The sequence below is a fragment of the Seriola lalandi genome, unplaced genomic scaffold (assembly GCF_002814215.2).
Source record: "Seriola lalandi dorsalis isolate HSWRI2012SDOR001 ecotype SW California unplaced genomic scaffold, Sedor1 jcf7180002054371, whole genome shotgun sequence".
Classification (NCBI taxonomy): domain Eukaryota; kingdom Metazoa; phylum Chordata; class Actinopteri; order Carangiformes; family Carangidae; genus Seriola; species Seriola lalandi.
In genome coordinates, this window is record NW_019524924.1 from 871,405 (window position 1) to 942,519 (window position 71,115).

Consider the following 71,115-nt stretch of genomic DNA (forward strand, 5'->3'; position numbering starts at 1 on the left):
GTCATCTTCCACCCCCTTCTCCATAACAGTTGATCAGGTGAAGTGTCAACTTAAGAAGATCAAGACAAGGAAGGCCCCAGGCCCGGATGTCATCAGCCTCAGATTACTGAAGGACTGTGCAGATCAGCTCTGTGGTGTGCTCATGCACTTGTTTAATCTGAGCCTGAGCCTGGAGAAAGTACCGGCCCTGTGGAAGACCTCCTGTGTGGTCCCGGTACCTAAAACCCGGATCATCCTGAGTCACGTGAGACCACTGGTGAGCACACAGCTGGACCCCCTGCAGTTAGCTTACCGGCCTAGTGTTGGGGTGGACGATGCAGTGATCTACCTACTGCATAGATCACCGCTACACCTGGAGGACAGTGGGAGCACTGTGAGGGTCATGTTTTTTGACTTTTCGAGTGCTTTCAACACGATCCTGCCGCCACTGCTCAGAGTGAAGTTGGAAAGTGTGGGAGTGGACCATTACCTGGCTGCATGGATGATAGACTACCTCACCAACAGACCACAGTACGTGAGGCTTCGTCACAGTGTGTCTGGTGTGGTGTTCTGCAGTACAGGTGCCCCCCAGGGTACGGTGCTCTCCCCCCCCTTCACCCTGTACACCTCGGACTTCACATACAACACCACACACTGCCACGTCCAGAAGTTCTCTGACGACACGGCCATTGTTGGGTGTGTTTCGGAGGGAAATGAACTGGAATACAGGACAGTCATCAGGGACTTTGTCAGCTGGAGCAAGATCAACCAGCTTCAGCTTAACGCCAGCAAAACAAAGGAGATGATTGTGAACCCCAGGCGGAAGACATCCCACTTCACACCAGTGAACATCCAGGGACTGGACATCGAGGTGGTGGAGAACTACAAGTTCCTGGGGGTTCACCTGAACAACAAACTGGACTGGTCCACCAACACCCACGCTCTCTATAAGAAGGGTCAGAGTCGCCTTCACCTGCTGAGGAGACTGAGGTCCTCCTGTGTGGGGCTCTCCTCAGGACCTTCTACGACTCTGTGGTGGCCTCAGCCATCTACTTGGCTGTGGTCTGCTGGAGAGGGGGCAGCACTGACAGGGATAGGCAGAGGCTCAACAAACTGATCCGGAAAGCGAGCTCTGTCCTGGGCTGCCCCCTGGACTCCATTGAGGAAGTAGGTGACAGGAGGATGTTAGCTAAGCTGACATCCATCATGAACAATACCTCTCACTCTCTGCATGACACTGTAGGGTCTCTGAGTAGCTTCTTCAGCAGCAGACTTTTACATCCTCGCTGTAAGAAGGACAGGTTCCACAGGTCCTTCATTCCAGCAGCTGTCAGACTCCACAACTTCTGCTCTTCCTGACCATTTGCAAACTTGCACTTTTTCATTTACATATCGTGTGTATTGTGTATATTGTATTTATTAGTGTATATTTGGTGTATTTTTGATGTATATTTCCATAGATGTTTATTCTATAGATGTTTATTTTTCTGCTGTGGTAAATTAATTTCCCAGTTGTGGGATAAATAAAGTTAATCTAATCTAAATCTAATCTAATCTAAATTTGACTCTTAAAATGGTGCAAGAACCCTGGTTTATGTATTTGTGTGTGTGTGTGGGTGTATGTATGGATTTATTATATATTATTATGTAGATAGATATACAGTATATATTATATAGATAGATATGATGTATGTGTTTGTGTGTATACGCAAACGCATGTTACGCCCATGAAGTTGCTTACTCCAATTTTTGAAAAAATGAGACAAATAACAAAGGCACTGTGGGTGAGCTTCAGTTGCTTTACTTAAAACATGAACTGCCAACTAAATCAATACAATCATCACAATAATCACAATATCAAATATTTCAAAAATGCAATAAAACTATTCACCACATATTTACAATGTTAATTCTATATAATTTCACTATTTATAATTATAATCTTTCCCTATATAAACAATTATCTTATTCCTCTTTATATATTAAATCACAAAACAATGATATTTACAATGCATCTATGAGAAAATCTCCCTCTTCCTATTTTTGCAGCACCGCAGCCGGAGCGCTATCTGGTTGCATAGCAACGGTAAAGTGCGCCGTGCTGTTAATCAGCTGCGGCTCGAGCTGTAGCTGTTATATAACATTATATACCGTTTACTAACTGCCCAGTCAGAAAATAACAAATTAACAAAACTATTGGGACCTAATTACAAAATATACAAAATATAAACCACAAAACACTGTAACATTAACTTTAACACACACACATCTACCAGCGGAGGAGGGCAAACTTCACCTCTCACTTGCTTCCGTTAGCTTAACACTAAGCTAACACCCACAGTTACACATTTATCATATAAGCAAAATTATCAAAAGCACATAACAATACACAAAACAGAAAGCACACAATATTTACAACATGTACGACCCTTTTTCACCTAATTTACCCACCTGTGAGGACAAACAAAGGCACTGTGGGTGAGCTGGTCTTCAGTTGCTTTACTTAACAACATTAACTGCCAACTGAAGATTGCAGCTCGCCCACAGCTTACATAGCCTCACGGGAGGGGGGGGGGTCCTGTAAAAATATAAAACATATACATATAAACAACACACATTAATGAATGGGCAGTTAAATTAATAAATAATATTAAATAAGTATCCAGGAGGTTATCTATGCTCACACGTTGTTTGTTCTCGTCATTGGCTTGATTTTCATCGGCTCTAACTTCCTTGTTTCGGATTTTGTGGTTGAGTTTCCTAATTGTTCTTCTCAGGGCAGACCTTTCTTCACAGGCCACGTCTTTCTCTGTTTTGATGGCTCTGTGTCTGCCCTCCACACCTTCCAAATTCTTCAGCTCTTTCCGGAGCTGCAGAATTTGGTTGCGGAGAACAGAGATCTCATGGCTAACGGTGTCTTTAGCTAATTTAATTTCATCATATTGACTTCTTATATCCTTTTGTCGTCTAAGCTTATTCTGAAGCTGCTGGATTTCCTGCGTGAGGGTGGCCTTCTCGTAGTTATTGGCCTCCATCTGAGCTCTCATGTCATAGTATTTGTTGAGCCAAGGTTTCACGTTTTCATATTTTTCCTTTAGTTCTCAGACTTCACACTGCAGATTGTAATTTAATTCCATCTTTGCCCTTTTCTCAGCCTTCAGTGTTTTATATTGGGCCCTCATCCTGTCTTCCTCTTTTACTTTTTGGGTCAGTTCCTGAACCTGCCGTTGGAGACTAACGGTGCTCCTAGCTAAGGCGTGGTTCTGCTCCTGCTTTGTTCTCATTTTCTCTTCCAGGTGATCTTGCCTGGAGATTTTCTGCAGGAGGTCCTGAACCTTCTGTTGCAGCACATTATTTTGCTGGCTCAGGGTTTTGTTATCAGCTTTCACTGTGTTATATTCATCCTCCAGTGTCTTCTGATCCTTAATTTTCTTATTTATCTCCACAATTTCCTGTTGGAGAATCCAATTGTTTTTGATTAGGTTTTCTTGCTCTTCTTGTGCAGCCCTCCACTTTTCCTCCAAAGCTATTTGAATCTGGAGTTGATTACGATACTTGCTCACTTCCTTTTGGAGGTATTTGTTAAACTCACTGGCTGCTTTTCTTTCAGCTTTTAGCTCTTTGTATTGAACTTGCAAGTCTTGGCTATTTGCAAGTTTATTTTTGAGCTCATCTATCTGGACATTTAAGATGCCATGTTGTTGTTTAATGGCTTCTGTTTCTCCACTCACCTCGCAAAACTTGTACAGAAGACCTGTGTGTCCTTCCTCCCTCTTCTGGAGGAGGGCGTCGTCTCCCTCAAACTCCTGCGGAATCGCATGTTTACGCCGAAACATTTTGTGTTTGGTTTTTGTTTACGTCTGTAAAGTGTGTAACGAGATAATACACTGTTCAGTGAATCGTGCTCTCAAACTAAAACGAGTGTAGAACAGAAATGAACTGTATATTTATATAAACTGAAATGTGTCACCTGCGACATCGTGTTCTGTTCTTGGAAGGACGGGAGGTGAGATCAAACATTTTAGCCCCGTCCATATATTGAAGCTCAGTACGTGATGTCATACTGACATCACACACCTGCCACTATCGACTCCAACAGTCTTTTTTAAAGGACGATTCCACTTATTTTACTCGAGGTAACAATTATATGTTTTCTGTTTGGTAAAATAACCGTGATGATGTTGTCATAGTTACTAACTTGGGGCATAGAAAACAGGCAATTTTATTATTTTTTTTTTCCTGTCTTTGTTATGAACATCATACCACAGCGTGAACACAGTTTTATTCCCCTCTATACTGTGCACTGTACATGGAGAAAATGATGATTAAAAAGTTGACAAACACACAAAATAAAGTTTTCATCTGTAGCTCCTTGAAAATAAATGTGAATATTCCTCTAGTGTATACCGTTCATCAGTTATGCTGGGAATCAGAATAACTTGAATTGACTCGGCTCTCCTGTGTGTCCACAGAGCAATCAGCATAGTTCTGCTAACATGAGGAACCCAGTGACATTTCAATAATTTCCCTCTCACAGTGAAGGCCTACAACTGTCATTAAATTACAACATATTCATTCAGGCACATGCATAACATATTAGTGTGATCCTGCGGTGACAATACAACATGAAGCACAGTGTGGTCAGAGGTTCTGCTGTGGCAGGCGACTGAATGAGTGAAAGAAGTGAGAGACACTGATATGTTGCTGAGACTGAATGTGTTACATCGTGTTTGAGTGTTTACCTGTAAACGATGTGCTGTGCTTCACGGATAACATTTTTCAGATGGCATGCAGTGGCATTCAACTCACTCTTTGTGAAGTCTTTGCTCTCATGGGGCTTCTTGAGATTCGCTGGAAACAGTGATGGACCTCAGAATTAGATTTTTAGGTTTTTCCTCTAAACTTCCTCATTTTAAAAGCAGAGAAAAATAAACAGAGCTGTTAAAAGATGAAACTCTCATACGTACTCCTGCCTTTGTTCGTTCTTTAAGTCACCAGGACTGCTGGACTTTTAATGTACCAGAGGTGAGAAACAACATCGGCTGTGTGGCATTTAACATTTTATATGTTTTAAAATACAGTTTATTTGTGTCTGGTGATAATAAAAGTTGTGGGCATCGTTTATCTTTTATTACACTTAATAAGACGCTTAAAGCAGTCTTTGTATCTGCACATGCTTCCATGTTTTTACGGGGCATTTACCCCAAACGTGTCTCTTAAACTATATATTTTCATAATCTTAGCCTAAGGTAAATGTAAACATATTAAAAAGCAGTCAATGACTTATTCATTTTATCCTTTCTCCACTTTGATTTGATCCAAAGAGGAGACTTGAATCTGAGCGATAAGCCTGGTTGGTCTGTTATTGCTCATGTTTTTCATTGTATGCTAAATTATTTAAAGCAGGATACATTTTAAAGGCATTTTGGCTAAATGTTTTCCATCTAGAATAAATAAGATAATATATTGAGCCTTGCACACTGTAATGCAATATACAATAATAACAGGATTATTTCAGTTAACACCACAACAGTGTAGGTTTAATTCCTGCTGTTTTATTTATGCTGAAAACACTATCAGCTGGTTTATGCTGAAAAATGCACCTGTAGGCATCGGACGTACACAGAAAAGGCCGAGGTAGGAGATAATAATATTAAAGCTGAATGAGAGAGAGAGCCTGTTGTGTTAGAGTTTAAGCCTGTGGCCCCTGGACCTCTTGAGTCTGATGACTGATCAGCCACATTAACGGACAGGAAGCATCACAGTGACATGCAGCGTGCAGTGTTACAAAGAGTCATAGACGTGTCATCCGGTGACCGTCAGCCAGTCGATCACAGATACACAGAAGGTAAAGGAAGAAAATAAATTCACACGCCAAGCTATAAATCATGAAGATTGAATGACGTGTGAATCGTCAGCGGACGTCAGTGAATGTGCCAACATGTCAGCGGCCGTTGTCGTCAGCGTGACGTGGACAGAGGCCTCCTGACGGGATGCAGCCTCGCTGTCAGTGACAGGAGCAGAGGACAGGAGGCTCCAACCGCACTCACCTGCATATAACCAGGAGCTCACCTGTTCATAGCAGAGCGCCACCGACAAACGGTTCAGTGCTCAGGGATTCAAGTAGAATTCAAACAGGTCCAGTGAGAGAAAAGGTCTATGACATCATCATAACGCCTAACTTGTGTTATGATTCAGGGCCATATGTATACTACAAGTATGTATGTAGTCAACAACTGACTTCAATAATGTTGACAAACAATATCATTTTTTCAGTTTTCAACATTGAACTGGAGGGATTATAAATAATTAGTACTTTAAAAAGAAATAAAGGTTCTTTTCTCATTTAAAGTAATGAGGGCTGCATTTAAAAAATAATCATAAAAACATCTTAAAATAAGTGTAGCTTCAGTTTACCCATATCAATGACATCATATCCTCTATGTGTGCGTCAGTGTTGTTTGTCTGACTGAAGCGTCAAAATCGACTTTCATCCAGTTTTAAGTCACATTTTTAAGATACACTTTTTACACTTTGGTCTTTTTCAACGATATATTTGAACCATATGAAGGATCGTGGTCATCGGACGTCTGGATCTGAAGTTATCAGAGATAAGAGTTGAGAAAATGTGAGACAGCTCAGCTCCCAGCTGCTCTGAGACATCCTGTGTCCACCGAACTGTGTCGGTGAATCACTGAGTTTTAAAGTGGAACTGCTTTATTCTGTGTTTTTACTGGTTATAATCACCTGGCCTTTTTTTTTTTTTTGGATAGGAGGAGATCTCTGGATAATTCAGCTCCTGGTAAAAACCTCCTGAACAACTATCGCCTGCAGAAGTTGCAGCAATTGTCATGATCCCCCTCCCTTGGGTTAGCTAGCACCCAGACTCCTCCAGCCTCCCTTTCTTTTTCAGGAGGGCCTGACACAGGGCCGACACAGGGCCGACACAGGGCCAACCAGGACCAGTTCCATCTGCACCTGACTCCAGCCTCTAGTTCAGCCACAGTAAGGACATCCTCCTCCTCAAATTCCCTCATGCTCTCATTCTGAAAACAAATAGAAGCAGGTGAGTGGTAAAGTTACCTGGATTCGGTCAAATGCTAACGTATCTAAAGGTGAAGCAAGATTAAACGAGCACATTTCATACACAATTTACTGTAATATTAAGCCTATAAAGCTTTAAGGGTATTAAAAGGCATTCAAAGAGAAATGATTTCTCTACTTGTTGCCGTACTGGTGTTTCAGATTACTCTGAAACACCAGTTAACATTAGACCTACACTTTGCTACGATTTACCGCCATCTCCACTCGAGCTGAGTCTTCATTATATACTGCGCAGTAAACGGCCTGCTTTACTGGTCGGACAGTTCTCAAATCGACAGAGTAAGTAATGTTATGTGAGAAGCAATACCAAGAGCATTTAACACGGACGCAGTTAACTTATCTACAATCTTCATCGCCAACAGCAGCCTCACACACGGCAGTAATGTTAGGCCATCACCAGTAAAACCAACACCTGTTAAGCTTTTTTTGGCTGAATTTCGCCAAAAGGTTACAAGTGTGCACCTATTGCATTTAACAATCTCAACACATTTTAACGATTGAACATCAGCACCTCCCTCTTATATCCCGCTCCCACACTTTCTCTCGTTCAGTGAGAGACGAGCTCTGACTCGTCCTGTCAGGATTTTAAGTTTTGGGGCTGCAGTGGTGTCAGAATGAATGAACATGGCGAGCCGCTGTCGAAGGCCGAGGCTGTCGACACGTTTGCTTAAGTTTATAATCAGCTTGTCGACAAGAAGGCACACATCTCTCTCACCCTGTACCTGCTGCCGCTCTGTTGGGAAATGTGCACAGTCTTTCTGCAGCTCCTGCTCGAGCACCTCAGGTTTCCTCTGGAGGGAGCGGACATCTGTCATCAGGTCAAGAACTCAATTGTCTTTGCCTGTAGCTTTAAATTCAGTTCATTCAGGTGTGAACTGGTATCAACCATATAAACCCACAAATATCCATCTTCTTCTCATTTTCTAAAAAGAGTGAGTGTCAGCACAGGAGAAAAGGTCTCTTGCTGTGCTTTTTGGTCTGGGCTGGATCTCCTGCTGCTCTTTCCTGAACATTAGACAGAGACAGACAGTGGAGGAGGAGGGAGGTCAGACTGGTTCAGCTACAGCCTTCAGACTGACGCAGCAGAGACCGAAGGTTCTGACCAATAGCAAAAACAGGAGGAAGGTGAAAACCAGCAGCTGTAGTACTCACCTGCAGGTCTGGCCTGTGGGGTTGAGGTGGAGGGCTGAGGCTCCGGGGTGACGGGTCAGCAGCCTGAGGGAGAGGGAGTCTTCTCTCTGGAGGCTCCTCCAGGGCTCTGGAGCTGCTCTCCTGCTCCCTCTTCCTCTTCCTGCTCTCTGCAGCCTGTTAGAGAGATGGACAGAGGGAGGAGGTGAAGGACCAGGTCAGAACAGACCTCTACTCCTGCTGCTGTAACATCAGTCCATTTCCTGTCCTTCCTGTCTATTTCATCCAAAATGGCTTTTGTTGCTTCTTTAACAGAGCCATCGAAGTGTGAACACCGGTTACAGTAGTTACTCAGTGTTTACTATACACAACATTATTACAGGAACACTATAACTCTATAATATATATTACATTTAGTATAGAAGGAATAAACTTTTAATGAGTTGTAGTTAGCAAAAGTAGGAGCCACTGCAGTACATCCCATAATAACCTAATAAATGACTTGGTGCCACCTGGTGGACGTTCAAGAGCTGCAGGGTTTCCCACAGTGTTTCATAGAAGTGGTGGTCCACATTATCGAGACTGTCTCTGTTACAACATAAAAATTACAACATTAACTTATAAAATATGAAGCTTTGAGGGAAAAAAAAAAGCAGAGACGCCACATACAGTGTTTAATGATTGGATACAGTTCAGGATGTCAGATACTGACTCTAACCTACTAACAATGACCTGCTACAGCCCACTCCACAGAGCCCCCACAGCAATAAATGAAATCATACATGTAACACTCCAGCACACACCTCCACTCCTCACTTTAACCACACCCACCAGTTTCTGAACGGCAGGTTCACGTCAAATGCGAGAAGACAAACAGTCAGTGGGTCAGCACATGGAAACCAGAGAGACGGAAGACAGATGTTACAGCTGCTTCCAACAGGATGTGAGGGGGGGGGGGGCTGGATCCCCTTTGGGCAGATGTTGTCTTGTCTCGTGTAATGCTTGGACTGCGGGACGACATACAGGATGATCCTTTATCTTGGTCTGCTGGTCACTGATAATGAAACTCTTACCTTATATCATCTCTCTGCTAGGATACACTTACACAGAGACTTCAGTCTTCAGGGGTGTAGACTTCCTGGGAGGAGCTGTGGGATTGGACAGAGACGATCTGCCTCCCACCATGTCTCCAGCAAAGGGCGCTTCATCTAATCCTCACATGATGAAGCGTGACAGACCAGCGGAGCCTCCTCCAGTGGGATGGAGGTCGGAGGCTTTGCCAGATATCTAATATCTCCGCTGCCCTTCACAGTAAAACTACTGCTCATGCCCTTCAGGCTAAATGTACATAAACTGTTGTTTTGTGTAACAAAGTAAAGAGTTCACAGTTCCACCTCTGTAGTGACCATTTGTTCATGATTAAAATCAAACTTGCAACAAACTTGAAATCAAAAGGCCACTGATGCACCATAGTTAAACAAATCCACTGTCCAAACATTGTCTTGATCTGTTCTTGAGGGTTATTTAGTAGAAAGAAGTCATGGCTCCAGCTGCTGGTAAAACACCTCTGTAATAGATCCTCCCAGGTGCATGCTGGTCCTACATCTGCCCATCTATGTTATTTCAGTTTATTACTTTTTATAATTATTTACATTACACTCTGTGATTCAAGGAATTCAGACTTAAGATCTCTTTTTCCCTGCGTCACAAACATGACACCACAGTTTTCTACCACATGTGGTTATGAGTTGTAAGTTATGTATGTTGATTTTCTTTCAATTCTACGTGAACATTTTATAATATGCAGCTGCTGTATAAATAAAACTGAAGATAATGTTTCAAATAATATTTCAGATCACTGCAAAATCATTATAAATGTACGAGGACACAAACTTTTTACTGTCTGCACCCCAGGCCAGCAAAGTAAAGGTGTTTTACCCTGTTGGTGTGGGTGCTGCTCTGGCTCCTGCTGGGCTCTCTCCAGTAGTTGTGGTCGTGGAGGCGAAGTAGCACAACACACATCTGTAACACCTGTAACCATTAACACATAGTTTAGGGTGAGACTCTGCTATATTTCTGCTATTAACCCTAACCCAAGTCTGTATCTACTCTGTATGTAAACTCATTAAGATAGTTATTTATGTATTCATTGCTGTAATTTCACATTAAACTCGACAGTAGAAGCAACAATAACAAAAAAAGGGACCAGTGGAAAATAAAATAATGAATGTATCTTTAAAAAGAGCAAATAAACACATAATCACTGGTTAGAAAATTGTTACTTCTGTTGTCACATTTCAGTTGCTTAAACCAAAGACTTTAATATTTCATATTTCATATTTTTACATCATGTTACTCAACAAACATGGAGCTGCATGAAAGTCAGTCTCGCGATATCTTGATTATTCGAAACCTCATAACCGTCGAGGCGTCGGATAAAAGAGGTTGAAAAAGGTTTTCCAGAAATCGTCGAGTGAAAGAGTCTCAGAGTGAAATGGTGACTTTGGACGGATTTTCTTGAATATAACTCTCCATAGCAACCAGCTGCTAATCCTAATGGCACTGCCAATTTGAGTATTTAAGTGTTTGATTAATGTTTACTTCCTAAAAGAATTTATTTAAGGACGTATTATTTCATTTGAACATATGGTACAATCGAAAATAAAGTATTCAGCAATTATTCCCTCCAACATTCCTTCAGTAATACTAATTACTATTGTAAAAAAGAAAAAAAGACAAAATGCAGAATTCAATTTGATCTATTAGTGACCTCTGGTTTCTTCTTTTTGATAAATTGTAACTGTAACATGCAATAATCACAGCAAATTAATAAATAAAAAAAATAATAATAACGAATACAATAACAATAATAATAATAATAATAATAATACTTTTTCTTACTCACACACACCACAAATTCCTCGCTGAATATCGGCGCTGAATCCTAGTTTTTAATGGCTTTCAAGTCTTTTCAATTGATCTACAAATCCGTTTCAAATCGGCATTACTTGAACTTGCTGGGCTTGATTCCGGCCCCTGATTCCGGATTCAGTTCAGTTCACCCAGGTGAGTGACGGCATCGCACACCTGTCACTTATTAGGAGTGTCACTTCCAGCCAAGCCTTGACTGTAGTAAACACAGCATGCTTTCCTTTGCTGGGAGGAAGAAGAAAATGTAAGAAAAGAAATATTCACTTCCAACCTTTTTAAAAAAAAAAATCATTTATCTCAGTGAAATTCAGCGGATTAATCAGTTTCTAATATTTTCAGGAACTCTTTACAGTTTTCGTTCATCTTTTTCATCCTGGTGCCTCACACCATATCATTTGGTGAGTAGCACATTGTATCTGGCATGTTACTGAGGAAAGATAAACCAACATGTTTTATATTTGGAGAGATTCCCATTGATTTTTCTTCCAGGACGCTGCGACGATATTTCCTTCTCTATATGTTGGATGAGCAAGGACAAAGCTCTGGAAAGGTAAACACACGAGAAACACGTTTGATCGTGTAACTTTTAAGTGTTTTAGTTAATACTGAAGTAATGCCTGACAAAGTGAGTTTTGTGCTTTATGAAGAGAAATTCATGCCAAACTTAATTTACAAAAACACAGTTTAATGTTTCTCTGCTAATTGGCAAAGCTGTACCAACGATTAAACATTACTGTTTAATCATTATATTGTCCTCTTATATTCGGCATATATAATTTCAATTTCATGTCATGTTTTCTATCTCTTCTTAACTCTAAAAATTGAGTAATTCAAATGTAGGACCAGACCAAAGCTGACTCCCTGACCTTCTATGAAATGAAATATTTTCATTTGTTTAGAGTTCCCCTGTGGCCTAAAGTAAACGGATATTAACATAAAACCTGTGTGTGATTGTTGAACATCTCTCTGTAAAACCATGGGCATTAATCCTCCACTCTTCTGGGAAGGCTTTCCACCAAATGTAGTTACCTGGCTGCAGGGATTTGCTCCCATTCAGGAGCACAGGAATATTAGCGAAGTCCAGCACTGATATTGGATGATGAGGCCTGGCTCTCACTCAGCGTTTCAGCTCATCCCAAGCGTGTTTGATGGGGTTGAGATCAGGGCTGTGTGCAGCACAGTCAGCATCTGCCGCACCAAACTGTTGAACTGTGAAAAATCAAAAGTACTTAATAGTATGTGTCCCTACTTTTGTGCATATACTGCACCTTGTACTGGCTGACTTAATGTATCAGATGGTTACTGAATAGAAGTGTAGTTTTGCTGCGTGTGTTCATGTCCAGGTTCACAGACAAGATTCTTAGACATGATTTTACTTTCACTATTACTTTCCATTCTTTCAGGAAAAATGGAAACATATGGCTCAATGACACGGCACTAAAATCCATCAGGAAGGTGGGTAAAGTGACCTCGCTGACTGTGTACCCAGTTGTAGAAAACAAGCTAACACTTCAGTATGGGGGCTCCGTTCAGGCGTGGACTTTAACAATCACTCCACGTAAGCATGCTAGCTTTATCCTTTTTTCATCTTTCACTTGATAGTCATAAAATATTTAATGAACCGTGTTCATCTCACTCTAAGGTACAAAGTTCACTAAAATCCGAGGCCAGAAGAAACCTCTGGGGCATCCGACAAATGCCACTAAGGTACGTCTGACATAACATGCATCAAACTGCAGTTTTATACAGATGGATGGTGATGCTACACATTTGTATTCATCCATGTTGCTGTGTGTTTTGACTGCTGTCCCTCGTCCTCTCTTCAGGGCCTCCTGGACTCCCTGAGTAACACTGAGGTGTTTGCATGTGAAAACGGCACGTTATTCTTCCACCAGGATCAGAACTTCTTTCTTGCTTTTGGTGAGATCATTTAGTTGTGTGTATTTAGTGTACACACTAAAAACTAAAAACCTTTGTGCTTGCCTGCCAGCAGTTTTTTTTTTTTTTTTTTAAAGGCATAATTTGGTTTGGGTTTTAGTTAGAGGTTAACGCTGCCTGCTTTCACTGTAGACGTGGATCTGAGATAAGGTTAGGGGTGATGTTTGAATCACTTCTTAAGCTTAATATGTTGAACATCTTAACTGTGGAATGCCATTCAGTCCCATTAAAATTCAGACTAAAGTAATTCTGAGATGATTTGTTAATGAAACCTGAACTTAGTGAAGTCAGCAGCCAAACTGGTCCAGATTCATCCAGTGATGGTGAAAAGATGTTAAACGCAGACAGAGATAACTCTGTTAGTTCACACAACTTATCCCTAAGATATTTCCCCAGCTGTTGAGCAGACTGATATTAAATTGCAGTGGATATTCATGGTTCCCAAAGGGTGAATCCTGATGTGTCTGGTGACCTTTGACCTTATGTCTTAGCACCATCATCAGCCCTAAATGCCAAGAAATCTCAATCTTAACGCACATTAGGTTTATTTACTCGTGTCATTATCCTTGTCATAAGCACAGCCACCCCACTAAATGTGTTAATTGTTGTTTTAATTAATGTCCCTGACTCAGCGCAGCTCTGCCCTGAACACTCTATAAGACTGAAACGCCGTTTTCTCTCATCCTAGGCCACACCATGCGTCCCCGTATCAAGCTCGAGTCCAGGAGTCCCTCTATGCTGCTGGTCTCCTGGGTGGAGAAGAGTCCAGCTATCAGCGACAGCCACACAGTCACCCTGTACCACACTGAACTGCACTCCTATAACACACTCAGCATGGACTCCACCGTCCTTAACCACTACCGCTTCACAGCTCTGGACTCCTGCAGCCCCTATGTCGCCTGTGTGGAGATTGCAGGCACTCACTCCTTCACCTGCCTCTCTGCTCTCACTGGTATGGACTGATGGGTGGATGAATTAGACATGCTTAAAGGGCCAGTTCACACAGATGACAACGAATGTATTTCTCACATATGTACTGTGTGGTAAACCTCATCACAAAAACAAGACAAACAGAACTGAATAGGATTTAGTGAAATACCATTTATGTATATAGTATTTTGTTGTGATGATGATATTGATAACTATAAATTCAACATGCGTGTTCAGGATGACTCTGATTTTACAGAGAAGGGAATCTGTATTTATGGATTTGAGCTTCAGTTGATCAGAGGAGGATTTCCAAGGATTTGTTTTTGATTGCGTCTCAAACATAAAAACATCTGTTCTGTTGTATCCGCATTTACGTGGGTCTGCTGTGGCAAAACTACAATGTTGCATCGTTTTAAATGCTGTTGCAGCAAGGAATTGTGGGACGGCATTAACTCCTCCTTTCATTTAGAGAATTCGACCAGCTTCCAAGCCACAGTAGTCGGGTTAAATTGAATAGTTTGTGGTCTAAGAGCTTGGAAAATAATCTTTTTAAAGATCAGTTTTCTTGTTTTGTAATTTGGGTGAACTGAAGCTTAAGTTAAATGTTTCTACAATTTATTTTTCATATCATAGTAAAAGGGAACTGGCTGCGTGGCTGCTTTTGTTTAGAATGTAGTTAACCGGGATTGAGGGATTGAGATTCAGCCGCTGTTGTCCTCTTGCGTATTGTTGTCATAAGTGAGAGTTTTCAGCACAGGCAAATTCTTTATCGTTTTTTTGACCAGACCCAGACGTTCCCAAGGACTTTGAGGTGACGTCATGGAACAGCAGCAGCGTCTCGTTGGTCTGGGATTGCCCTGAGAACCGCAAGTTCTCTCTCTTCCTCCTGACCACCTTCTACCTCAACGGCACAGACCACATCACGGAGGAGGTGCCCCTCTGGTACAAGGAGGACGGCTTTGAGTTCACCCTGTCTGACCTGCAGCCCTGCAGCAGGGTGAAGTTTGGCCTGCAGACTGTCTGCCAGGCCGGGACAGAGCCTCGCTACAGCAAGATGGTCCTGAATGATGGAAACTCAGGTAAGTCCTGCACAGGTTGATGAACTGATTAAATGAACCATCTCTTTGTAGTCACTGATTGACAGTGCTCATGTTTCCTTCATGACCACAGCTACTGTACAGTGAAATCTGATACCATTCCATCTTCTTTACACGTTTTATTTTTCAGATCTCACCTACAGTTGTTCTCTTTTTTGTGCGACTGTCCCACAAACTTAATATTCTTTCCCAGGACACAGATTGTCCTGGTTTTTGTGAGAATGCACTTCTAATTAAGAATTTCATAGTTTCAAATAAAACCTTATTTGTTTCCTTCCACTGCTTTTCTGTTTTCTTCCTGGTTATGTCCAATCCTGTGTCTGTAAACATATGAAAACAGGTACAACAGCGCCCAATTTAACTTATTACCTAGCAACTGTCGCCCAGTGAGTTCCTGCCTGGACTCCCAGCTGGATGGACTCTTTGCTGCATGTCATTCCCCTGGTCTTGTTTCAATCTCTACTGTCCTGTCAAATAAAGGCAAAAAAGAGATTGAAATTATCAGTGTCCTGAATTTGAAGATTTCCACATTTGTAATCATGAGTCGTTCAGAGAAGACTGTGGAAGTTCACAGGTGCTGTCTCTGCTCCTCAGTCCACTCCAGGATCTCGGCCTTGCGTCAGACATCGTTTGGCCCCGACAACTACACCCTGAGGTGGGAGGTGAGGAACACCTCGTCCATTTCCATGTTCAGAGTTTACCATGACGGGGCGCTGCAGGGCACCACGCTCGTGACCGACTACACTGTCGGGGGGCTGCAGTCCTGCCAACAGTACCAGGCCAAGGTGGAGGCACTTTGTGGAGACGGCGTGGTCATGAGTGCCGAGACAGTCGCAGCAAACACAGGTGATGTAGAAACTCACGACAACACAGGGAAGACTGATCGAGTAAATATGAAAACTAAACCAGACTGAGACTCTGCAGCATCTCCATCTCAGCAGCTCTGTGAGGCTTTAGTTCAGCACGATGCTGCCTTGAGTTGAATTGTGTTGCTGTCATGGCAACACGCTAGCAATGACAGTACTCTACATTGCTGCTAGAGCATGTCCACTGTCTTAGTTTAGCATGTTAGCATGTTAGCTTGCTAACGGTCGACAATTGTAGGTCTTGGAGAAATCAGAATTTCACGGTGCCATGTGAAAAGCTATTACAAATCATTAAGACGACGACATGTCAATCCATCCTGTAGTTATGGAGATATTTTTTAGTCAACCTCACTGGGTAAATCTGTCCTAAAAGATGTCAAATAGAAACATGGATTTAAGAAAGATGCAGCTGAAAATGTACTTAAACGGAGCAAAAGGATCCACCTCATAGAGATAGATGTAGGAAATGAGGAGAGGGCTGATAAATGAAAGCACCGGTGTGATAGTCAGAAAGCCCACCTGCCTCTGTGCAGGTCAGAGCCTTTAAGTCGCTTAAGTCCAAACTGATGCTCCAAATCCTTTTCTAAACTAATTCCTGCTCATTCTGAGGGTCTGAAATCACAGGTAACGCAAAGGTCACACTTGCAACTGTCCACCAGAACCAAGAAACATCCATCACCATGGATACTAATACTGCATACTCCTCCTTTGTTCTGCTGAGTTACATTCTGTTCAGCATCAAAGGTACTAAGAAGGAAGTTGTGATGTGTTTTCTGCAGTATCCAGCACCTTCCTGTCAGAGGTAGAGGAGAGTGACAAGTATTGGCATCAGTCCAGAGCCTTTTTAATGTCCACCTCAACTCTACACTAGCTGGTTTACGTCTGCATAATATAGATAGATTAAATTATCTGTTGCTTTGTGAGTTATAGGTTTTTGTTTGTCAGCATTTGTATTCGTCTGTGTGTACAGTTTATATAAATATGTAATCTGTACGTATCCAGGACCTCACGGTGTGTCCGAGCTCAGCTACCGCTCGAACGACTCCACCGCCCTGTGGACCCCCCGCAGCATGCAGCAGTCAGCCGTGGCCTTCCTGTACGAGCTGTCCCTGGAGAACGGCACCACCGTCCAGAGCAGCCACGTCACAGACCCCGCGCTGCGTCTCCTGGGGCTGGAGGAAGGGAAGACCTACATCCTGGACGTGTGGGCGGAATGTGACGGACCGTGGGAGTCTGAACATTCTCATCTGTGGTTTGAGGGAGCTAATTCGTCTTCAGGGCTCCATGTGAGGGCTGCAGGAGCTCAGGACTTAGGTCAGTCTCAGGGTCTCTAGGTTCATTTGATTAGACGTCAACACAATCCAATGAATACTTCATGAAAGTTGTAAACGGAAGTCTTTCATGATAAACCGAACCTTCGTTTGCATTTTGTGGCTGCTGTAGAGCTGCAGTTAGATCTTTCCAGCATGGGTCTCACTATGGTCGTGCCCTGGTCACTGCCTGAGGATCTGCTGGATGACGTGTCTGAACCAAGAGCCAGAATGGGGAAGATTTTCAAAGATAAGGTGGGAGAACGTTCAGACTGAGACTCAGATCCAGTTTTCAACCTGTATACATTCCTGTGCAGTTCATACAGAGTAGTCCTGACTTTTTATGGGATTTGTTTAGCGACAAAATTATCTCAAAATTAAAATATTTTAATTTGTTTTTGACTGAAATCTAGTCAATGTCAAGTTTTGATTTTGTTGATACGTTGAGTGGAAGTCACAAAGAATGAGAGGAAATTCTGTTGGCATCATCATATGACAAAATTACAATTAAACTCTCTACAATCCTCATAAGGTAATTACAATTAAACTAAGTGTGTCTCTGTGGAGTCAGTACCGCTTTGACCTGGACTGAAACATCTCAACAGCTATTGGATGGATTGCCATAACAATTTGTCAAAACATTCACAGGCCCCATAGGATCATAGTAACATCAGTGATCTCTTGATTTTTCATTTGGCCCTAAGATCAGGTCAAAATCATGTCCAGTACTTTGGTTTGTGACGGAATATCTGCAAATCAAATTACATTCCCATCAGCCTCAGCTCTACTTTGTATTTAGTGCTAATAAGCTGCTAACACGCTAAACTAAAATTTCGAACATTGCAAACATTATTCCTGTTAAACATCAGCATGTCAATATTGTCGTTTTTAGCATATTAGCATGCTAACATTAGCATTTAGCCAGTAGGCTACAGCCTCACAGAGCTGCGAGCACAGCTGTAGACTCTGTTTTGTTAGGGTGTAGGAGAAATTGAAATTAGTAAAACATAATGTGACAGTATGTGAGGTTCACTCCCTTTACTTCATTCTACAAATGCAGAACTGTATGTGGGTACTTTCATTGAAGTTCTTGATTTATTCTGTTTGTTCAGAACCGTTTAATTTCCGATTTTCTTCTTCAGTAAGATAAAGATTTGTACATTTCAGCCCAGCAATTCTTCCCCAAAATGAGTTTATTTTAGTTGTTCTTGAATCCTCATATCTTTGTGTGTTTGTGTCTTTCAGCTGCAGGAGCTGCTGAAAGATTTTGATAAGCCGGCCCGCGTCGAGCTGGCGGCCTTTGAGCCTGCAGACGAGCCGGACAAAACAGAGATTCTCTTTATGTCTTTTGATGCTTCCAAAACTGAAGAGGACGTGCCCCTGACTGCTGAAGATCTGCTGGATTACATCGGCTCCCTGAATGCAACCAACGTCACAGTTACAGATGGGGTCATTCTCTGGGACGGTAGGTGATGGTGAAAAGCAGCTCAGCAGTTATGTCCTTGTCAGTCTAACCAATAATACATTCAGTCCATTCATAATCTTCTGTTTTGTGGGGTTGTATTTGCTTCGGCTGTTTGTTATGTTAGGTCACGACCTGTGTGCTTCCTCCAAGCTCACTCTGTGTCCCCGCAATTCTCTGTGCATCAACACACTGGGCTCCTTTATGTGTGTGTGCCGACACGGCTACTATGACGTGAGTCCTGTCATCCAGCCTGCAGGGGCTTCACATCCAGTCTGCAACGGTACAGTGACACCTTTTTATAAGCTCCATTTCACAACACATCTATCTATCAATCTGTCTATCTGTCTGTCTGTCTGTCTGTCTATCTGTCTATCTATCTGCAACTTTCATTGCATGAATTCACATTCTGATTTGCAGATGTGCAAATTTTGTCCATTACTTCACATTATTTGATACGAGTGTGACTGCTTTGTTGTGACATCACAGGTCCTGACGGCTGGTTTTACAGGCTGTGTGCATTTCTCTGTGGACTGAGGCTTTGATACTTTCACAGTATTAATATAGAACCTAGACCTGCTTTATAATCAAATAACACATGGACACCTACCTGTATACTATAAGAGAACTTTAAAGCCTGAATTAATGGAGCTGTAATTGGAAATTTGGTATCTTGGGAAACAGCTCTTCTGAAATCTTGAAATATTTTGTTTTCTGTTGAGAGAAAGATGGTTGGTAATTTTTCCATTTCACACAATACAGATTGGGTTTCTGTATTATGAGCTTCAAATTAGAAATGCCAAGGCCAAACAACCCTACACGTCTGTCAGATGCAGATGATTATCTGGTTCTGCACCAGATTGTCCAAACATTATTTCCTGAGAAATTAACAAAAGTGTTGAAAAATGCCCTGTCTCGCAATGTTCAGGAATGTTCCTGGATCTGTCCCTTTTAGCTAGATTGGCACCAAAATTTAATGAGTTTGTCCCTGACCCCTGCCCCCCCCCTCCACCAAGTTTGGTGTGAATCAGTTCACTACTTTTTGCGTAATCCTGTTGACACCAACAAACAAACCAACAAATGAACAAACATGAGTGAAAACAGGTGATAATACATCCTCTGCACTGAGTGTGATCCTGGCTTCGCTAACCCTGAGCCTTGTTTTCAAACAGAGAAAGGCCTTTACAGCCAGTGTCTGGACAGACAGATGACTGGTGGAATAGCTAAACCCTACCTGAGCTCTTACATCGGTGGGAAGGTTGACGTGAAGCTGAATGATGGGCGGTGCGCTGTGGATGAGAGTGAGATGTTCTATTCCTTTCGCACGACACGAAAATCATCTGAATGTGGAACAGAGAGGCGGGTGAGTGACTGCGCTTTGCTAAAGGTTATAAAAGGTCAGTTTATGTGATGGACAGATTCTGGGAAGCGCAATGGAAATGAAAGTTAATATATAAACAGCTGCCAATGAGTGAGTCATTCAGAGAAAGTTGGATATTGAATCAATTTTTAAACCAATTTTTAATTTTTTTTTATTCTTCACAATCCTACAAGTAGGAAATAAAAATACATCAATCAGTAACTTACTGGAGAAGAATTGTCAAAGCCTATGTTAAGCAGGTCTAATGTTTACCATGTTTACTATCTCAGTTTACAATGTTAGCATGCTAACATCTGCTTATTGGCACTAAACAGGAAGTACAGCTGAGGCTGCAGGATGAAATGTTTACAAATCCTCAGAGTCAGTAGGGGTCATGCTTAGGGCACCATTAATACCTGCACTAAACTCACCCATCAGACTGGCCTTTCCATTTCTACAGCCACACCACTATGCATGGCTAAAACTATTATTATATTGCTGATGTCAGAAATCTGAAATGTTACTGTTTGTGTTTATATTGCAGAACAGACTGAGATCATTTGTTTTCTCAAATGCCATATGATGAACTCAAGCCATATCAACAGGCTACTTACTCATTTTCCCTTCCAGGGTCAGAGTATCAGAGTATTGTGTGTTTTGGTGCAATTACATTAACAAGACTTGTGCATAATCAAGTTCTTCATCCTCTCTGAACAGTTCAAACTGTGGAGTCTGCTGCCACCAGGAGCTGACAAGGTCCAGTGCAGCATCTGATGTGTGTGTGTGTGTGTGTGTGTGTGTGTGTGTGTGTGTGTGTGTGTGTGTTGTCCTCTAGGTAAACAAAACCCACATCGAATTCCAAAACACTTTGATTGTGACCTTGACCAAAGAGCATACCATCAGCCGGCGGGATCTAAAGGTCATCTGGAAGTGCGTCTACCCTCGGCACTATGTTCGCAACGCTCAAGTTAGCATGGACATGGAGTGGTGAGACAAATCATGTTACATATTCCAGGACATACATCAGAACCAGAGATTTGTTTGAGGACCAGCATGTGAGAAATGAGGATTCACTGTGATTCTTTCACAACACAAATTCTTCCCGTCTTGTGTTGCAGGCTCTCCTCCCTCTCCCTGGTGGAGTTCAACTCATCCCTGCAGCTGGTCCTGAGCATGGGCCTGTACAGTGACCCGTCGTACACCTACAGCCACAGGGATGCCATAACCCTAAGTCTTGAGGACACGCTGTTCCTCCAGGTGGACCTGCAGACTGACAACTCTTTTGCTTCAGACGTGCTGCTGCAGGTGGAGTCATGCTGGGCCACTGAGAGCACCGACCCACAGGACACTGTCCAGGGTGTTCTTCTGCAGGATGGGTATTCTTAAAATGTGACTCTGACGGACTGACTAGTCAGTTCAGTGTGAAGAGTGTTTGCTTTTGTAAACTGTAAGGTGGTGACCCAAAGCTCAAGTTAAACCTTTAAGTTGCTTTATAGTGAGTATTATATTTTAACAGCTTTAGCTGCGATGGTTGACAGTGATAATGAATGTGACCCTCTCTTTGCCCAAGCTGTCCTGTTGACAATACGTTCCACTGGCTGTCTGTTAACGGCTGGGCACAGAGGAGCAGGTTTTCCATTCAGATGTTCACCATGCCCAAAGGGATGCCTCTCTATATTCACTGCCTGGCCAACATATGTGGGCATGATCAAGACTGTACCAAGGTAAACTGAAGGGTCATTACATCCAGTAATGATGTGCAATTGTCTCATTAACATATTGGCACCTGGTATTAATATGTGACATGTAACATCTGTATTTGAGTATCCAATCCACAAGTCTTTGCATTTACACCTTGTATTAAAGGAGCTATTTTTAAGATCTGCTATCTCTATATAGCTAACGTTAGCATTAACAGCTGTTTACTTACAGTCTAGAAGAAAATGCCACCACCTCTAGATGTGGTGTGAACTATCTTATTACTTTTCAGTCACAATGCATTCTGGGTGCATTTACACCTACATTAACACACGTCTTTATCAAGACAGGATGTGCTGGTACAGATCACATGTGAATGCCAGGTGTAAGTGAGGTCAAGCTGAACAGTTCCAACGTGACTTCTTGTGACCGTGACTTTTCGGATTAACTGCAGCAAATTTCTCAAAGATCTGTAGCTGTTATCTTCTTCTGTTATCCAAAGACAAAAATCATGTTATTGTCACATAATATAGATGAAATTTGTTGGTGTTTTGCATGTTCTGACAGGCTAAGCAATCTTTGCTCAGAAGGGGAGAAACATTATATTGCCTCAATTCTTGTCAGAGTTCCTGGTCATATGATAGGATTATGTGATACTGTGTGGTTTAGTCCATTTTGTGTTTTAATATCCTCCTGCCAACCCGTTCCCTGCTTTTAAATATCTTAAGTTCCTCCTTTTTGCTTGTTGGATGTGTTGCAGAATTGCAGCAGCCAGCAGCGCTCCAAGAGGTCAGTGAACCCTGTGGACAGAGAGGGGAAACGTGCTGCTGTAGTGTCTGCTGGACCCCTGGTGGTCAACACGAGAGGGAAGTCAGGAGTCCAACCGTCTTACTGTGAGTCTGTGTGTCCAGAACACTTTGTTTTTGGGTTATGAATGTCCACACAATTTATTGTGGTTTGTGAGAATTTTTTTCACTCAGCAAAAGTTATTATATATTTCGATCATTGTATGTTTTAGTTTGATTCAAATAATGCTTTTAAAAAAAAAAAAAAAAGTCATTTCAAGTTAAGAATAATATTTCTTGATGTAATCTGTCACTGATTTTTGTATCTTTAGATGATCATTATTATTTGGTTTAAATTAGTGTATTGTATCCTGATAAAAACCCAAATCTCTCCCATACAGTTTGGTTATTATTATAATTCCTAACAAACGTCTCACTGTCAGGTATCTATGTGCACTCTGAATACAGACTTGGTTAAATCACTTGTCTCCATGTCTTTCGCAGGGGCAGAGCACATGACAATGATCTGCATTGTGGCCGGATCAATAGGCTTCTTGGGAGTGACCGTACTCTCAGTGAGTGCAACCAAAGCAATCATGACTTACTATGAACGGCTGCAATAAAATGCTTCAAACATCATTTATGAATGTTTTATGTCAGTACTTCAGACAGTTCACTACTACACATGGCAGAAATGACAGAATTCTTATGAAAATTATTTTAATTTTTCTTTTTTTTTTCTCTCATGAATCACCTCCAGTAGGTGGATGCAGTCGTAGCACTCCACATTAAACAATAAAGCTCAACGTGAGAAGAGCAGTAAGCTCGCAGCAATTTGAAAATTACACAACAGGATCATGCAGATGGCACCACAATTATTATTTTGATGGAGACGATTCTTTTTGTTAAGATTTTTTATTTATTTATTTACTTTTTAAAAAAAATATATTTATCGATCATTAGGGGGAATGCACAAGTAGTGGTAAAGGACTATTTCATAGGCATAGACTAGCAAGACTGAAATCATGGAATATACACTAAAGGTCAAAAAGAGCACCTCTGTTTTTCCAGTAGTTACTGAAATGTACATATTGTTTCTGAAATTAAAGCAGAGAACAAATAAATGATAAAAATGTAGGTCCATATAGCAAACTGCAGTGCTATCAAAGACTGAAATGCATATTATCATTGGTGGTGGGCTGTGCTGACCATCATAACGGGAATAAAATATAACATTTTATTGAATAAATATCAATAAAGGGACAAATACTTATAATTATTGTATCTGAAGTATCAGATTAATTTTTTTGTGTTGAGTAAATTGCGGAAAACTCACGACCTTTAAAATCCTACTTTCAGCCTTCATTAGCTGCCACCGCATTGCTGCCACATCAATAGGTGGCAGCAATGCGGTGCAGTAGTTCAGTACCAACCATGCAGCGCAAAGTCACACGAAGAAGAAGGTATGCGCGTCACTTCCGGGCAATAATGGCGTCCTCCACGACGGGAGACGGCGTGAGTGAAGCACAAACAGGGAAAAAATCGAAAAAGACTAAAAACCAAGGTGAGTTATTGATTCTCCTGAGGTGGAGGCACTTACCTGACACCGAGACATATATTCTCTGTGAGACGTGGCTGAATATTTTCGGCTAATTCGTTTGTTGTCATGTGGGTTGGAAAGCACGCAGGAGTGCACGTTAAGCTAACAAACGAGCTGTCTAAACATCTGCTGCATGTTTTTATCAATTACTCCCGAAGGTAAACGACAGGAAATAAACAGTTTAGACTCTCCAGGTTGTTCGGCTTTGTGGTTATTGTTGGTTTTAGCATTTCAAAAAGTAAACATGGACCATGTGCACAATAACTGCTTTAAATCAATCTCCTCCAAATCTTCTCAAGTGTTTGTCGGAAAGCTGCAGCGCTCTGTACTGAATGACCGCAGTGCAGTATAACAGGGTGCTGGATTCTCAGGACCTATACAATAGTGTATTGATTAATGCTGCTGACATTATTATGGAGGACACAGTGTCTGAGTCACAGGGAGGATGGTTCTGATGTCTGTGTCTTACAGTGGATGAATCTGATCTCCTGACTGTTCCCGATGGATGGAAGGAGCCGGGGTTCACCAGAGACGACAACCCCCGTGGTCTCCTGGAGGAGAGCAGCTTCGCCACTCTCTTCCCCAAGTACAGAGAAGCCTACCTGAAAGAGTGCTGGCCGCTAGTGGAGAAGGCTTGTGGAGAGGCAGTAAGTTCACTGTTTTCCCTGAACCACTATTAGATGAAGACACACCACAAACCTTCAGAAACGAAATCAGTTGTATTGGACAAAATGCCTTTACATGCACTAAGAATTTGATTTTCATTGGTCGCTTATAACGATCGATATATAATATTTTAGTCTGAGCTTAGTCATGTGATTATTGTTGACTTAAGTTTTACTCAACAAAAGTTAAAGACATTTAAATTCTAGTTTTTGTGCCATGCGGGATGAAAGAGGACTCAGGCAAATGTTTAGAAGTCTTTGAAATCAATTTAGTTGAGAAATTGAAATTAAGTCTGAAAAGTAACATTTAACCTTTTAATAATGTTTATATTTTAATCCTGACCTCACCACATTTGAGTGTGGAAATAAAAATAGACCTGAACCTGGGAGGATTATGTCAGTACCCTCTGTCCTCATCAGAGTCCGTTGCAGGCCTGTGCTGTGCGTAGTTCAGGTACTGGTTGTGTGTTTGTTTCATGTTGTTTCAGTCCTGTGTGATGTTGATTTATGTTTCTCTCAGAACATAAAAGCCTCTCTGGACCTGATAGAGGGCAGCATTACGGTCTGCACCACTAAGAAAACCTTTGACCCGTACGCCATCGTCAGAGCCAGAGATCTCATCAAGCTGCTGGCCAGGAGTGTCCCATTTGAACAGGTACTGATATGTGTGCTCACATACAGGAGGACACTGCTGTCGTGTAGGTTTGCGATTGACTCTCTTGTTCATACTTCCCCTGGATATTACGCAGCGCATGGCATGTATAGATTTTGTTTTGTGCTGCTTTTCTTTGACAGATTCTTGGTGCTTGACGACAGCAGTAGCATCAGTGCTGGTTTCTGATTATCAGGTTGTTTAACTGCCTGTTCATATGTGTTTTTTTTCTTCCAGGCTGTGCGGATATTACAGGATGACATGGCGTGTGACATCATCAAAATCGGGACCCTGGTTAGGAACAGAGAGCGATTTGTGAAGAGAAGACAGCGGCTGATCGGCCCCAAGGGCTCCACCCTAAAGGTGAGCTTTCTGAATCATCATAAATTTTAAACCTAAATAATATGAGAGAAATGAATCTGAACTGAACTGTGCAGACCTCCAGTAATGTCAAAAAACATACACCAGAACATTCATAGAAAGAAAGAAGATTGATAGTAAATGATGCAGATCTGCTGCAGCCCGTCCCTCCACCAGGGTCAGTGCGAATTCCTTCAGCACTCTTTGTGTGATCCCGCTGACAAACAAACAGATCCAGTAAAAACATAATGTCCTTGGTGGAGGGAACAAAGCCTCAGTGTTGTGTTTACTGGGTTTGTTCACTGGACCGTGTCGGTGTCTGTTGTCATGATGCTGCATTTTGTTGTAAATGCCTCCGGGTGGCAGCATCGCCTCTGATCAGCCACAGTATCCGAGTGCTTGTGGAACAATGTAACACTGTTAATGGACCATCTTGTCTCTTCCCTCCAGGCGTTAGAGCTGTTAACCAACTGCTATGTGATGGTGCAGGGCAACACGGTGTCGGCCCTGGGGCCCTACAACGGCCTGAAGGAGGTAAGAACTTCAGAGACACAGACCTGCAGCAGGTGATCATGAACCAAGAGTGACCACAAGTTGAAAAATGAACTTATGAAAATATTTCATTAACATCTCAGAACACATCGTGTGTGTGTGTGTGTGTGTGTGTGTGTGTGTGTGTGTGTGTGTGTGTGTGTGTGTTACAAACTCCCCTCAGGTTTAATTAGGCTCTGTTGAGCTCAGATAGAGGTGAGGCCAAACTCTAATGAGCCCTGTTGGGAAATGTGGGTGTTTGCAGCAGCAAATAGCAACAGGAGCCGGCAGCAAAGAGAGAAGAGCTCGTGGGTACAGAGGCCCAAAAAGCTCAGAACGAAATAAATAAATGATTATGAACTAAATAATCAAATTAATAAATTATGTAAAATGTATGAATCAAACAATAATAAGAAATGATTAAAACTCAGTTCATTATTATTATACAACTGGTTATCTCCTGTTAGCTACAACAGTGGTTCTCCAACTTTTTCACATCAGGGACCCTAAACTGACACAAATTAGACCACAGACCCCATCTGATAAGATTTTTGCTTTGAGATGTTTTATTACAGAAGGTGTTTGACCGAAATAGTCACACAGTCTGTCACTGTGTTATTTATGGATGGAACTGTAGAGAAAATAAATGATTCCCCTTTTTTCTGGGGACACCCAGGAACGCCCTCAAGGGCCCCTCGGTGTCCCCGGACCTCACTTTGAGAACCACTCAGCTAGAACAACATTAAAATCAATGTATTAATCGACTATCGAGCCGCTACTTTAAATATTAGACACAGATTATGTTTTTATTGTGTTGTCAGAGACATTTTAAGTCTTATCTTATTCTATCTTTATTTAGCTAACAATGCTACACATGCTATCTGGCTAACTGGCTATCTCACCAGGCGAGGTTGTGAGCTTGTTGTATTACTCAGCATCAAAGTGCACAGCCTGCAGGTCGGAGTCCATCCACATGTTTTTATGCACATTCTCAAAGAAACACTGGAAGCACTTCTGTTGTCGTCCGTGCTACTTGCAGCACGTTTCTGTATTTGCTTGTTTTTCTTCTCGTTTTCGTGTGTTGAGCTCTCAGGGCCACCGTAAGCATTTTATTTATTTATTTTTTTTATGTCTCCTCTGTTGTGCAGGTACGCAAAGTGGTGATGGACACCATGAAGAACATCCACCCCATCTACAACATCAAGGTACGTTCGAAATGACAGAAACCCGGCTGGTTGGAGGTTTGTGTCAGTCCACAGCTGTAGTACTGGACAGACTGCTTCTTGCCCAATGAAGATGTTTTCCATCCTTGTTCTCGATCTCCTGACTGAACTGAATCTCTCTGGGTTTGGACGCCAAGGTTGGCTCAACCTGGAGCTGAGGGCATGACAGAGGCACTTGTTCTGTTTCAGGTCCTAGTTTAATGACTAACAATCTGAACCAGACACAATCGTTTTAAATCTGTTTCAGCAACACTGTGGAGCAGCCATAGTGTCTGACATGTTTGATAAATGACACAGGTTAGGATCATCAGTCTGAGGTACAGTTAGTGATCAGTCTCTACAAACAGCACTGAGCTGCTAGAGAACAGAGTCTTGCTGCAGGTAGACTGCATGATGTCCAGAGACACTGCTCGTCTTCAGTATTTTACATTAAGTCTAACCTCTATGCTCACAAACAAACTACTGAATTATAAAGCATCAACTGAGTTTTTTTTTTTTTAAACTTCAGAAACAAATGAATTGATGTTTTCAGGCCTGTTTTCCTTCACCATGATTTGTTTCGAGACAATCTATTGCATCCATGCAATGTGTCAAAAGTCATAAAAAACAACGTAAACACTTGCGTTTCGGGTTTTTCAGACTTCAACAAAACAATATTTTGCAAAAGTGAAATGGAAACACTTTTTCTCACATCGGAGTCGTGGCTCCTGCTGTATCGGGCCCCTGGGAGCCAGTTCCCAGACTGCTGGAAACAGGTCGTCACGTTTAATTGGAACAATAATTGTCAACTGTGTTTTGTCGACCACAACATGCTCCCACATGTGACCTGAGGCCTGTACTACAAAGCAAGTTCAACACACCCAGGATAACTTTTAACAAAGCAGGTCATCAACTGGCGCAGTTAACCCTGGGTTTACCTGTACCTATATATATATATATATATATATATATATATCATCATGCACTTACAATACACACACACACACACATATATATATATATATATGTATATATGTACACGTGTGTGTGTGTGTGTATTATAAGTGCATGATGATGATGGACACATGGAAAGACTCAAACAGCAAAACTATTCCACTGCTTTTTATAATTCTATATCTGGTGCTCGTTATTATTGATCACTTTATTGTAAACTCTTTTGTCCCTGTCAGGATCCTGTAGGAAAGATGACTCTGTTCTTCCAGTGATCTGATTGGCCAGTAGTTTGACTCTTGACAGGTTTTGATCTGATCCTCATAGTTAACCTGCACCGGAGCGGGTTAGGAGTTCAGCATAAGTTACCATGGTAATTTACCCTGGTAACAAGTGAACCACCGTCGTACGACTGAAAACCCAGAGTTAAACCTGAAGTGACCTCGATAACCTCAAATCCCGCTTCGTAGTCCAGACCTCTGGAGAGCCTGGTAGCAGCTGTTTCCCTGCTGCTTTAACTCTGTCAGAGGAAATGGTTGTAAATGTCTCCCGGCAGCAGTTTTATCAGTTGACAGTTTAAGAGGTTGAGAAACAGTTTAAGATGATAAGTTGATAAATGAATGCAGAGTTGGTTATACTTAAAGTGTCAAAGCTCCCAATAATAATCTTACTATTCACACTAAATGAAAGCACTTCAGTAGTGAGAGCCAGCAGTAAAGAAACTACTTGTTAGTGCAGACGGGGTCTTTAGTGCGACAGTGCATCACCATCAACGTGTCATATTTTTACGGCTTTTATTTCTCCCGCTCCACCCCCACCTGTTTCTCCGTCCTCTGACTGTTCAGACGCTGATGATCAAACGGGAGCTGTCCAAAGACCCCGACCTGCGGGTGCAGAGCTGGGAACGCTTCCTGCCCAAGTTCCGCCACAAGAACCTGGCCAAGCGCAAAGAGCCCAAGAAGAAGAGCGTGAAGAAGGAGTACACGCCGTTCCCGCCAGCACAGCCAGAGAGCAAGGTCAGCAGAAGTTTGTTTCAAACTAAATGTCTGTGTAACTGCCTCAACATTGTCTATGGACAGTTTTAGTCATTCACACTTGGTCAGAGAAACTTTGTGTTGTATTATAAAAAAAAAACACATCAGGTATTTTAAAGGTTATTATGATTAAAAGATGGAATTTAATGTAACTAACTAATAACACAACCTAAAGGAAAGTTCCTTGTTATTGAGGCTGAGGACGAATCTGTATATCGAGACATTTAAAACAAACTTATTTTAACACTGATTGTAACTGATGTTTGTAGGTTGACAAAGAGCTGGCCACAGGAGAATTCTTCCTGCGTGAAAGTGTGAAAAAGAGGAAGAAGATGGAGGAGATTAAGGTGAGTCTGATTCAGTCACAGCGACTGGTCACATGACCGATACTACAGCAGCCAAGTCCAGCTGTCTTCAGACCAGGGGCCTGGTCCAGAAAATGGCTTAGACAGACTTTGATCCTAATCAGATGATCAGAGTTATTATGCTACAGTTCCCCATGGCAGTGAGTAAATAAAGAGCAGAGCCTCCAGTGGAGCCAGAAACATCAGTGTGGGAGATTCTCATTTATTAGTAAAAAACAGAAACGGTGACAGTTGGAGGAAAGAGTCAATAAGTGAACATGATTACATTTTATTCATTATTCAGCTGACTTGATTATTGTTAATGGATGATTGACTGCTGGAATCCAACTGTTTGATCCATTAAATGCTAAAATCCAGTTATTCAGCTGTGACCTGACGAGAACAAAGTTCTGCAGCAGAAGATGACACTACAGATGAGACACAAGTCTGTAGATCTATGATAGATCATTGTCTGACTCAGTAACAGCCTCATGATCTTGGTGGTTGAAAAGCACCACCAACATCAGGACTATATGCAGCCTTCATTCACAAACTCGCTTTTTTAAACTACATTTAGTCCAGTTTGTAAATGTTAGTCTGTTTTAACTATGACAGGAACATATCATCAGTGCGACCAATCACAACATGAGAAATGTTTCTAAAGCTTTTTACTTTGCAGTGATTAATGTTTCAGTGCAGACGAACTGACAGACACGGAGTCTGTTATAAAAACACAGTGTAGAGATTTTACTCTCTGATCTTCTCCTGACATAAACTTCTACAAACACTTCTGATAGTTGGAGTTATTTGATGTGGGGGTGTGTGATGTAGTTATCTCTGGTCAGTGTGTTACCTGCAGTAGATTCAGATCAGCTCGCTCTCAGTTTAGAGAAGCAGCAGGAGCAGCGGTCCTGAAGCTGAGTGATGAGCTGCTGTGGACAGGAACATCTGCAAAACCGTGTTTTAGACACTTCAGTAAGATGTACACAGAGAAAAGCTAATGTCAGTTAAGTCTATGATATATCTTGAATGTTTTCACCACTTTATCTGCCGTCAAACAGCCCTTTCCTTTGGAACTACATTTTCTGGACTGCTGAACTACCATATTCCTACGTACAAGCACAACTACGCTTAGCTCTGTCCGGCTCAAACAGCTGATCTGCGGAGTAATACGGTGTGTACTGTAGGTGCACATGTGTGTAGGAATACAGTAGTTTAATGGTTGAGAGAAGATAGTTCCAAAGGAAAGGGCTGGTGAAGATATTCAAAATAAAGGATAAACTTCAACTTTATATTAGTTTTTTTTTTTCTGTGGCCATTTTTTAAAGTGGCTAAAATACGTTTTTGAGGTTGGCCCCGTGCACAGCAGCTCATCACTCAGCTTCTGATCCGCACTGATCTGAATCTACTAAAAAAACTGAACCAAACTATCACTTTAAAGTGATCTCTGTTTCTGGAGCAAGAAACTCAATTTCCCTCAACTCAAAGTTAACAAACTTCAAATTTTCACTAAATGCACTTTCTTGTTTTGACCCCAGCGGAGCACATCTTTGCCTTCTTTTCTCTTTGAAGCTAGCAGATAGTTGATGATCTAATTCCAGGGAGCATTATAAAAGTCTGACATTTCCAAAATCTGCAGAATAAATACTAAAAGAGTTGGTCATTTTCTGAGCAGTGATGAATGTGACTCTTCCTCTTTCTCAGGTCAAACAAGGAGAGGCTCTGACCAAGAAGCAGGAAGAGCGGAACAAAGCTTTCATTCCTCCTAAAGAGAAGCCTTTGATGAAGAAGACCGCTAAAGGTAATGAAGTGACAAAACAAAGTAAATACGTCTGAAACTGTGCTCTGTAATAATACAACTAACCCACATCCCACCCGTGTTGCCTTTGTCACAGCTCCTGCAGATGGAAAGCTGGACATCGACGCCATCAAGGACAAAGTGAGAAAAGCCAAAACCAAGAAACTGGGGGCTCCACCAGTCATCCCAGCTCCTCCCACCAGCACCACAGACAAGAAGAAGAAGAAGAACAAAACCAAAGGCTAACCACAGACTGACGCCTCCGCTGTTGTAATGTGACAGTAAAGACTCTGTAAGCACGTGGGAAGATGGGACGTCAGACTGTGGATCAAAACCAATTCCAATACAAGCTGCCCCGGATGTTTTTATTGAACTACTTTTGTTCCTGTTTGTTTTCTGCTGTATATTCTGCTCTATCTGGAGACCAAGCGTGTTGAGCAGCAGTAGATTTCCCTCTCGTCTGTCGCTTTTTATGGATTCAGATCGTCCGGATTTTGTATGATCAGTATTTATATATTGAAAAATATATTTTTCTCCCTCATAAACACTGATGTGTGACTGAATCAGATTCAGAATACAACCTTATACTTGTACCGTTGGCCCACATTACATGTAGTTGCAACATTTTGCCCAGCACCTTCATTGCAGAGGTACACAGTAATTTCATTGCAGAGCTGTACCTTTGTGTTGGTACCACGGTTACGATAGTTTTGGATTTTCATTCGTTTTAATTTGTTTTAAAGCAGGTTTGTTTAGTTTTTATTGTTTGAAAATGCTCAGTTTTAGTTTAGCTTTATTAGCTTCAGTTAGTTTTTTTTGTAATATGGCGAGATTCAGAAAGGTCAGAAAAAAGTATTCACTGAGGACAAATGAACAACCATACACAAAAGACGGTGATAAAAGATTTGTGTCAGTCAGTGTGTTAGTGTCATTAACCAGAAGAATGCAACTACAACAGAACATAAAATGAGTGTAAATATGGGCACAAACATGCAAAAAGTCAACACAAGGTGCAGCTTTAAATGCAAAATGTGTGTAACTCTGCGTCTGTGTGAGATCCAGGGCGAGACTGTGAGGAAAAACGTGAAAAAACAGCTGCAGCTCTGGCACAACGTTGCAGTTAATTAACAATAATTTACTAGACATCATTAATACAGTGAAGGTTTTGGACCTTTAAAGTGCACATGTACTGGTCGTGCAGTGAGAGGAGTGACGCAGCTATAAAACTGGAAGATAGATTTCATATCTACCCAAAATATCAGGCTGATGTGTGAAATAAAGTGACAAAGACAAAAACTAAAGACATTTTCTATATAAATTTAGTTTATTTTAGTTTGGGTTAGTAGTAATCTTACTGCCATGCAGTAAAATAAAAAAATCATTCAGTCATTTGTTTTTAAAAAAATGTTGATGGAGTTGAATAATCGAAGATGATCTGATCTCATCTTCATCTTAACGCTGGCTGAACAGGTCCATGTTGTTCAGGTCCAAACAGAGGATCTACTCATAGCAGAAGACATCAGGGTAATAGTGGTGGACTGCATATGCCGTGATGAAGGTGAAGATGAGGCCGACGGGCCGCACAACCAGAATGGTCACATAGCTGGAACCAGTATGTGTGGCATCCAGGGATGGGTCCCGGTCTGGGGTCGGGTCCCAGTATGGGGTCCAGCTGTATCCTGGAAACACAATAGAAGTTGAAACAATTTTATTTCCATTTATTTTCAAACTGTGCTGGATTATATCTCTGCTTCAAACTGTGTTTTCTGCTTTAAATGCGTCACACTTACTTTGCTGTGAATCTCGTTTTTGGTCACCTGCAAGAACATTAACAGGAGAAATGAATGAAATGCCACAAGTTGTGCTTTTCTTGTTTTGCCCTCAGCTTGAGCAGATAACTCATGATCTTTAGGGAAAAATGTCTCAGTCTTTTCTCCGGCTTTTGTAAAGTGACTTGTTAAAAACCAGTGTAGGTAACAATGCGAATGCAATGCAACCACAACCTTTTTTTTTTTATAGGTGAAAAATGACAAAAGTAGTTTTAGTGTTTTCTTTTTTTAAAGACTGAATCTAAAGGAAAGGAAGGATTGTTCGCATCAGCAAAAATGGGACTGAATACTCACGGCAGAGACTGTCACTACAGGTGCCTTCACATCCAGAGCAGGCTGCCCCTTTAGTTTCATATGGTCTCCTTCTGTTGGTGTTGCCCCTGCACAAGAAACCACCAGCTGAATCACTCTCCCATGTGGCAGGTAGCAGCTCATCTTTGCCCTGAACCTTTCAGCTTCTTATCTCCTTACTGCTGGTGTTACATTATTTTTCAAATATAGAAAATTCAGGTACCTGTGGTGTGTTTGCTTTGAGATGTAGTGATCTAAAAAATGTAGCTTAAAGGAAAAGATTTGCATCATTCTATGTTTCTTAGTGTCAATAAAGTCCGTGAAAAGACCAAAACTAACAATGTTTGGGGCACCCAAGGGTGTAAATCCTACGTTTGTTGAGGACTATTTTCAACAGTGGATTATTACACATTTAGTGCTGTACTATTTACAGCAGCAGGATGGTGTGTGTGGGACTGAGTCACAATAAAGGACAGCAGTGGAGCTCTGTGATACTGCTGATTAAGATATATCAGATTTTTAATTAGGTAAGTAATTGTGAGTAGGACACAGTCATTGTTGGGGTTAGTATGTGTATGTGATTGGTTGAGCCAGACTCACTGAGTGGTTGACTGTGCCTTGTTGGGGGATGTGGTAGATACATATGGTTTTATACCACTTCCTGTTTTTCACATGAATCTTGACTTAAAGTGACCTGAAATATTGAAGCATCACTGCTGGATATCTTTGCCCCCCCCCTTGTGACACCTTTGTGTAACATCAGTTTTATCATCAGTTCACCGACAACTCTGAGTCATAAACTCAGAGCCGTAGGTCTTATTTGTTGATGTGTTCAACTTACGCTGTAGCATAGTTGCAGACAAAAACGACACCCTCTCTGTTATTGAAGTATTTGACACCATTGGGGCACAGCTCAGCGGCACAACCAACCTTGTAGCTGCTTCCCCAAACAACCTGGAAACAACAAAAGGGTTCAATTGTGCAAGTTAAAAGGTTCCTCTTTTTTACTGACCCTCCGCTCTTAAAGCTTTTGTGATTTCAAAACAAAGAGGGAAAAGCGGAGAATAAGTACATTTTCATTAACAGTAAAAAAAGTGCACATACCTGCGTGTAGTGGCCACAGACTTTACTGCAAGTGTTCCTTTCATAGTTGTAGTCTGCTTTTTCATCCACCCATTTTTTTATGGCTTTTGTCGCGTCAAATGATGACGGTGGGTAGCCTGTCCATATGTTCTCTCCTACCGACGAGAAAGTGGGGTGCACACTGCTGACATCTTTGAGGCGAGGGTTGTGGTCAAACACACAGTGCTTTGCCCACGCTCTTGCAGTAATGGCCAAAGCCTCGTCCCACGTCTGGAGCAGCAGAGACAGAAAATATGAAGCAACAGCCCTTTATAACGAGCCCATCTTTTTTTTTAATAGAGGTTTTTAAAATGATTGCTTCACCCACATTAAAAAAAGAACTGGTTTTCATTCACAGGACAAATATATTATCTCACTTACTCCTTTTGGCATCCAGCCGTGCAAAGAGTTTTGGTTTTGTTTGTCCAGGTTTTGAAATTTCGTCCACTCTCTGCCATTCCAATATGATGGAAGCGAATGGGATTTACTTTGGGATGCTCACAAAAGTGTAAATAACAAAGGAAAGTTGAACAGCAGAGTGTATTTCCTCTCTGTGAACAGGTTAGTGTTGATTTTTGTGCCTCTGTGCCGGTGACAGCCAGGACCAAAGGTGTATTGTTTTCAGGTTGTCTGTCCTATTCTCATGGATGCGATATTTCAGTAGTCCTTGACAGAACTTCTTTAAATTTGGCACAAACACTCACTTGGACTCAAGGACGAACTAATTAGATATTGGTGGTCAAAAGTCAAAGGGCAAGGTCACTGTGACCTCATGTTCTTGTGAATGCAATATAGCAGGAACCCTAAGAGGACATTTCATTCTGTCACACTGTGACCTCACAAAACAATAACTTACAAATTCATTCACTAATTATGACACAATTAAACTCAAATGTCTATGAGGATACAATGAAGTGAGGACTTTGATTTTTTTATCCAAAAGGTCAAAGGTCAACTTTACTGTGACGATGTCAAATATGTTCTGCAAAAACACTTCTGTCCATTATTCAATGCTGTAGCTGAAGAAGGGGAGATTGTGATGTTATTATGAAGTAGGGTTGTTGGCAGAAGGATACACGTAGGTGGTAATTCTCGTTTAAGATAGTAAGAAGAATAAGTAGTGAAAAATCAAAGGGGTTGTTCTGCCTACCATGTACAGCATGTCACTTGCAGGTGGATTGACAGATGACCGCGCCCTGTTGTGTTCCCTCACACATTCATCAATGAACTTCCCATCTGTGATTTCTGGCAGTACGACTGAGCACACCCCCGAGTCCAGGACGATCCAGGCCCACAGTAACAGGTCCACCCTGCTCCCCATGCTTCAAAGGATAAAACTCCACAAGCGAAGACGCAGAGTTTATGACTCCGTGAAATACACTTACATCTGCCAAACTGACACAGGAAATAACACACCCAAGAGGAACAGGATGTATGAGCTGTATTTGGCAATTTAAAGAGATATTCTGATAAAGAAACACATGCTATTTCTTATAATTAACCCAGTGTAACCCGTTGATAACAATGTGGGCAGTGGCATCTGTGCAAAATGAAGTTGTTAAATTGAGAGCAGTGTGATGTGGTGAAGAGGAAATGGAAAATAATGTGATGAACAGGGTCAAATATCCATTGCATGCAAAATGATTCTGTTAGGCTGTTTACCAGTTGATTGATTGATTTTTTTTTTTTTTAATTTAGCATGCCAGAAAAGCATGCAGACCTAACTTTTTGTGCTCAGATTAATTATTATTAATTAATTAAAAAATTTTTTTTTGTTTTTTTTGTTTTGTTTTCAGTGTACATCATTTTACTTGTTTGTTTTTCTGTTCTAACCACATGGCTCGAGGGATGGCAACGCCAGTTATTCCTTGTATTGCCATGAAACTTTAGGCTCTTCAGATGTTTAGATTCTTATCCATCACTCAGTTCCATCTGATGGATTCTAAATTCATTCTGCAGCAGAACAGAGTCACAAAGCACTATCTTCAGCAACGAGCTCGAACAAGGAGTCCTGGAGCAGATGGTCTGTCTCCCACAGAGCCCAGATGTCAACATCAGTGAGAGAGTCTGGGAATTCCTGAAGTGAAAGAACGGAGGCAGTGTAAATCCACAGAGGAGCAATAAGACGTTCTCCAACATGTTTGGAACAACTTATTGGCCAAATTGTGCCCATATTTAAAATGTAAGAAATATTCATGCCATTATTTTTGAAAGCATCTCCACGATACTTTTTGAGCCTAAAACCTTTGCACAGTGTTGTATTTACATAAAAACAATTCTTTTGTTCATTAATTTCTTGGCCTAGTGCAGCGATCTTCTGGAGTCTCCACTGGTTGTCTGGACTCGTCGTGTTGGAGACGAGGCCGAGCAACGCAGAGCTGACATCATGTCCACTTCCAGGTTAGCCTCTGTTCCACTAGCTCCTGTAACTCAGTGCAATCGCTCATTGAAAACACTGAAGCGTGTTCCTGGGTTTTTCTTTCCATATTCTAAGACAAAACTGACATCCATTATAGCAGTTGCTATATAAAACTGAAACCTTCATGACCTTCATAACAAACAACGTTTACTTTGTGACCACAGGAAAGACTACAGCTCACATGGAATGGGAGTATTGAGTGAAGGTTGTGATCACTCAACCAACAACCACAACTTCCAGCATAAGAGGCCATTAACAGAACCCACTGCTTCCGGAAAACCCTCGAGGGTCCAACTCACTTCAGCAAATGCAATGATTGTTCCTCTGCCCCAAAGCAATGCAGGATACACACTTCGTTTTGATCACTAAGTGGGCAACTACCAGGCTAAGATACCTAACTGTGTATAAAGCTAGCTCCACCTAAAGCATCTACAATAGCAAAATGCTGCTTATACATTGATGCATCAATGTTAACAACCTAATAATGTCATATATAATAATAAATCAGTCACAGGAGCCACTTTTATGCAGAATTAATATTTTTACTCTTGACAAATACATTTTACTGATAAAATTTATGAACATAAGTAGGATTGCATGGAGAATTTTTACCTGTAAGTAATTTACTTGACTGTTTTTACATTAATGTATTGGTTAAGACAGTGGTTCTCAAACCTTTTATATCAAGAACTCCTAAACTGATTCAATTTAGACCACGGACCCAAGTTTGATAAGATTTTGTCCCAGGGTCTCCCATCCGACAATATTTTTACTTATAGATGTTTTACAGAAACTGTTTGAAACCCATGACAAAGAGTAATACATTCTGTCATTGTGTTACTTATGAATGGAATTATAGTTAAACTAAATTATTCATCTTTTTGCTGGGAACCTCCAGGAACCTCCTCAACGACCCCTGGGTGTTCAGGGGGAGACCATATGAAGAACCAATGACTTAAGAGATACGTTTTCTACCACTGTCTATATGATTCTTTTCCCAATGCTTTCCTCCAAATTGTTATTTATTTATTTATTTATTTATTTATTTATTTATTTATTTATTTATTTATTTATTTATTTATTTATTGTTATTTCAAAATACTTCTACCACAGCTTGTTTCTTATTGTATGAAATGTTTGCAAATATGAAATGTATAATACACAATAAATATAAAATACGATATTAATTAATAACCCTGTTAATACAACATTTTCTGTCACAGACCAGTTTTATTTTTACGTCAATAAAGCCTTTTCAGTCAACGCTTTTATTGTGAAACGCCTGTCCCGGAAGTGTTGTTCTTGTGTGGCAGCAGAGTGGAGCACAGCTGTTTTGGGCCGAACAGCCTGGTGTCAGACCTCAAATGTCACGTTATTTTTCATTGTATATTGGCAGCTAACAGCTTGACGCTTCCTCCTCGTCTCCAGCCCCTCCAGCCTCGTCTTTCAGCGTTTTCCGGCCGGTGTCTCGTACCGTTAGTGTGTTTCGCGGTAGGATGGTTTTGTCAACATCACAACAAGTCGCCCTGGCTTTCACGGCCGTGCTCTTCACGTTTGTCGTCCTGCCGAGGTTGTTTGGCGTAGGCGGCGGGACCGGAGCGAAGGAAACCAGATTTGACCCTCGGTACACCAGAAAAGGTAGGAAATGTTCCCACAGACAACATGGTTCCTACGAGCCTCCTCTCATATGTGTCGTTTTGCCTCGAGCGCACTCGTCTCTTCAGTTTGCATTAGCCACCGTGTGCACCAACAAGTTTTCCCAAAATAAAAGTCATGACAAAAGACTGTATGTTCACTTTATTGTCACGGAAGAAGGATTTCAGTGTGCGATGGTGCACCAACACTGAAGTCTGTTAAAGATACAATTTAGCTAAATCGCACAGTTCAAGTGATGTAGGACAGTAAAGTCAGAATCCACCAACACTCACATCTGTCTCCTTAAAGTGTACAACAGCATCAACATTAGATGGTGGCATTATCCTTATTTTGACCTTTCACTGTGATGTAATCTAACTTCCTCTTTTCAGAAAGGAAGCATGCATATGTAGAGTTAGTTTCTTCAGGATTTGTACATTTCAGTCTCACAGCCGGAGTGCAGGCACAGAGGAGCCAGTCTCAGGGTAGAGGAGTGATCTTCTCTGGCGTGGCTTTGGTGGCCTTTGCCAGGTGCGCTCCAACAGCTGTGGGGCATCTGTTGCCTGATGTCAGACTATCAGGGACCTCCTGGCATGGAAGTGGACATACCAGCTGCCCTATAGAAGTGAAACTTGAACTCCCTGGTTCTGTTCCAGAAGTAATGGTGCATTCATGTGCTCCTTAGATTGTTCCCAGTTTCCCCCCCTCCTCAGAGTTGGGAAGTCATTCTTCTGACTTCAGTGTGTTCATGTGCTTTTAAGTCAGAATGTGGAAACAACATGGGCGCTACAAAGAAGACGTGCAGTAAAACACATTGATAGCTTTTTCCAGTATGTGTGTTACTTATTAGGGTTCCTGCTAATACATAAGTTTTGTACCTACTCTTGGTCACTCTGTGTAGACAGCAGCTAACAATTAAAACCCAAAACCATATTAAAAATTAAATGTTGATTAAAAAAAAATTGATTTGCAATATGTGAATTTGCACTATTAATCAAAAGTTTCTTCCCATCAGTCAAACATTTACTTTTGTCCGCCTTGTTTCTGCGTATGGACGTCAACAATTTGGCAAGTCAAGTACCAAAATTTAATGTTAAGTTTATGTGAAGTTTCCCAGTCGGAAACTCTATTTTTCTGATTATTCCAACATCACATGAATGCAGGTTATAGAGAATAGTCTGCAGAATAAAAAATGATCCAATTTCATCAGAAAAGTGAAAAATAAGACATAACAAGAAATACATTCTTTGTGGTATATCTACTGATGTATGATGTAATCACTCTGCAAGCGAGTGATGACTTGCTCCCTCAAAAATAAAGAATTGTAGTCTGCAACCATATTGTTATTTATTTGACAGTTTTAAGTTCTTTTTAATGAACACCATTTCCCATAAGCCCAAGTTGGTTAAATGTCACCAACTTGACGGACTGAGGTCAGTGGAGTGGTAAGATATGAGAGTGACATGGCTCGAACATCTTATGCGTTTTATAGACGGCTGGTAAGTTGATCATGTGAAACTGGTTGATGGGTTTCACCATGTCACACTGTCACACTGCTAAAATGCCACGGGAGCTTTGTGTCTTTTGAACGCTGACAAACAAGTCCTGGTTCAACTTCTGTAGAAGTTACAGAGGCTAATTCTGACTTTCCTTAGACACTCGCACTCAGGCTGAAAAATGAATGAGAAACTCTGTCGTTTTAACTGTGGCAGCAGGTCCAGGCCCGGGCGCAGTCAGAGGCCAGCCCATCAGCGTGAACGCCCCCGGCTCCTCTCAGACCCCTGAGAACATGCAACAGATGAAGAAGCTGATGGAGCAAGAACTGAAGAATGACAAGTACAAATCCAACAGCAACAAGGGCTACGTGTTCACACTGATGCCACTCTACGCCATCGGGGTGGGAGTGTTCGCGGCCTACAAGTTTCTGAAGGTAAGATAGAGAAACACTTCAATGTGAACTCACAGACAGCAGAGATGTAACAAACTTAAAAATTAAATGTAAAATATTAAATACAATTACAACCCGCCAAACAGTATATGGTACCTGTAGTATCTGATTACATGAAGAGAATTTACACCTTTTGAATGACAATCATCAGTAATTGTATAATCACATTGTTTTCAACTCGCAGATCAAGTCAGCAGATGACCAGGCACAAAGGGACAAATTTGCAAAAGGGGCCAAAAAATCAGTGGAGGCAGGTGTGTACTGCGATTACTGTTTGCATATCTGCATATCTATGTGTGTGTGTGTGTTTTGTGGTCACACATATTTGGTTACCATGAGAAATTTAAATATAGAGTTGTTTGTTTTTGTGCAGAAAACCAGTTGAATGAGCTGGAACAAAGACTCGCACAGACAGAAAGGATGCTCAACTCCATCCTCACCCAGCTGGACCCGCTCACTAACTGGTGAGTGTCAGCTTTCACATGCTTCGGTCTCCAGGTGTGCACGCAACGCCTCGTCGTCATACTTTGTGTACATATCTGAAACATGATGCCCCCACTTTACTGTCTGCATCGTTTCTAATTTACACATGTAATATAAATATTGTCATTTTAACTGGAAATGGAGCAGAGAGTGTAGGAAAAAATGAATTATTTCCAGTTCTATAAAAGTTTGGATTTCATGAGGAGTAGTTAGTTAAAGCAGTTCATTAACCTTAAATGAATACTTCAAGTGGCAATACGCAAAACATGCTTCTCATCTAACTATCAGCAAGAAATGGTTCAGTCTAATTCCTTGAGGGGGAAAAAGAGAGCAGAAATAAAGAAAAGGGAGAGAGTGAGGAGCAGGTAAATGACAGAGAGGCAGGTGGGTTTGGTGTGTATTTATGGAGGTGGCAGCCACTTAGGTACGCAGAGCAGAAGTGTGATTTGTCTCCTGAACACTAGTCAGTAATTCTGCACTAAACCACGGCTGCACCTCGTCTTGATTTTCAATGAATCTGCAGATTATTTTCTCTCATGTCCCTGAGGTGGGCTAGTGACGGCGGAGTCAGTAACATGACAAATAGAAACTGAGACCAGGAAGTGGTGAACAGAGGAATACACGGCTTATTTAGTAACAACAAAACAAAACCTGGCCAAAGGGGGCACCAGCAAATAAATGTATTGTCTGTCAAAAAGTTGCCCTTAACCTCCCACCACGCACCTCTTACAGTATATACAACAGAACCCAGTTCACAACTGTGCATACGTATAATGAAAAACAAAGAGGTTAGATAGACTACATTGAACATTAGCACCCTAAAGTACAACCGCAATGCAACAAGGAAGTGAGTACACCTGTGATTTCTAATTCAGGCTAACTGCATGAACGCACTGCAGGTGTACACGCACAGGTGCTGGGCTCAAAGAGCAAACAACCAACCCTTCCTACAAGGATAAACCATATTGTGTGTGAGAGTGTGAGAGTGTGAGTGTGTGAGTGTGAGAGACCTGCTCATTAGATGGTTGGGTTCGCTCCAAGTCACTGTTGTTTGAAGAATGAACCTACAATTTCTTATTGAAAAAATTTCTAGCACTGCACCTATATGACGTTGGTTGTCGGGCGGCGAGACCAACAGTGTGTTTTATCCTTTAGGATGTGCGTGTGAACCTGGTTTGATTACATATGTGACTTGGTATTTACATTCCACTAATATCACTGTTTTCCACTGTTTATAACATGTCATTATATTTTCCCACATTCACCCTGTTGTTAATAATGTATACTTGATTGATTCCTGTAACATTATCTGTCTGCACCACTTAAAGGGCACAGTTCTTCGTACATGCTCAGAGTGGCTCCTCTTTTCACTTGTCATCCCTCTGCAGTGTGAAGTCAGTGGCCCAGGACCAGAAGAATGAGATTATGTCTCAGCTACAAACCATCCGGTACCTGATGAAGAAGAGAGGGATGGACTGCCCCCCCCTGAACATCAACGGTGGGCTGATCTACTGTTTCTGACTGTGTTCACACTGCAGACTCATCCGGTGCTCAGTGATCAGGCACATGCAATATGCTAACTTCACTGCAGCCTGTATAAAAAGATATTGATAACGCAGCCGTGCCTCATGCTGCAGTCACAGCTTGCTGTCAGTGTGTCATCACTGTTGCATGTCTTGTTATGATGAACCACAATTTGAAATTCAACTTTGAGCTGCCACACTGATTCGCATCTCTAGAAAAGTGTTTTGCATCCAAGTTTACACTCATGAATGTGGTTTAAGTCAAATCTGCAAAAAAAAACGGGCCGATCATGAGTCTGTGAAGTCTCACTTGTCTTCAGAGCAGCTGGACTGACGTGTTTTGCATGAAGCCTGTGGTTTGGTGACCTGAGGTTGTGTATTAAAATCATGTTGGTTGATCAGAGAAACCAGCAGGACGAGTCTCACCTGATGTGTGTGCAGAGGGAGGAAACCAGACCTCTGTCACTAAGTGTATAAACATTTGCACACTGTGTAGTGCATGCACTTTCCCATTAACCTTCCTTTTTATTGCAAACAAGCTTTAGTTTGTTGAAGTTTGTGTTACCATAGTTTAGTAAGAAGCCTGATCTCCGTCTGTTTTAATTGGCTGTTGATGCTGTTTAATGTAAAGTCCATTTAACTGTTTTGATCATTTCCGTTTATGCACACAATATTCCGCTGTAGTCATGTCACACTCGCCACTCTGGTGCTTTACAGTTTACTGAGGGATTGTTTCCTGCTGCTTTTTTTTTTTTTTTTTAACTCAACACTTCCTGCAGTGTTTCATGTTAAAGCGACAGTAGAGTCGGATCAGCACTCTCCCGGTTTGGAGACGCAGCAGGAGCACGGGCACAGAAGCCGAGTGACGTGGTGCTGTGGACGGGCTCAGCAAAAACATGTGTTTGAGCCACTTAAAAAAATACCCACAGAAACAGTTTGTGTATGATTTATTTTGAATATTTTCACCTCTTTATCTTGCTGTCAACCAGCCCTTTCCTTTGGAGCGACGGTATTCCTACACACATACACACATACAGCGCACACTGTATTACTCTGCAGATCAGTTTCATTGATCGTCACTTAAAGGAGCTTGAAAAATGGCAGCGAAGGAGCGACTGGATTGAATCAGTGAATGAAAACAGTGTTTCTGATTAAACAGAGACTCAGAGCAGCAGAGTATGACCTGTATGTTTCACTGTTGTTTCACTGATTAGTGATGTGGAAATGTGCATTAAACAGAATTTATTGTGTGAGCTGTGAGAAAAAAGGTGACTTTTTAGCAACTGGCCTTATGGGACATTAATGGCTTGTAGTAGAGAATTTATGACGTATTGATTATCAGTAGAATATAATCATTTACTTACTTGTTGGACTCTTTCAGAGGCGTCCTGCGAACGTAATCTGGACCACCTCATCGAGTCCCTCGGGGTCAGCGACTCTTCGGCAGCTGAAGCTTCTCCGGTGGAAGGGCAGAGCCGCGGAGCAGCAGAGGCCTCTGATAAAGTCTATGAGAAGCATTCAGAAGCTAAAGATGAGGCTGCGACAGAAGGTGAAGAGATGAAGGAACTCATACCAGAGGAGTCTGACGGGGAGGTGGAGAAAGAAGGAGATGTGCTGGAGGAGGAAGAGGAGGAGGATAGAGCAGAAGAGGAGGAAGAACAAGTGGAGGACTGTGAGCTCATGCCTTCACTAGAGGACTCTCATGAGCCAAACAGTGAGGAGGTGTTGCCTGTGTCCGGCCTCAGGCGACGCAACAGGCCTGAATGACTGTACTGCAGGACTTCTGCACTGTATAGAAAAGTGATAGATTATTCTGAATATTTATTATCTGAAAGGCTTTCCCTCCATGCTGTGTACTTATTCACCAGAGAATAAGAGTGTGTGTCCATATAGTGTTTTCCTCTGGCAGAGACGTGCTGGCAGCGAGCTGGGGAGCACCTCATCGCAGAAACACTGTATGTGTGTTTTGTTTCTATGACAACAATATCTTGACAACATATCACCACTGCTGTTGTATGACAGACGAGCATCGCCACTTTGCTTTTCGGTACTATTAGTTTGACATTGTTTTTTTCACCATGAGCACCAACCGGAGGATCGTTGCACTCGCAGCTTGTATGGATGAGCTCGTCGCCGCTCAGTGCGAGGAGGATGTTGGTGCATGACACGACCCGGTGGAGACAACAACACGGTGATTATCATCGCCTCGTCCACGCCTGTTTTAGGCAAAACATTTTGTTCTGATAGTTTCTGTCTGACATATGATACAGTCAGAACAAGCTTCTCCTACATTTTCTTGGTCACCATGGCGATGAGTCCCGCCCCATCTCGTTGGTTGCCTGAAAAGGAGCTACAGTGATGACACCAGTTCGGAGATCTTCAACTTGAAGCGCTCGGAGTAGCCGCACGAAGAAGGACGAGCACTCTGAGAAGCCGGCAGCATGCAAAGGATGCACTCGCTCCTCACTGGGAACAACTGAAAAGAAAAGAAAAAAAACACTATATGGACACTCGCCCTGATGCATTAATAAGCAACAATAATTTCATAAGGAAATGCGTCTAATTAAACACACAGGGCTGTATTTTCCTGTTCCAGTCACAAAGATCAGCACAAACTGTAGATCATGTACACAAGGTCATCTATGAGCAGAGAGCAGAAGGGCTGGTTGAAATAGATTGGGTGGTTGGTCATCTTACTCGTTCCTATTTAACAGTTTTGCTAATCACAGTTTAAAGTTGAATTTTCATTTGTAGTGACTTACAGGAAAATAATGTGGTGCAGTCCACAAAGTAACTTGATTTGTAGCACTGATGGATGACGGATATTAGTAAAAATCACCCATTAATCTACAACCATTGATGTCAATAATCTAGCCATGCTCAGTACACACTGTGTCCATCACATTCCTGCTGCAGTTGCATTAAGGTTGTATTTTTAAATGCTGTATCTCAGGTTTACAAACTGTGCAGCTCGGGTCCACAGGGGTGAGCAGAGGAGTGGAAGGGGAGGTGACAGACACAGAGGCAAAGATACTGTGTGAAATGAAAGGGACTGGTGCATGCTGGACTTCTGAAAACAACAGGAAGTTAGTTGTTAGCTGACTTCTGATTGGGCCTGCTTATCATCACAGTCAGCAATGGCTGCTACACACTCATGGAGGGGATTAAAAAACAGTGCCTGAGCAGCTGTTTACTGCAATTTGAAACTGGAAATCTAAACACACAGACGATGCACATTTTTAGATATAGTGTGAGGTAAGCTTCCTGAGAATATCGTTTGCAATGTCCATCATTCATCACTAATAAACATCCATAAATAGAGAGAAATCAGAGTGAACACTCTCCTTGGAACTACAGCACTGGCCCGAGTATGATCATGTTAAAGTTTCCTCAGTGTCAGATTAATCCAGTGATAATTATCTGTACATCCATGAGTACACTGTAAACAGAAAATACAGACTGAAAACTGACTCCACTGCAACATACTTCCTGTTGACATTCCCCCGAAATATGGGAACTGTAGTTCCAAAACTACACGAGAGCATGATTATCCCCCATATTGAAGTAAGATGGAGAATAATAATAGGAGAAATAAAATTTGTTAGAATGAATGTTTCTCATGTTGGTCAGATGGGGTGGTGTGTTTTTTGGGGGTGCAGCTGTCTCAGTCTGTCCCAGTTGCCTACAGAGACTTCTGTAAAAGATCACTCTTTGAAACGTGCGCATGTTTGATGTGCACGCATTCTTACCACACAGGCTGATTTTTCGAAATCCCAGTTCATTTGAGGGAAACTATTTTTGTGCAAACGCGGTTTACACATCTGTCCCCAGTTCCGCAGACATATGATCTTTTCTTTTTGCCTTATCTGCATGGGACTCCTGCTGCTCCTCTCACTTTAGCACTGGGCACCAAAATACAGACGAGACGTGCAAACCACAGGGTATCTTCAGTCTTTGTGCTGACAGGAGAATAGAGCCCTGATGTCCTGTACTTTCATGTTGTCAGTCATTTTGTAACACTAGTTATCACCTTTTTAAACTTCCCTGATTTTGGAATGAAACTACTTTATGTACAGTTTTGGTTACAAACACTGTCACTGTCATGAGTTTAGGTTTGCACCTTGTTAGAAAATGCCAAACATTTAATGCATATATAATCCAATGGAATCTGTTACTACTAGTTTGCCTTTACGGTTCCTTTCTCATCGTCAGACACAGATGCAATTCCTAACATGGCTGCATTCCATTCAGGTCCAGATGTTGATGTGAATTCATGCTCACTGACATGTCTTACTGAAACAAAACATTATTAATGTTTGTTTCCTGCTATAACAAGTGAAATGTCTGCTATGAGAAAGGTCTGTTGACATCATGATTTCACCATGATAAATACCACATACACTTCCCTGTCTGTTAGTCTACAGGAAAGTTGCTGTCAGTGTTGCATCTTCACGCTGCACCGTCCTGTGCTCTCACCCTCAGGTTGCTATGGGAATGACAGCAATCCAACTAGTGTCAATCAAATTCATGACAAAATGCATAAAGGTTTTTACCATAAAAATGTTAATTATCTTTTTTATTTTTAATATATACTAAATTCTTTTTTTTCTTTTTTTTTTATCATAAAGGGATTGACATTAATGCTGCTGGATGTGATGAACCTACTCAGACTGTAGGATATCATAACATACATTTTAGAAGTGTGGCATGTTGTTGATACATCAAATCATATTTGTGCGTTTTATTTTCTGTAACTGTTTTGCCTGCACAATGTGTGACTGCATGATGTTTTCATTTATTCATTCACACGGAGAATGACAATCATCTGATCAGCCAGAAACGTGAATTCACAGTCAGCATTACTACAGCTTCAATGTTACATTAGTTTTGTTGATAAGAATTCTTTTGGATGTGTTTGTTTTGTTTGTTAGATATTTATTGGATACCACTACCATAGAACCGAATCAGTCGTCACTTTTGCCTTATATTTCTATCTTTCTTTTGAAAATGTGATTTAAAATCCATGTGGGAAGTTACTGTGGTGAGGCTTTAAGGTTGTTCACTACTATCAGGGTACGTCTCAAAATTTCCAAATGTAATTAACAAATTTAGGTCGTTTTAATATGTGCTAAGATCAGTTAACACCTAACAGTACATTCATGACTGTTAATACAGATACAGTAGCACCAGAGTAACATTATTCATTAATCTGTACGTCCCTGTCTGTTACAGATTAGCAAAGCACAATTGCGAATTCATAATTTCATTTAACTTTGCAGTATATGATAGTAGCCCAAATGCTTATGTAGTAAAATGTGGTAAAAATCACAATTAAATAGTTGTAGTTATCATTTTTGACAAAATTAGATTTCCCTGTATTGTAGAGTTTATCGTATGATAATATACTACCCAGTCTTATCATTGTGCAGCCCACAAATCATTGCCTTATTTGGGATGAAATATTTGATCTGGTACACTGCAGAGGATGTTTCCCTCTGCCTCATATTTTCACTGTCTTCACCTGACACTAAGTTTTACACATTGAAATTATAGCCAATGTATCCACACCACAAACCTTTGCCTTAAATTATTTTGGAAATGTTTTTGTTAGATTTCTTTCCCTTTAAGCGTAGTTAGCTTTCTGTGTTCAATGTTGTATGTTTCATGTGCGAGTTGAGTGGGAAAAAAAACTCAGCTTGCCTTAGTAGAAAATAAAGTTTAAAAAAAAAGTGATGCTGTTGGTCTGGATGACATTTAAAAGCAGGAGGTTATTAAGCTTTAACCACAATAGATTTATAAAACTGAGTTTACTAATACTAGAGATGTTGTTTGCCACTAGTTTTAAATATGACCACCTTCCTCCAGTGTTTCCTAATAATTTGTATTTAGTGGTCAGAAAGGTCATATTAATTAAAATTAAGATTTAAATTTCATAAATATGTTGGAGACTTAATGCAATTTAGAAATTTCAAGGTTGAGGAAATCCACACAGGTGTTTTTAGTTATTCTGATTACTATAAATTGATGCTGCGTTCAAGACATTAAGGAGTCTTCATAATTAAGTATTTCCAACATGTCAGTGTCCAAGAAGCCTAGTTGGGTGATTTTCTGACATATATCCAAGTTGGTGCCTAATAATACAGAAGCTCATACGCTTTTTAAGGCTCGTAAACCTAAATTTAATCTTTTCTAATCGCTAACATTAAGCAGCATTAAGCAGAGAGACAATGGAAATCGCGTGAGGTCAGTAAACTCATACCAATAAACGTTAAATTAGCTGCACCTGACCGCCTTCTTAATAGGTACGGCGTGTTAGCACACACTTAGCTTAGACGTACACGTCCTGCAGACAGAGAGCAACATTAGCATTCAATGTGAGGTCGTGTTTCCAGCCACCTGATGAATGTAAGTTAAATATTCTGTTAGCAATTAGCTCTGCTTCGCTCTCTACTAACTCTGACGTAGTAAATATTTTAATATGTTGACTAGCTAGTCGGTGCAGTGCTGGGCTGTGGTCGAAAAGTCAATATAACCTCCTATCCTAACCACTTCTCCTTGACTTAGATGGGCAACGCCATGAGGTCAAGGAAAGATGTGGAGGAGACTTCATAAGTACTTAGGAAACAGACAAGACAACCGCGCTGCTTAGATAATCTGACTGCACTTGCACTGGACTATTTTTTTGACCAATTTATTTATAACATATGATAAATACTCCATTCCTAACCACAAACGCAAAACAAACAGAATTGAAATGTTGAAATAATATGACTGTCTAAGTAGAAAGAGTTGAACCATTAAAATAAACGTTTATTTATATAGTATATTGTTGTGATGATGATATTGTCATTTAGAAATTCAATATGCTTGTTCTTCAAAATGACTCCTGTATTTGAAGGAGAAGAAATCTATATTTATGGATTTGGAGCTCAGACAATCATGCAAGGATATCCAAAAGTGTCACATACATGAAACATGGGTCTGCTGTGGTGGAAGTACAATGGTGCATCGTCTTAATGTTGCTGCAGCAAAGAGGGACAGCATTATCTCCTTTCCTTTCGTAGGAAGATGGGAAGTATCAAAGCTCCTTTTTCAAATGATCCAAAAGTATCTCAGCGGCAGCCATGATAAGAGCTGGTCCAGTTCTCTAAGTGAGCGCTCCCTTCCTTATCTCCTTTTAGCATAGGAAACAATGGAGCTTCCTTTACGAAAGGATTGAAGAAAATGCTGCCCCTCAATGCCTTGCTGTGCCAGCATTTAAAACCATTGTTTGAACAATTGTAGTTTTCATCACGGCAGAGTTATGTAAATGTAGAAACAACCGAGAAACAGTTTTATGTTTGACATGAACCTAATGGAAATCCTTGTATGATCCAGTTAGGAGTCATCATGAAAAGCAGGTATATCATCTTTATCATAGTCATAACAATCGACACATAATGCCATTTCAAAACCGCTCACTGCACTAAAAATAAATTTTCTTTACTTAACAAATGTATAAAAAAGTCAAAACTCTCTAAAGCCTGTTTGTCTAGATTAATTAATTCTGGCCTCTACTGGGCTCAACTCTTTCTAATTGTATAGTTCTTTCATATTATCTTGCTTCAACATTTCAATCCTGTTTGTTTTATGATTGTTGTAAAGAAAGGAGTAGGTAGGCTGTATATGATCCTTGTGTTATGAATAAAGTTGCTTTAAAAAAAATTCCTGAAAGTGTAGTTGGATTCTCTCTGCAGCGCAGTCGTCCATTCCAAAGTCATTATGAATTTTCCCTGACATCGAGGAAAAGTGGTCAGGAAATGAGAGCTTTTGAATTTGATCACAGCTCTTGAGTACAGTTTACACTCATGCTGCTTTCTGTAGCTGTGATAAGCAAGGGCCATCCACAAAGGCAAGCATCAGAAGATTTAATAAAAGTCAATAAATGGGTCTATTATTAAGGCTCAGATAACTCAGTCATCAGTTCAGTCATCCTACTCCATCTGGAAGCTCTCAGTCCTCTTGTTTGCATCAACAGAGCCAGAGTCAGCATGTGGTCCCTGATGTGGATTCAAGCTACAGGCAGAGCTGAAGCTCCCCCCTGTTACCTGCAGATGGCGCCACAGGAACACAGTAAGATCAAATCTTATCTCTGGGTATCTCTGTTTGCTGGGTGGCTAAGGCTTACTGTTTCTGTAGCATACGTCAGCATGAGAAATACTCACACTTAATTTATTTCATGTGGAAAATAGATTGAAAATAGATTCATTTAAAGGCAGGCAAACTCAGAAAATCATTGAGCACTGAACGTGAGTGAGCAATAAATATCAAACTGTAATACATGCTCCCTTCTGCATTAATTCCAACAAACCTTAAGTATTTTCAAAATGTGTCCTGGTGAAATAAACCACCCTCCTCTAATCAAAACTTATAATTAGACATACAGACTTTATAAATGACTTCCTCTCATGCAGCGCAGGAAAAAGATCTGGGATTCATCACAAATTAGCTCGGCTCTCTCAACATTTAATCAGCTCAATTTTCTTCCACTGGGATTTCTGCCTAATTCCATCCATGGGCCTGTGGTTAGCAGGATAATTTGTTTTTTATTGTACTGCATGGTTATGAATGGAGTTGAAAGTGTTGGTAGCATAGCCTGCCTGCGCTACAAAAAAAAACTTAATTCCTTCCACTACTCCCTTCAGGGCTACAGTGGACTTCCAATCTCACCAAAAACATCCTCAAGGGTATTTAAAATGTTTTATGTGTAACGACTCAAATGTTTAAAAGCACATTTAGCAGAGCGTAATGTATTTTTTGAGGCAGTTTACATGCTTTTTGATCAGTCTGACGAGATGGCAGTAATTGTTGGCTGCAGTAAGTGCTTCAGTGATGGGCTACTATCATACTTTAGTCCCCAAATATTGTCAGCTGTTTTCACCTGAGCAACATAAATCTAAATATGTGGAGAACAAAATGAGAAATGTTGTGCTCAATTAGAACAGACTTGTATTGAAACTGGTCTGCACCCTGCTGTGCTTTGTGTTCTCAAAATGTAAAATCTATGATAGCTCGCTCTTACAGGAAATGAACTTTATTGTCCATTTTTCTTGAAGCTCCCATATAGTATAAAGGCAGATGTCCATGTGTTGTTTGATTATAGATCAGGTCTAAGTTCTGTATTAATACTGTGAAAGTATCAGTGCTCAGTCCACAGAGAAATGCACACAGCCTGTATTCAGAAACTGAGCCTTCAAACCAGCCGTCAGGACTTCTTGAACTTAATGATGTCATAACTAAGCAGTCACCTGCTCTCAGCCATGCCTCAAGCTACTTTCACAGAAGAGAGACACTGACCTGTTGTTACTAGAGCTCCAGAGAGAAGCCTGAGAGGAGATATAAAACTACATTGACATGATATTTGGTTCTTAAAACCTCAAATATACCTTCTGATGGATCAGCACTTCAAATAAAACACAGCAGAAATATGGGACCTTTTTAAAGACATAAAAAGTGCAGATTATCTCATTAAAGGTACCCCATGGAGTTTTTAATGGGTCTCCATTCTCGCTTGCTTGGAATACAAACAAGCAGTTGATGCGATAATGTTCTCTCCTACAGTTTCAGTTTGTGGCACCAAGAAAGGCAAAGCACTAGGCCGGAAGGAAGACTGTTACAGGTGTAATCTTTAAACACAGATTTTGATACCGTTTATGGTAGGCAATATATATTCCGTGTATGTACATTATGTAATCACCTCTCTACATAGTAGCATTCATTGTTAGTCTGCCTACCAGAGTTTACCTACCACATTACAAGCATGTAATCCAGTTGAATTTATCTCTTATTTACTCTCTTATCAGAGGTGTATTAAGTTACTTCTAATGCTAACCCACTATTACCTACTGCTGCAGCTCTGTTATTAGACTGTGCGTTTTGGCTTCAGCCCATAAGTAATTATAAAGTTTTTCTATATACTTGAAGTGTTTTTGGAGTTTTGAACTCTGCACTTTTAGGTTGGAAGCAGGTGAAGTTGTGAGAAACCTGAACTGTGCTTCTTCTGCTGCAGCTTCACAGAAGCAACTGGTGAAACTGGAGGTAAAGTTTTGAAAAAATAGGATTTGCAAATGATTATTGAGGAAGGGCAGCTTCAAAGATTTCACACACGTATTTTACACCTGATAATGCGATCAGGATTATTGTCGTTTTAATAGTCTAGTTTCTACAGATGTATGGCAGAGAGGCTATGTTAAAAGATGTGGAAGTTTAACAAGCAGGGAGGCTCGAAAGAAAAGACGCCCATCATGGGAAATATAGGACTGAGTATTTTTGGAGGATTAAAAGTGAGGATATTTCAACCTCTGCTGCATCGATTTTGACCTTCCTTTGTTTCATCTGAGTTTTCCAACTTTACAGAAATGCAATACGATACTGGAATATCTCTTTAAACAAATGTCTAGTTATGTGATAAGAATGTGGTCATAACTGAAGGTGATCAATCTATTTTTTATTTATTTATTTGTTTGGAAAAATGTTAGACAGTTCACTGGGCCTTCCCATAGCGCCATGTTTCCCTCTTACTGTCACAGAATAAGATCTTGGCATGTAAGCATTTCATTTGTCATTATTTGAAGGGACATTTGAGAGAGCAGAGTTTTTATTTCAGCCCTCAGACGAAGATCTGTCCTTTTGTCTCCCAAGTTGTCTTCAAAGTCAGCAGGATTGTGTTGTCAGACTTCTGGGAGGGAGGCGGAGGTATTGTGCTTCATCAGATATAAACCCAGCAGACAATCTGTGCAGGACGGTGCCGAAAGTTCAGACTGAAAAATCTCCTTGCCTCCGTCTGCCAAGGGCACTGCTCTGCAGTTCAGAGCAAGGGATTCATTTCAGTAGTATTAATAATCATCCAGTCAATTTCTCTGAAACTCACACTATGATACAATCATTTACTCGTCGTCTTTTTTTTCTGTTGACCAAAACTTTTGTCTCATTTTCCATATCAGTTCCAGCTTCTTGTAATGAATATGAAGAATCTGCCCTCTGCTGTGGCCTAGATTATGTTTTTATTTTACTGAGCATCGCTCTTCCTATTTTATATAGTTTGAAATAAGACACTGGAACTGGCTTTTCTTTTCACTCGGTCCTCTACTTAGGAAACATTGAACATTATCGTATCATACTCCATTCCTGCATTTCTGATTGATGTTATAGTGAACCTGAATTGGAACCAGCCAAGGCCACTTGTCTAGCCTCCAGCCCCCTCTGGGACTGATACTGTGGCTCTACTTGGGGAAAATGGACTAGCCAAGGACCTTGGCTTTCCAATAGACTTTTATTTTTTTTACTCTCCAGTTCCCGATAAAGATCAGCAATCCGCCTGCTCTATTTTTAGTGAAGATATTAAAGGGAGGGAGAAGGGGAGAAGTGTCTGGATGCTATTTTCTTCCTGTATTGGTCAGTACAAGGATAGCTGTTTTTAGGCAAGGGCCGTCTTGACCCACTATAGTCCCCAATACTTCATCCTCTGTGATGAATAGCCTCATTAGTAAAACATTAAAGGGACTTAGCATCCCAACCATCTGAATCCACCAGCCGGTTCATTTTAAATCAAAGTGGGAAGCAGCAGGTCGTGGAAGATGAGTAATGTTACCACAGTAGAGTTCATGCTCTGTGTGACCTGAATTGACCTCTGCTGGTGATCTGTAAGTATTCAATAAAGTCAAGCTCATTGTAAACCTGCAGTGAAAATTATGATAGGAACAACATGTTTAAGTTTCTCAGGGGATCAGTAGCAGTTCCCTCAGGGAACAGAGCACACTACCAGGTGCTCAGGCAATCATGCTTCTGCTGCTGCTTTTATTTTTCTGCCTCACTCTTGTAGTGTGAGACTTTGGCTTTAACTGTGGAAATGCTTTTCCTCCAAGAACAGAAGGAAATGGATGAAAAAGTATGCATGTTCAAAATTCGCATGCTAAATCAAAATTCTGTTAAAGCTCTGACTTAGTATTTTAGTGTTTTGATATAATAAGCCGTAACTGACTTAATAAATCAAATTCTTGACTTGCAAATCGTTTTATTTTTACCATAACATGAAAAGTTATGTTACGGTAAAAATAAAACTTGCATTTTTTCATCGTTGTTGTTTCATACTTAACTGCACTGAAAATATTGTGATTTTAATTTAGAAAAAAACCCACCAGGTTTGATGCTGTTGTACCAAGATATAATTTGTTTCAGCAGATTGTAGTCGATGCTCCATGAGCTCATCTTTCACATATCCCTCATTGTTTTAATAATAGCTTGTAATTCAATACTAATTCAGCCCTTAACAGCCAGCCCTGCCCTGCCCTTCTCTTGAACTATGCTAGCCCTGCAGTCGACTCGGCTAAGTCACAAATTTACAGAAAAGATTTTTAAATAATTGACAAAGGAAGATGAAACAGAAATGTCTACAGATTGCAAAGATAATACATCTTGGGAAATTATAATCCTACTTTGTGTTTTGCATTTTATGACATAAATGTCTTTTCATGACAAGCACATATTGGGTGCTGAAAATCGTGAAACAAATAAAGTGTTGTATACACTTAAGTCCATCTGTTGAGCATATTTATTAGGTAATTGCTTTTGCTGTAAAACAATAGCCTACATAGAGCGTTGTGCTGTGCAGCCATTGGCAACTACTGTTTTAGAGCAGAAGAACTGATTTCTGGTAAAGAGTGTAACGTTAGCCGTTTCCTAACATCAGCAATTTTGCAACATTTTTACACTGGAAAGTCCCACCAGTGTAAAAAAAAAAACAAAAAAACTGTGTACTGTATTTAAAGCTTTTATTTTTGATTTTTTTTTTGAGTGATGGTCAAATTAGATAAACAGAGATTCTATGGCGTTCAGGTATGTGTTCATGTTTTACAAAGGGTTTAACCTGAGCCATGCCTGACAACAATGATGGTAATCACACCACATCTATGCGAGGTCAGTCAGTTTTGGCCAACACACACGTTCAGGTAACGGGAAGTAAAAAAATGGCATCGGAATCTATTTATTGGTGAATATGTTTTCAAGTCCTTTATCAAGACAGAACCATGAATATTCTTATAGTTTCAAGCCCATGCTCTCCAAAAGTATCATTTTCACAGCTGGACAGTGCTGAGGAAGTTGGGTGTGTGAGATGTAAAAGTGAGTTGATAGGTTGTTGTTCATTTACCAATTGTGAAACAAACAAACAAAAAAAATGCCGCCTTTTAACAAATTTGATCAAGACGGGAAATGAGTAATTAGGTTACTCAGAGGTTGCAGTTTTACAAAGCAGCCTTAAATCAGGGAATAATGATGCATGTAATTATAAGCGGGCTGCCTGCCGTGTCTCCTCTGATTGAGCTGTGCTTAGATTCCCTAAAGATGTCACTCTCTCCTCCTCGTACGCTGTGGAGAGTGGAGACTGTCAGATGACGTGCCTTCTGGCAGACAGCTGCATCTCTGCTCGTAGTTTCTCTTCAGTGCTGTTGAGACTGAACCTTGGTTGTGTCACTGATGTAGACCACTTGATGCAAACACTCCATGAATACATTATGTAAACAGCATTATTCTAAAGGAGTAGAGAAGAACATAAATACAGGTATAGTCTGCTCCATCAATGCTGTTACCACTTCTCATCAGTGTTAACTCATGATAATTATCCTCCTGCCACTGACACAATAACCAGGCCTCCACTAATGCTGCTACTAACACTATGGCCTCTACATCTAATTCTACTACAACTGTCTCTGCTACTATTTTGAGCACTGACTTTACCACTTATGCCACTGGCTTTACAATTACCTCTACACATGCTACTATTACTGGTAATGCTATTGCCTCTATTACCTGCACTACTACTTCTACTGGTACTAATACTGCCTGCCTTTATTCCTAAGAAAGTCTGTGAGTATTCAGGGATGGATAAAAACAAGAGACTTTTGGTCAGCTTGAGAAGTGGGATGAGGAGATCAGGAATGTAACAGCGGGCGAGGTCACGCAGCACCTTTAGGTCTCGTACTGCACTGAAGCTGTAGTGTTGTCCCTCACTAGTAAGTCACTGTGGATAAAAGCGTCCACCACAGGAGTAAATGTAAATATGTAATCAACAGGATTTTGTAGTGTATTCTTAATTTTACAGGAAGCCAATGGAGGGATGCAAGAACAAAGAGCAGGTTAATGTGGGACTGATGGCTTCTAGTTAACAGCCTGGTAGTGTAATTGATGTACCTGTTACTATGGCCTCTACTATTATTCTTTGCACTACTGAGTATTTATGAAGCACTGCATTAATTCAGGCAGAGTGCTGAAGTTGTGCTTGCATCAGCTGGCTGGCACCAACAACTTCATTCATGTTTCACCTCCAGTGGCTCAGGCACAATCTGTTTGGCCACCAGCTGACTTGTATCATTCATTTTTATGCAGCTGTATAGCATTGTCTTTATAACCTGCCACTTCTCTCACTATTACTCCACTGAAATCAACATGCCAGCTGTTGTTTCACTAGTGCAGCTCCCTAATGTCAAATCCAGTTAATGTGAGCCTATGACACAACTTGTGCAACTCTGTTAACACCACTGATACTACTGTTGCCCGGTAAAATCAGAGGGTCAGACACACACGTTTATACTGCATATATGTGTGTGTGTATGTCTGGTTAAGTGTCCTGTTTAAGGTCACCTCAACAGCGTAGAATTATTATAGCAAAGAATTATTGAAGCTCATTTGTGGCGCTTTGGTTAGGATAAAAGCTTCTGCCAAATGAGTCACTGTAATTAAGCCTCAGTTTTAGTCATGTATACACATAATTCATGTTATTGCGCAGGAGGAAGGACGATGTTCAGGCTCAGAACTCATTCCATAGATAAGAATAAATTAATCAAATTAAACCTGTAATTTCATAATGATGTAAACAGACGGAGGGTGCTGGAAGCTACTTGACCTGTTGAAGGATGGAAGGCTTATATCCCAATAAGAGAGAATTGTTTTGGTTGGTGTCACTACTTTTAATTTCTAGATAGTTTAGAGTTGTTAAATTATTTGTTCAATTCTGCAGCACTCAAATCGGTTATTGTAGTGTTTGTGATTGTTGTAGTTAATTAAATCGGGTTAAAACGAGATAACGTCCTTAGTCCGGATGGAAATTTCCCCTCCAGTTTCTTTTATCGTGACAGCAGCACTAGAGAAGAGCGCTGGTTAATTTCCCTGAAGATAACTTCCTCTGATTTTTATTTATTTATTTTTTCCTAAAGCAAAGAAACGACAAAGCAGCATCCATGTAATGTCTGACTCTTCCCAGCTAGTGATGGTCAGAGAGCCGACATTACTTTTTGTTTAGAGAGGAATCGCGATGGTTACATATTGTGAGTAACGAGCCCGACGAGCTGACGAGCGGCTGTGCGTCTTGGAGAGGGCAGGGACGCCGGAGACGCGCAACGGCAGCAGCAGCGCAGTCTATTTGGAGCCACCGGTTGAGATCATTCAACACTCCGAGAGCACTGAGTGTCTGAGCGGATTGAGGGATACAGATCGACGACCCAAAAATCTTCCCAAACAAACGATGGACATCCTCCTCGGCCCCCCAGAAAGCCACGAAAGCGACGGATGAGTGAAATCGAAGATGCTGCGCACTACGGCCAAAATCCTGGAGCTTTTTTGAACAGGACTGTGGGTGTGTGCGCGTCGGGCTCGCCGTTACCTCCGGACTGCACTCGCCAACTTCCCCCGCTTTCCATCAAGTCATGTCTGATACAGAGCAATGGGCAAGTTTGACGACAACGAGAGGATAATCCTCAACGTCGGGGGCACCAGGCACGAAACCTACAAAACCACCCTGAAGACCCTGCCGGGGACGCGACTGGCGCTGCTCGCCTCCGACTCGGACATCGACTCCGTGCTGGATCAGCTGCAACAAGTCCCCGGCTTCATCGAGTACAACGCGCGAACCAACGAGTACTTCTTCGACCGCCACCCGGGTGTGTTCGCCTATGTGCTCAACTACTACCGGACCGGGAAGCTCCACTGCCCGGCCGATGTGTGCGGACCGCTGTTCGAGGAGGAGCTCTCCTTCTGGGGAATCGATGAGACGGACGTGGAGCCCTGTTGCTGGATGACATACCGGCAGCACCGGGACGCGGAGGAGGCTCTGGACGTGTTCGAGCTCAACGTGGACAACGGGGAGGAGGACGACGAGATCGGGAAGAGGCTCGGCATTGAGGATGTGGCTGCCGACGGGAATGTGAGCCTGTGGAGGAAGTGGCAGCCGGTGATCTGGAATCTATTCGAGGATCCCTACTCCTCTAGGGCGGCGAGGGTAAGGGCGCACCGCTGCGTATGGGGCTCACCAAACGCACACAATAACCCCCACTTTACACCTTCTTTACACAGAAACGCACATCTCAACAAGTGATTTTTATCCACCAATCATCCAAAGAGAGTAAAGTAAGTCATTTATAAGTTGGCAGAGTCTCAAGAACTTGCATTCCTCTAAAAATGTGAGAGGTGGTGTGGGATCACTTCTTTTCAACAGGTCATTTTGTTTGAATTATATTGATGTCTTTTATTTCTCTTGGATGTATTTTATTTCTCTAAGTAACCAGCCTTATTTTGACTCATTTCAACTTCTTGTTTCAGAGTCTGACGTGAGAACAGGTGCGACTCTCACTTTAAAATAAGCAGAAATTTCCACTAGTCATGAGCAAACAAGGTGTTAACTCTGTCAGAATGGATATTCATAGCAATGTTGTATTTTAGGTGTGTAGGTTTGAGCCAAACAGAGGCTGTAGCCTACATTTGTTGCAGTCTGATTTTGTTTATTTTAACCATGCATCCTATATCTGTCTTACTGTAGTTTTTCAGTTCCAGTCCACAGGCTTTGTTTATTGGGTCACAGTTCTAGAAATTTCACTTCAGCAGTCAGTGTTTGAGTTATCCCATCACATCTTATTTAGTGCTTCTTTCAGCTCAAAACTGAATTGCTCAATTTCTGGTGAACACGAATGAAATGTGTGGAGGTTTCATCTTTTCCAAAATTAGTGCTGCACAACATGCTGGGAGTAGGAGAGATGTAAACTTGCAGTGCATTCAGAAAGTCTTCACACCCTGTCACTTTTTTCACATTTTTTTTTTTTATGTTGCAGTCTTTTGCCAAAATTGTTTAAAATTCATTTTTCCCTTATTAATCTACACTAAGTATCCCATAATGACAAAGTGAACCCAAAATTTCAGATTTTTTTTTTTTCTTTTTTGCAAATTTATAAACGAAGAACTAATATATCACATTGACATAAGTATTCAGACACTATGTTGTCACTTTAAATCTAGCTCAGGTTCCTCCCCATTTCTCAATCATCTTTGAGATGTTTCTACACCTTGACTGGATTCCACCTGTGGTAGAATTGGCTGATTTAGACATGACGTGGAAAGACGCACACCTGTCTATACGTCTCACAGCTGTCCTTGCATATTGGAGCGAAAACCAAGACATGAGGAGAAAGGAACTGCTGCAGAGCTCAGAGACAGGATTGTGTTGAGGCTCAGATCCTCCATAATTCTTACATGACTCTCTCCACCTAGAGCAATCAGGGAGAAGGGACTTGGTAAGAGGTGACCAAGAACCCGATGGTCACTCTGGTTGAGCTCCAGAGATCCTGTGTGGGGATGCGAGAAATGTCCAGAACGACAACCATTACTGCAGTTTGTAAAAAAAGCAGCCAAAGTACTCTGAGACTGTGAGAAACTAGATTCTCTGGTCTGATGAAACCAATATTGAAATGTTTGACCTCATTTCTGAGCGTCATATCTGGAGGAAACTAGGCACAGCTCATCACCTGAATACTATCCCAACTGTAAAGCATGGTGGTGGGTCTTCAGCAGCAGGGACAGGGAGACTGGTCAGGGTTGAGGGAAAAGTGAATGGAGTGAAGTGCAGAGCACCCAGGACCTCAGACTGGGCTGAAGATTCACCATCCAAATGGACAATGACCCATAGCACACAGCTAAGACAATGCAGGAGTTGCTCAGGGTCAACTCTGTGAATGTCTGGCCCAGCCAGAGCCCTGACTTGAACCCAATCCAACATCTCTGGAGAAACCTGAAAATGTCTGTCCACTGTCGGTCCCATCCAGCCTCACAGAGCCTGAGAGGATCTGCAGAAAAGAATGGAAGAAAATCCCCAAATCCGGGTGAGCAAAGCTTGTTGAGGCATTCCCAAGAAGACTTGAGGCTGTAATCGCTGCCAAAGGTGCTTCAACTAAGTACTGAGGAAAAAGTCTGAATACTTATGTCAATGTGATATTTCAGTTTGTCCTATTTTTAATTCTGTTTTCACTTTTTCATAATGGGGTATTGAGTTTATATTGATGAGGGGAATGAATGAATTTGAGTGATTTTAGCATAAAACTGCCACAAAAGTGAAGGTGTCTGAATACTCTCTGAATGAACTGATAGGCAGCATGTGGCATCTTTGTCATTTACTTTTGATAATCATGACGTTTTTTTACACTGAGGCATAATGGTAAATTTTGCGACATGACAAGTCTGGATTATGATGTTTTATGGGTGGGGTGCAGTTCCAAACAGTGGCTACTAAGATTAGTTGGTTAGTTGTTAGAAAATGGCACCATCAGATATTCTTAATTACCGCATCACTTGTTCATCAAAGGTTTTTGGAATAGTTAAAGTCACAGTCTGAGTGAATCAGCAAGCCAATCTTTTTTAGATTCCCACTACCTGTAAAGGACAGGGGCTCTGCTAAACTTGCCTTAGGCTCCTGGTGAATTCTGGGTAATGGACAGAAAATCATTCCCTGATCGGCAGGCTGACATTACAGCACTGAATGACTGCTGGCTGTGACGTCATGTTGTGTAAATGGATATTAATGCAAAGCAGCTACTCTAATAACTTCATGATGTCACAGGCAGCAAACACAACTGTTGAAGCTTACGTGTTGAGTTATTGAAACTAATGTGTTATGTTAAAGTTCCTGCTGTGACATCACTGATTGGGGTGTGGCCAGAGGGGATTTTGCTTGAAAATTTCAACAACTAGAGGGTAGTGCAGCTACCTGTTGTTGCTGTACAGTATATTTGATTAAGTGTAGATTTACTATTGGTGGGACAGTGTATAAAACATTTTGAAATTGACATTTGATTTGCATTTCTGGTAGCTGATATTTTGTAGTGATATAGATTTGATTCTAATTTCCCCAGATTTGATTTTTCTATTTACATCTAAAACCCATGAAACATCATTTAGTCCATCGCAGGACACTGAAACTCTTCCAGTAGCAGCACTTTGATACTGCTGCAGGAGGCTTCAGCAAAGATAAGTTTGGGCTGGATTGAATTTTTCTGCGTTACATAGCCATGTGACCTGGCAACGCACCGTGTTAAACAACTACAAGCACACGTCAGTTTGATTACCTTGTAGTCCGTCTCTTTTGTATTGTGCTAATTTAATGTTAAATTCACAGGCATTAAAGAGGAGAAATTATTACAAAATTGTACAGTCTTTATATTATAAAACTTATTATAAACTTCCTGCTTAATATTTGATCCCCTATTGCCTGTAGCTCATAGCGACTTGCACCAACACAACCCTTAGAGTTGTTTTGTCATGGTGCTCTGAAAGCATCCTGCTACAGGTAGCTGGGCACAAGTTTTATACAGAGGCTGATCTCAGGTCTTTATTTGTATTGGTATAACCTTTAGCTGCTGGTACAGTAACTTGTTGTTCCCGTTGGCATCTATGAAAAGATCTGTCGTCTAAAATCCTTTCTGAAATGGACAATTCAACTATTGTTTAATGATTTCAAAGTCATTTTAGAGGGTATTTATTTGCCAAAACAACTTAGAGAAAAATCTGTGAACCTGTTTTATGTTTCACAGTCAGAGGGTTATACTGTATTTGGTCAAAAAATATAATGACAAAGTGTTTGTTCTTTATTTGTCTCCCCATTAGTTCTTACTGTTTAATGCAGTGATCATAATGTACATCTGTGGTGCTATAGTGTTGTATACAGCGGTGCACATTAATAAGAGTTACCGTCATGCATTTATTTTTCCTTTGCCCTGCATTAGTTCTAAATGTAGAAGTTCAGCCAAATATTTTTACACTCTTAATTTAGAACCAAACTTATGAGGTTGAGGTTTGAGGAAAGGAAATGTTATTGGTTGTTTGAATAATGCCAAAGCACAAAAAAAGTTAGAACGCCCAAATCAACCAGATATTTCCTTTTTTAATTAAAGTGTCACATATGAGCACAGATGAAAATGCACACATTGTACTTTGACTTTGAAAATATGCACACAAACTTTAACTTCTGGTTTAAATAACAGGCTATCAGATGAGAAAAGACAAACACATCTTTAATTGTAGAGTTTTCTTTTGAAGAGGTGAAATTCACCAATCACCCCATTTTTTTATATATTAAAAAAAAAAAAAAAAACCTATAAAACACATGTATTAAAATGTGAAGAATTAGGTGCAAGGTCTACAAAAAGTAATATAAACTGAGTGTTAATATATCCTAGAGTTGGATCCTTCCCAGAAGTAAAAAACTAGGGTCACAAAACCCTAGTTTTGGAGAATAGAGGTGCAGCTGTTGACTGGTTTCAGTGATCAGCTTAGCCTGTTTATTCAATCAATATTTAATTGTTTCCGCTGTCGGCCAAATGAAGTCTGTCTCCCATTGACATTTTTAATGAAAAGGGAGGGACGTGTGTGTGTGTGTACTTGGTGAGGGTCATATTGGCATTGACCTCGTCCTGTATAACTTGTCCTCCTCTCACAATCCTTCAGCAAACTTTCAGTGAGGATGACGGCAGGTTTGTCTGTGTGTGAGAGGAATACTGATGCAGGATGCGTACTCTATCACTTGAAAATACTTTCCAGAGTCTAATATTTAGAAATCCTGAAACTTTGAGATTCACACAAACATAATTCATACAGCTAAATCTATGTTTAAAGGTCCCATATAGTTTCAGCAATGCTTGACTGGCAGGAAGAAGTTGAAGGAGCTGAATGCTTGTGTTTACAACACATCCCAGTATGCATACATAGAAATGAAGTCAGGCCATCAGTACAACTCAGAAGCATCTGTTTGTGTCAGTGTCTTCAAAACTCTGTCATCTGAATGTGAGCCACGTTCCCTGATGACGATGTTCTGTCTTCAGCCACATCAGACCTTAGTTTGGTGTCCTCTTTGATGCCAAAATGTTTCCTCTTTTAATAAAGGACAGCTGGGTTTGATTAACCTTTTTAATACACAACTCGTGGGTGGAGAAAACCTGTGTGTGTGTGTATGAAACAAAGAGGAGTGATGAAGTGTGTGTGTGAAAGCAAGCGTGTGTGACTAAAAGATGGCCCTTAGGACACTAATCCGCCCCCTGACAAGGCGTTAGCAGAGGGTAATGTGGAATTATCCTCCATGGAAATGAAAGGTGTGATTCCAGCTTGCTGACCCGTGCCAGTGGAAATCTCAGTCCTCTTACACAGTTCACCTTTGACCCTGACATCACAGAGCTGACGGTATTAGCTGTAAAGTGCTCTATAACTGCAGAAGTGACATTAAACGTAGCAGTGAATAGAAAGATGGCCAGGTGAATCGTGTGTGTCCTATGAACAGTGATCATCATTCGACAATCAATCACCATTTGCAATAAGGCTCCAAGTCATTATATCATACTCACTATTACAGGTGCTGAAGATATCATATGGTTTGTGTTAGTCTAAAGGCCAACTCTGTTTTCCACAGGTAAAAAGTTGTGTTAACTCTTTAGATGGGATGTTGGTTCTCCAATGTTTCATGGTTCTTTGGCAGTTCCTCACATTGGAATAGCTAATTTCTTAGAAAAGTTATTTTTTTGGCCATTTTGGTTTTGAGCTGTGCTATTATAAGTTTTTCTCATGACCAGTTGGCATTTTAACATGAGAAACTCACATTAGGTAACACAATGTGCCATCGGAACACAAGAGTGAAAATGTTCATCAACAGACGGCTGACAAATTAAAGGAATAACCAACATTAAATGTCAGTCAGGTGTTGGGTCATCACATGCCACCAGAACAGCTTCAGTCCTCCTTGGCATTGATTCTACACGTCTATGGACTCTATTGGAGGGATGAGCCATTCTTGTAAAAGATTTTCCCTTCGGGTGTTTTGATGATGGTGGTGGAGACACTGTCTAACATGTTGATGTGAATCAAATTTTGTGGCCTTCAGTCACCAGACCTCAACCATTCTCATACTCATCAAAATATTTAGTCCCCCCCCCCGCCCTATGGAGGCATTGTGATCCTGGAGGAGTCCACTCCCATCAGGATAGAACTGTTCCATCATAGGTTAAAGGTGATCACTCAGAACAACTTTGTATGGATTTGCAGTGACCCTTCCCTCTAAAGGGACAAGTGGACATAAGCCACGCCCCTCACAGTGTAACAAAGCCACTGGATCCCCTCACTGTAGGGTCAAGCATTCAGGTACCGTTCTCTTTGTGTACTCAGCCACTTGTGGAGAGTAAGATGAAAGATGACTCATCTGACCATATCACTTTTGCCACATCTTTGTTAAACCAGTGCTGCTGGTTTTTGCATCACTGAATTCTCAGATGTGCATTCATCTTTGTCATGAGGGGTTTGTGCACTGCAGCGTACCACAATATCTCTAAGTAATTATGACGCACTGTTTCTCGCTGACTCAGTCTGATTTACGTTGATACATATCGCACTAATGCATGAGCATCATGCTCATCAAATGTGTGCTGTCGACGGTGATGTCCGCCCCTGTTTACTGACGTCTTTTCCATAGATCTACATGCAGATGTCACTTTAGCCCGTTGAGCATCTGTGACTGAAGCTGCTGCCACCCGTGCCCCAGCAATGAACCCTCTTTCAAAGCCACCTAGATCTTTTCCTCCTGCATCTTGTCACAAAATTAGAGTCAGTTAGGCCTGCTCAGCATTTTTATACACAATGCCACAAAGCATGATGGGATGTTAACTGCTTCATTGTACCACACAGTGCACCTGTGTGGGTGCATCTGAATTCATTGTTTATCCACTCATTTACTCAGGGATTTTTCTGTAATTTGTTACCGTATGTAGATATTCAATTAAGAAGCTCTTACAAAAAGCACTTGTTGCAGCGATGGCCTCAAAAGGATGTGCTACAGTATTAGGTTAAGGGTCCCAATATCTTTGTTCATGCATTTATCTAAGCATCATGTATGTTCTATTAAATACAGAATAGAATAATTGATATAATTACTTAGGCAGTATCAACTTATTCCAGAGGGGTTGTGTTTTTTTTTTCTTTAAGTGGAAGGCTACAAATAAGCTTTTCCTACCTGTTTTTACGGACATGTCTTTCCTGTTGTGGCTGTCAGTGTAAATGTGTTCAGTTCCACTCTGCCACCACAGTAATGGCAGCGGTGCTAGAGAGTGCAACACATAAATCAGCTGCAGGATTTCTTTGTAGAGATCAGTGGAAATGAGGGTAGAGACAAACGGGGAATGACATGTAACAAAGCTCAGACACAAACCACTCGTGTTGCAATTCACAGCCTGCACCTTAAACACTCTAGGCCACCAGGGGGCCCCATCAAATTTTTAATTTAAAGTAAACACAGCAAAAACATTCAGAGTTTCCAATGCTAGCTTAAAAACAGCTCCTAACTTGCTCTTCAGTGAAACACATGGTATAGTGCACTGTCAGGAAAACAGGCTCTTTACAACACTTGTTAAAAGGTTTATGGGAAATGTGGCCTTCATTTTGGGACTCACCAGTCCTCTCCATCACTGTATCATGTGTTTACATGAATTAATTCCACAACTCTTCATATGGAAGCTTCTTCACTACTGTACTAATTGACGTCAGACTGCAGCTCAGTGTCAGCTCAGCTGTCAGAAAACCTTTCATGGGATTGTTTCTCCAGGTAAGTTGAAAACCCACGAGTCTGATCTGTCCCTTTAACCAGCCCATCCACGAGTGTTCATGTGCCAGCAGTCAGCGGTAGCAGGCGTGTTTCTCTGGGCTCCCCACGCTGTTTCTATTGTTGTAGCCATCCTGTTCTCTCCTCACTCTCAGTGCTGCCTCTTTAATCTGTATGCAGTATGTTTTCAGAGCGGCTGTTGGTGTGTTCACTCGTCTGAGTGAGACAGTGAGAATTTCTGTTTGATTTTTACCTGTATGTTCATGCTTGTGTTTCTGAAAAGGAAAAGAGTGTGTCTGTGTGCTTGTGTGTTTGTGTCTGTGTGTCTGTAAGTGTATATATTCTCCTATGTGTTAATCTGTTTGTTTGTCCCTCTCATGTCTCTGTAGTTGGCCATTGCTGGATTGGGATGGTAACAAAAAAGGAGAGAAAAAGAAATAACACCCACCACCTTTTTCATTTCCCATGTCTGTGCTCTGAGGCAGAGGTTTTAACTGATGCCTGACTTTGTAGCCCCACACACACACACATACACACACACACACCGCAACTCCCCCACCACCACCACCACCCACCCACCCTTCACCCCCTTCCTCCCATGATCCCATCTGAGACTGCAGCTTTGCTTTCTGCCACTTAAGAGGTTAAAAACCCAAACCGTCTGGGTGCCGCCTGCCGCACGCCTGAAGACACCAAAGCCAGGCTGCACGCTCAGCCTGCCTGTTGTCATGGCAACATCATCGCTCATCACCACGGCCTGTTTTCATTCAGATCTGTCCGGTCTGTGAAACTGATTGATTTCAGAAACCTGCTCGACCATGAACCCTTATTGCTCAGTAACCCCTCGCGTGCCAGCTTGTTAGTCTTGGAGCAGCGATGCAAAAAGAGGGCGTTGGAGCGTCACTAACACAACTGATCCATGTGTGCGCGTCTCTTTAACTGCTTCCTTATTGCTGTCAGAGGTGATGCATGGTGATGTGCTTCAGCATCCTCACATTCTCTGCTCCTGTCAGGGCTACAGGTGCATGAGGGCTCATCAGAAGGCCCTGCTGAATCACATTGTGCAGAGTCTGAGGTTGTAGACGACAAGGCCACGCTGAGTAAACAGAGTCTGATGTGTAAACAGCAGCAGATCTGACGCTGGGTAGGAGAGCAGGGCAAATAGCTGCCCGAGCGTGGGCGGTGACGGCACGCCGCTGGGCATGTTTGTAGCGGCTGCCAGTCACGTTAATATGCCCCGCCAATCATCATCCTGTGCTGCTTTGGTTGACTATAATAGCTCAGTGTACAGGAGTAGTGTAGACGGCTGCAGCTATGGTAATTAGGAGTGAAGTTAGTGTGAGTAAGACTTTCACATTAACAGCTTTGGTTCTGTTAAATGTAATGTCAATTATTTTGTTGTAAGCGCTCATCACGCTGATGTTCATACATTGCATTTTGTGCTGTCAGTGGTGCACTTTGGTCTCTGTGATTACCTTCTCAAACATACAGAATGTAGCAGGGCTGGCTGTTGCTACTGATTTCCAAAGTTGATTCAACATTGATTCAGTTACGATACCAACTTTGCTCGGATATGAAGATTCTCAAAACTGATGCTGTAAATTGTTCCTCTAACCAGGTGCATTCTTAAAAATATTGATGTTTACATTACAAATGGACCCCAAAGCAGTTATATTAACGCAGTGTTTAATTTAATGTGACCAACAGTTCAGACACACATCTCCAGAGATAATAGGTAGGTCAGTAATGTGCATTGCTAGTGTGCCCCGGTGCACCGGCTACAGTTTGAACCAACAGGTGCACACAGCTTCTTCTTCTTGAATATCTTGCTTATGGGTTTGCTTTTGTCTCGCTCTTCACCGTCATCATAGTTTTTAAAATCTGAAATTTATCCACACATCTTCCTGTAGACCTGTGCCTTCAGTCACACATCCACAGGAGACTAAAAAACGTATAGTAGAAGATCAATCTCAGGATTTTATGAATCAACAGCGGATTATTCAAATGATGATTGATTTGAATCAGAATTGGGGTTTTTTTCCCCCAACCCAGTCCTTGAATGTAGAACAATGTGATCATGTAACATCTGTGACATCACCTGTACGTATATGAGAGGAAGTCTTGAAGTTTGGATATGGATGCTCTTGGAAGTTAATGTAGCTACAAAATTTCAAATTTGGACATGACAGAATAAGCCTAAGAATTGCAAATGTGTGGTTGTTGTAGCCGACTGTTATATGCAGCTCTACGATTTATTTCATATGTGTTTCTCACTGTCAGACTCAAGTCAGTTATCAGTCTAGACCCAGACTACAGTCCGCTTATTAGTGACCTCGGCCAATGGGTAACATTATGCTATTTACAAAAAGTCCATTCTTATTCACCCCACTATGATAGTAGTTGCCAGTGACTGTACAGCGCAACTTCCAGTGTAGACTACTGTTTTAGTGCAGTGCCGTGTTTTATGGGAAAACTGCATTTTTTTTGTTTTTTTTTATCTGGGTGTGGAATTATGAAATTTATCAATACATTTATGTGGCATTGGATCAGTGCTTACAGTCACTTACCCGCAAATGCCCGTATTGGAATCAGATCAACTCTAATTGGAACCAATAGAAAAGATGGCCACAACTACAAAAATATGATCCATGTTGTAATAAACTGGAGTTGTTTTTCTCACTTGCTTCACGAACCAGCTGCAGTGGTTGTTGTGCGGTTTAACCATTCTTCTGTTCAGTTTGTTGTAGCCAAAAAAGCACCACCACCCAGAACATCGACCAAAAAACCTGATAAATAAAACCCACCCACTTTTGTTACTGTTGTATTTTATGAATTGGTGAAATAGATGAGCAGGAGAGATGTTTATTCATATGATGAGTCAGTGAGCATCCACCATAAACAAAAATGAAGAGCAGGAAGGTGTCTGTGTATGCATACAGAAAAGAGAGAGAGTCCTGTTGGATATTTCATGAAGGAGACTCGCTCAGCATGCATGATTGGATCCGTTGCCTTGCAGTTGCTTGCTATACACTGTATCCCATCAGGCCTTGCTCTCTGTGTCTGTCTGTTGGTCTCACCCTCTCACTCCCTAATGCGCACACACACATTCACACACCCTTCCACCAAAATGAGGAACATCCTCAGTGTCTCTTGCAAAGTGACTTTTGGATTATTACACAGCAGTGTCAGATTTGGCACACGTGATGATGATGTTACTCTGAGGCCTTAAACTGTGTCTGTGACTGATTTCTTGGTGGATATAAGAGTAATGGATTGTGGCTAGTCACTGCTGCGTTGATCTGTTCATCCTTGATGGAACAGCAAGCACCAAGAAGAAAAGCCGAAAGTTCACGTTTTTAAAACTGCAGCAACTGGACACCAGTCGGCATGATGCGCATTTGATTCTGAATGAAGCATTTTGAAGCATGAGAAAAAAGTGCATGTATTCCATGACGGCAGCACTCCTCTTTGTCTTGTTAAAGGTTTCTACAGGTGTTAATTCAACAGAGCATCTGATACGAGTAGTGCATTTATTAACTCACTCCCACCCACCGTCTTCCCACAACAACCAGGCCGAGCTTCTACTGGTGCACCTCTGAAAAGAGTAACAACACAAAGCTTAGTCATCAGATCATGTGAAGTGTTAAAATGTTGTGTGTATGTACTGGAAACACGTGCGAGAAGAGAGTGACAGTCACCTGAGAATGAAGGCACGGTGGGTGGAAATGCATTTGGTCGAGCTTTATTGCTCAATTTGCAAACACAAACGAATGTCACCTTGAATGGAGACCACGAGGAGCTCTGCTGAAAATGGAACAGATCAAAGAGGAGTTAGGTCTCGTTCTTTGATGTCCATCTCGGCAGGAGAACACTCTGAAAGATACTGGATTATACAGTAGATAGTAGCGCTTCACAGTCAGAAGTGCACTTAGGAATGGGTTAGATAAGAGTTCTGTATCATGCATTTATGGATGTGATGGCATGCATGCTAAAGGTGTGCTCCTTCCGTCTTCCATGCGCTGCCCATCGACTGCCAGGAGGGGCCCTGCTGTGGTCCCTGGGCTCCGAGAGCTGCAACAGATGTGCCGTTTGTTTGGGCTGAATGCTGAATAATTAATGCTTATCCATTCACTCTGAAAGATTGAGCTCTTCCCAAGGACAATGGATTTACTGAAAGTTCTTTTCTCTGGCACCGTTTGCACAACCCCGAGGCT

General features: G+C 41.3%; 5 protein-coding genes across 10 annotated transcripts in view; 4 read left to right on the plus strand and 1 right to left on the minus strand.

Moving 5' to 3' along the window:
* Positions 1-11,349: 11,349 nt before the first annotated feature.
* LOC111656833 (uncharacterized) lies at positions 11,350-23,227 on the plus strand. The gene is made up of 19 exons (XM_023408711.2): positions 11,350-11,386; positions 11,482-11,540; positions 11,632-11,692; positions 12,546-12,700; positions 12,785-12,849; positions 12,969-13,062; positions 13,769-14,032; positions 14,796-15,089; positions 15,702-15,953; positions 16,976-17,287; positions 17,417-17,538; positions 18,529-18,748; positions 18,873-19,028; positions 19,918-20,108; positions 20,941-21,092; positions 21,224-21,481; positions 21,676-21,829; positions 22,564-22,696; positions 23,093-23,227. The coding sequence occupies exons 1-19, from the start codon at positions 11,355-11,357 to the stop codon at positions 23,209-23,211; spliced, it is 3,093 nt and encodes a 1,030-aa protein (XP_023264479.1). The 5' UTR covers positions 11,350-11,354; the 3' UTR covers positions 23,212-23,227.
* Positions 23,228-24,014: 787 nt separating this feature from the next.
* krr1 (KRR1 small subunit processome component homolog) lies at positions 24,015-32,270 on the plus strand. The gene is made up of 10 exons (XM_023408734.2): positions 24,015-24,152; positions 24,660-24,835; positions 25,374-25,508; positions 25,743-25,868; positions 26,316-26,399; positions 27,545-27,601; positions 29,395-29,565; positions 29,853-29,930; positions 31,632-31,728; positions 31,823-32,270. The coding sequence occupies exons 1-10, from the start codon at positions 24,023-24,025 to the stop codon at positions 31,969-31,971; spliced, it is 1,203 nt and encodes a 400-aa protein (XP_023264502.2). The 5' UTR covers positions 24,015-24,022; the 3' UTR covers positions 31,972-32,270.
* Positions 32,271-33,031: 761 nt separating this feature from the next.
* Positions 33,032-36,380, minus strand: glipr1a (GLI pathogenesis-related 1a). The gene is made up of 6 exons (XM_023408735.2): positions 36,118-36,380; positions 34,950-35,198; positions 34,687-34,799; positions 33,849-33,934; positions 33,516-33,542; positions 33,032-33,404 (listed from the first exon to the last, which is right to left on the minus strand). Exons 1-6 carry the CDS (start codon positions 36,286-36,288, stop codon positions 33,226-33,228), a joined length of 825 nt encoding a protein of 274 aa, XP_023264503.1. The 5' UTR covers positions 36,289-36,380; the 3' UTR covers positions 33,032-33,225.
* A 2,323-nt stretch (positions 36,381-38,703) lies between these two features.
* Positions 38,704-48,708, plus strand: LOC111656847 (uncharacterized). Of its 2 annotated transcripts, none has more exons than XM_023408740.2 (6): positions 38,704-39,024; positions 40,734-40,951; positions 41,154-41,223; positions 41,343-41,433; positions 42,841-42,950; positions 44,357-48,708. In XM_023408740.2, exons 1-6 carry the CDS (start codon positions 38,883-38,885, stop codon positions 44,740-44,742), a joined length of 1,017 nt encoding a protein of 338 aa, XP_023264508.1. In that variant the 5' UTR covers positions 38,704-38,882; the 3' UTR covers positions 44,743-48,708. The 2 variants fall into 2 exon arrangements, with proteins under 2 accessions (XP_023264508.1, XP_023264509.1); XM_023408741.2 differs by having other exon boundaries at positions 40,737-40,951.
* Positions 48,709-58,325: 9,617 nt separating this feature from the next.
* The window catches only part of kcnc2 (potassium voltage-gated channel, Shaw-related subfamily, member 2), an 88,557-nt gene continuing 75,767 nt past the window's right edge, over positions 58,326-71,115 (plus strand). For 4 of the 5 annotated variants that reach the window (XM_023408720.2, XM_023408719.2, XM_023408721.1 and 1 more), the window contains exon 1: positions 58,326-59,284. In XM_023408720.2, coding sequence (XP_023264488.1) covers positions 58,730-59,284 — 555 coding nt within the window. In that variant the 5' untranslated portion in view covers positions 58,326-58,729. The remainder of the gene's footprint in view (positions 59,285-71,115) is intronic. The other variant, XM_023408723.2, reaches the window with a different exon arrangement.

Bases quoted from the DNA above. Each gene is read 5' to 3' on its own strand.
- LOC111656833 (XM_023408711.2), top strand. From the start codon at position 11,355: ATGCTTTCCTTTGCTGGGAGGAAGAAGAAAAT. The intron at 11,693-12,545 runs GTAAACACACGA...CCATTCTTTCAG, and splicing joins AAGGACAAAGCTCTGGAAAG to GAAAAATGGAAACATATGGC. The intron at 19,029-19,917 runs GTACAGTGACAC...GTTTTCAAACAG, and splicing joins TTCACATCCAGTCTGCAACG to AGAAAGGCCTTTACAGCCAG.
- krr1 (XM_023408734.2), top strand. From the start codon at position 24,023: ATGCAGCGCAAAGTCACACGAAGAAGAAGGTATGCGCGTCACTTCCGG. The intron at 24,153-24,659 runs GTGAGTTATTGA...TGTGTCTTACAG, and splicing joins GAAAAAGACTAAAAACCAAG to TGGATGAATCTGATCTCCTG. The intron at 25,509-25,742 runs GTACTGATATGT...TTTTTCTTCCAG, and splicing joins GGAGTGTCCCATTTGAACAG to GCTGTGCGGATATTACAGGA.
- glipr1a (XM_023408735.2), bottom strand. From the start codon at position 36,288: ATGGGGAGCAGGGTGGACCTGTTACTGTGGGCCTGGATCGTCCTGGAC. The intron at 34,800-34,949 runs GTATGTGCACTT...TGTTGTTTCCAG, and splicing joins TCTGTGGCCACTACACGCAG to GTTGTTTGGGGAAGCAGCTA. The intron at 33,405-33,515 runs GTAAGTGTGACG...TTGTGTTTCCAG, and splicing joins AAAACGAGATTCACAGCAAA to GATACAGCTGGACCCCATAC.
- LOC111656847 (XM_023408740.2), top strand. From the start codon at position 38,883: ATGGTTTTGTCAACATCACAACAAGTCGCCCTGGCTTTCACGGCCGTG. The intron at 40,952-41,153 runs GTAAGATAGAGA...TTCAACTCGCAG, and splicing joins CGGCCTACAAGTTTCTGAAG to ATCAAGTCAGCAGATGACCA. The intron at 41,434-42,840 runs GTGAGTGTCAGC...ATCCCTCTGCAG, and splicing joins CTGGACCCGCTCACTAACTG to TGTGAAGTCAGTGGCCCAGG.